Raw genomic sequence first — 72089 nt, 5'->3', positions numbered from 1 at the left:
AAAGAAGCCTGTTGCAGAAGTTTGAGAAAAAGATTAAGACTCCAAGGAGGAGCAATTGAGCTAAACACAGGCCTGATTCTAACTTAAGACTGGACAAAAGATTGAACATCTGGCAAAATTGCCAGACACTTCTGCAGAAGAATCGACAGAGCCAAAATCTGAACCTTTAGGGTACTAACTGATAAGTCATTCTCCAGGCCCTCCTGAAGAAAGGACAGAATATGGGGAATTCTCACCTGACTCCAAGAAAAACCCCTAGATCCGCACCAATGAAGGTATTTACGCCATACCTTATAATAAATCTTGTGAGTAACAGGCATACGAGCCTGAATCATCGTCTCAATAACCTTCACAGAAAAACCTTGTCTGGACAAGACTACGCATTCAATCTCCAAGCAGTCAGCTTCAGAGAGAATAAGTTTGGATGGAGGAAGGGACCCTGAAGAAGAAGATCCTTCCTTAGAGGCAATTTCCACATGGGAAATGATGACATCTTCACTAGGATCACAAACCAAGTTCTGCAAGGCCACGCAGGAGCTATTAGAATCACCGAAGCCTGCTCCTGTTTGATATGAGCTATCTACACCCCAGCCATGCTGGAGGGACTCACCCAACCGGTAACCAGGAATCCAATCCACACCAGCAGATAAAACAATCCTGTTCAAACTGCAGATCCTGGAAAGCTGCAAACATCAGAGAGAAGCAACAGGCAGAAAAAATTATCAAATGCCAGAAAATCCGCTCTGTCCCTTTCCAAAAAGCTGACTAGAAACAAACTGTTCAGCACTCAGGAAGTAACTGTGCGGTCACATGATCCAAATTCAAAAGTGAGATGCGGTAAAAAGAACCGCCAACAACCTCCTTAAAGAGATATTACCCAAATAAAATAAAAGGTAAATGTGTGCAAATAAATCCCCATAGCCAAAATAAAAAAGCCTTCACATGACAGAACAGTGGCCTGAACTGCTGCCCAATAAATCCCCAATCTTCAAAAGGGATATTCACTACCATAAGGATCCACCTAGTTCTCTAAGTATACTTCTTTTTTTCTCTCTAAAACAAGGAACTCCTAAGTGCTGCATCCTTCTCACCTAGAAGGTAAAAGCACTTACCTGTGGATCCACTGTAGGTGTGACAGAATCCTTACTGACATAGACCTGTAGATAAAGAAAAAACAGAGTAACCAACCCTGGTTTATTATACATAGGGGTAGCAAAAATCTTGGAAGGTAAGCAAAGACCACCTCGCCATCTTCCAACTGCTAAAAGCCCCCATTACTCTTACTAAAGAGAATTACACGGACACACATAACCCCAATCCTTTTTTATCAGGTATTTGTAGAGTGCCAACAGGTTCCGCAGCGCTGTGAACATGGGTGGTATATAAAAAATTATTACAGGGATCAGATGGGGAGAGAGGGTCCTGCCGATAGTTGCACTGTTGTAGTTGGCTCTTTTGAAGGTGAAATACAAACAGCTGGGCTCATAGGCTTACGTGCTATGGGGTTTTAGGGGATAGCAAAGGAGATAGGAAGGTTAGTGTAGGTTGTAAGCGTCCCTGAATAGTAAAGTCTTCAGGGAGTACTTGAAGCTTTTAAAACTAGGGGAGATTCTTGTGGAGCGAGGCAGAGAGTTCCATAAGATGGGAGCCAGTCTTGAGAAATCTTGTAGACGGGAATGTGAGGAGGTAACAAGAGAGGAGGAGAGTAGGATATCATGAGCGGAGCAAAGGGGACGGGAGGGAGAGTATCTGGAGACAAGGTCTGAGATTTAGGGGGAGCAGTGCAATTGAGGGCTTTGTGTGTCAGAGTGAAAATTTTGTGTTTAATCCTGGAGGCAAGAGGAAGTCAGTGAAGGGATTGGCAGAGAGGTGCGGCAAATGAAAAGCAACGTGCAAGGAAGATGAGCCTGGCAGAGGCATTCATTATGGATTGTAAAGGAGCTAGGCGGCAGCTAGGGAGACCAGAGAGGATAGAACTGCAGTAGTCAAGGCGGGAAAGGATGAGAGAGTGAATTAAAATCTTTGTTGTGTCTTGTGTAAGGAAATGTCTAATTTTAGAGATGTTTTTAAGGTGGAAGTGGCAGGTATTCAGTCATTTGTCTGTACCACTTTTTTTATTCCTGTTTTTAAATTTTGCTCTTGATAAAGACGTTTAAACATTGAAACGTGTTGAGCTATTAAAAAACATATCTTTTTATGAAACTTGAAAGACTGCTGACTTCTTTCTTCGCTGTATCAAGCCGGATTTTCTGTTTCAAGGAGTAAGTTACTACTTTGTTTGTCCTTTGCACACTGGATTATTTGTCATTTGAGTCTCCATCTATTTACAGCCAAATAGCAGGCTTCACATGAACACAGCATATCCTATTTTGGAGACACACGTTCTTGAAGCTGAACTACTGCAGCATATGGAGTGAGTATACTGCACCCATATTTATCTGGTAGCTATATACACCTCAAGCCCTTTTTTTCTCTTCATCATTAGAGAAAAAAATCAGTTTACAGACCAGCGCCATCTATCTATCTACAACTGAATGTGAGGAGTGAAAGAAAGATCTGAGTCAAGTGTGACCCCAAGACATCGGGCATGTGATGTTGGGGTAATGATGGAGTTGTCAACAGTTATAGAGACATGGGGGGGGGGGGTGGAGATTTTGGAAGAAGGGGGGAAAATAAGGAGCTCAGTTTTGGAGAGATTTAGTTTGAGGTAGTGAGAGGACATCCAAGATGAGATATGAGAGAGACAGTTAGTGGCACGGGTTAGCAAGGAAGGAGATAGTTCTGGTGCAGAGAGGTAGATTTGGGTATCGTCGGCATACAAATGATAATGAAACCCGTAGGACTTTATTAAGGAACCTAGTGAGGACATGTAGATTGAGAAGAGAAGGGGACCGAGGACAGAGCCTTGCGATACCCCAACAGAAAGAGGTAACGGGGCAGAGGATACCACAGAGAAGGCTACACTAAAGGTACGGTTAGACAGATAGGAAGAGAACCAAGAGAGAGCTGTGTCACAGTTGCCGAAGGATTGGAGGGTATGGAGCAAAAGAGGGTGGTCGACATTATCAAAGGCTGTAGACAGATCAAGGAGGATAAGTAGAGAGAAGTGGCCTTTTGATTTTGCTGTAAGTAGGTCGTTGGTAACCTTAACAATTGCTGTCTCTGTTGAGTGAAGGGGCGAAATCCAGATTGCAATGGGTCAAGGAGGGAGTTTAATGTAAGGAAATGGGATAGACGAGCATATACTAGCTTTTCAAGAAGTTTTGAGGCAAGAGGTAGTAGGGAAATAGGGCGGTAGTTGGATGGGGAGGTTGGATCGAGAGAAGTTTTTTGGGATAGACGAGCATATACTAGCTTTTCAAGAAGTTTTGAGGCAAGAGGTAGTAGGGAAATAGGGTGGTAGTTGGATGGGGAGGTTGGATCGAGAGAAGTTTTTTTGAGGATAGGTGTGACTAATGCATATTTAAGAGATGTGGAAACTATACCAGTGCTGAGGGAGAGGTTGAAGATGTGTGTGAGTACAGGGGTAAGGGTAGAAGAGAGGGAGGGGAGTAGTTGTGAGGGGATGGGGTCGAGGGGACAGGTAGTGAGGTGAGAGGATAGTATAAGGGCAGAAACTTCATCCTCTGTAACAGGGGCAAAGGAGCTAAATTTATCGCTGTGTGGGCTTTCGATGATTGTGAGCTTTTGAGGGAGTGGGAGACCGGTAGTATTTTGAGACCTGGTTTCATTTCTAAAGGAGTTGATTTTGTTGTTGAAGTTGCTGGCAAAATCTTTGGCTGAGAGAAAAGTTGTGGTGGGAGATGGGGGTGGGCGGGGAAGAGTATTGAATGTGGAGAACAAACGTTTTGGTTTTGAAGAAAGAGTAGAGATAAGAGTAGAGAAGTAATGTTGCTTATATAGATTAAGGACAGAATAGTAGGAATTCAAGATGAACTTATAGTGAAGAAAGTTAGCAGAACTCCGAGATTTCCTCGAGTGTCGCTCAGCAGTACAGGAGCATCTACATAGGTACTGTGTCAGAGGAGTATGCCAGGGCTGAGGATGAGTGTATGTTTTCCGAGCTATGGTAGGTGGGGCCAGGTTATCAAGGACCGATGTAAGGGTGGAGTTATAGTGGCAGATGGATTCATCAGGACAGGAAAAGGAGAGGATGGAAGAGAGAAGAGGTTCAAGAGAGCTAGCGAGCTGTTGCTGATCTAATGATGATGCTTCTGCGAAGTTTAGTGTGAGGAGTTGAAGGAGGGAGAGTTGTAGGGGGGAGGTGATGGTCAGAAAGAGGAAAAGGTGAGTTTGTGAAGTTTGAGATAGTGCATCGATAACTGAAAATCATATCAAGGGTGTGACCATCTTTGTGAGTGGGAGAGTCAGTCCATTGTGACAGGCCGAGAGAGGAAGTGAGTTGCAGAAATTCTTTTGCAGAGGAGGCAGAGGGATTATCAACAGGGAGGTTGAAGTCACCGAGAATGAGGGCAGGAGTATCCGAGGAAAGGAAGTAAGGTAGCCAGGCGGCAAAGTGATCTAGAAATAGTTTTGCAGAGCCAGGGGGGCAATATATGACTGCAATGCATATAGAGAGGGGAGATAATAAGCGAATCATGTGTGTTTTTAATGAAGAAAATGTAAAGGGAAGAGAAGGGCTGTATTTGTTGAAAGGTGCAAAGAGAGGAAAGTAAAATACCAACACCACCTCCTTGTCTATTGTCAGACCTAGGAGTGTGGCTGAAGTGGAGACTCCATGTGACAGTGCAGCAGAGGAAGCAGTGTCTGAAGGAGAGAATCAGGTTTCTGTGAGAGCCTGAAGATTGAGAGAGTGGGAGATAAAGAGGTCATGGATAGAAGTGAGTTTGTTGCAAACAGAGCAAGAGTTCCATAGTGCACAAGTGAAGGGGGAGGTGGCTTTAGATGCAAGAGGAATAAGATGAAGGTTACCAGAGTTTTGTTTTTGAAGTCTATTGAAGGACACACATGGGTGTGCAGGGCAGGGAATTTGTGGCGGACCAGGATTAGGGGGGATGTCGCCAGCAGCTAGTATGAGCAAGAGGGAGAGTTACATGAGATGAGATGCGTATTTGCAGTAGTGAGACTATTTTGGTGATGAGTTGCAAGAAGGAGAGAGAGTCTTTAGGAATGTGTGAAGTTCATGAATACAAAAGTAAGGTGAGGTTAAGAGAGATGGGCTAATGAGCAATGTAGGTGGTGAGGGGTAAGGAGTAATTGAGTAAAGTAGTTTGTTGAACAGACAAAAGGTGGCAAAAAGGGATATCAAGATATTGTGCATTTTTTACAAAATAGACAGTGTATAAAACTCAGTATAAAAACAGAATTTGCCTTATCCCTTGTGCAATCCGTGTCCAATTCTTGTATAATTTGTTGTGCCTCACTTATAAATGTTCACTTAAGAGACGTGAACAGATGATCTTACAATATTGCTATCTAACCTAGGTTGCTTGCCCCTGCATTGCTTTCCCCATAGCAGTGTTAAATTTATAGGCCACAGCATTCAGCTGAATGCAATAAATTAGATAATGACCTGATCAAAGACAGTCAAAGGGCAATTGGGAAAATTTGATTCAGGGTGAGATAAGTTAAAAATAACAGACAATAAAATTTGGGGGAGGCTGTGGTTAAACCATTAGTGAAATTATAAATTTAGGAATTAAAACAAGTATTTGCGAGGTTTGAACATCACATAGATAAAGGCAAGATATCAGCAGGGTAAATACATAATTTATTATACAGACAAATGCCAAAAGAGAGGCTTGAAATACATATGACACAAAAACACAGGGAAATTGGCAGGATTTGAATGCAGGGATCAATTCACATACCAAAGAGAGACTTGTAGTACATATGACACAAAAAACAGGGAAATTGGCAGGATTTGAATGCAGGGATCAATTCACATAACAAAGAGAGACTTGTAGTACATATGACACAAAAAACAGTGAAATTGGCAGGATTTGAATGCAGGGATCAATTCACATACCAAAGAGAGACTTGTAGTACATATGACACAAAAACAGGGAAATTGGCAGGATTTGAATGCAGGGATCCATTCACATACCAAAGAGAGACGTGTAATACATATGACACAAAAAACAGGGAAATTGGAAGGATTTGAATGCAGGGATCAATTCACATACCAAAGAGAGACTTGTAGTACATATGACACAAAAACACAGGGAAATTGAAAGGATTTGAATGCAGGGATGAATTCACATACCAAAGAGAGACTTGTAGTACATATGACACAAAAACAGGGAAATTGGCATGATTTGAATGCAGGGATCAATTCACATAACAATGAGAGACTTGTAGTGCATATGAGACAAAAAACAGTGAAATTGGCAGGATTTGAATGCAGGGATCAATTCACATACCAAAGAGAGACTTGTAGTACATATGACACACAAAACAGGGAAATTGGCAGGATTTGAATGCAGGGATCAATTCACATACCAAAGAGAGACGTGTAATACATATGACACAAAAAACAGGGAAATTGGAAGGATTTGAACACAGGGATCAATTCACATACCAAAGAGAGACTTGTAGTACATATGACACAAAAAACAGGGAAATTGGCAGGATTTGAATGCAGGGATCAATTCACATACCAAAGAGAGACTTGTAGTACATATGACACAAAAACAGAGAAATTGGCAGGATTTGAATGCAGGGATCAATTCACATATGAAAGAGAGACTTGTAGTACATATGACACAAAAAACAGGGACATTGGTAGGATTTGAATGCAGGGATCAATTCACATACCAAAGAGAGACTTGTAGTACATATGACACAAAAAACTGGGAAATTGGAAGGATTTGAATGCAGTGATCAATTCACATACCAAAGAGAGACTTGTAGTACATATGACACAAAAAACAGGCAAATTGGCAGGATTTGAATGCAGGGATCAATTCACATACCAAAGAGAGACATGTAGTACATATGACACAAAAAAACAGGGAAATTGTCAGGATTTGAATGCAAGGATCAATTCACATACCGAAGACAGACTTGTAGTACATATGACACAAAACAAAAAAGGGAAATTGGAAGGATTTGAATGCAGGGATCAATTCACATACCAAAGAGAGACTTGTAGTACATATGACACAAAAAACAGGAAAATTGGCAGGATTTGAATGCAGGGATAAATTCACATACCAAAGAGAGACTTGTAGTACATATGACACAAAAAACAGGGAAATTGGCAGGATTTGAATGCAGGGATCAATTCACATACCAAAGAGAGACTTGTAGTACATATGACACAAAAAACAGGGAAATTGGCAGGATTTGAATGCAGGGATCAATTCACATACCAAAGAGAGACTTGTAGTACATATGACACAAAAAAACAGGGAAAATGGCAGGATTTGAATGCAGGGATCAATTCACATAACAAAGAGAGACTTGTAGTACATATGACACAAAAACAGTTAAATTGGCAGGATTTGAATGCAGGGATCAATTCACATACCAAAGAGAGACTTGTGGTACATATGACACAAAAAACAGGGAAATTGGCAGGATTTGAATGCAGGGATCAATTCACATACCAAAGAGAGACGTGTAATACATATGACACATAAAACAGGGAAATTGGAAGGATTTGAATGCAGGGATCTATTCACATACCAAAGAGAGACTTGTAGTACATATGACACAAAAACACAGGGAAATTTACAGGATTTGAATGCAGGGATGAATTCACATACCAAAGAGAGACTTGTAGTACATATGAAACAAAAAACAGGGAAATTGGCATGATTTGAATGCAGGGATCCATTCACATAACAAATAGAGACTTGTAGTGCATATGAGACAAAAAACAGTGAAATTGGCAGGATTTGAATGCAGGGATCAATTCACATACCAAAGAGAGACTTGTAGTACATATGACACAAAAAACAGGGAAATTGGCAGGATTTGAATGCAGGGATCAATTCACATACCAAAGAGAGATGTGTAATACATATGACACAAAAAACAGGGAAATTGGAAGGATTTGAATGCAGGGATCAATTCACATACCAAAGAGAGACTTGCAGTACATATGACACAAAAACAGGGAAATTGGCAGGATTTGAATGCAGGGATCAATTCACATACCAAAGAGAGACTTGTAGTACATATGACACAAAAACAGAGAAATTGGCAGGATTTGAATGCAGGGATCAATTCACATATGAAAGAGAGACTTTAGTACATATGACACAAAAAAAGGGACATTGGTAGGATTTGAATGCAGGGATAAATTCACATACCAAAGAGAGTCTTGTAGTACATATGACACAAAAACTGGGAAATTGGAAGGATTTGAATGCAGGGATCAATTCACATACCAAAGAGAGACTTGTAGTACATATGACACAAAAAACAGGCAAATTGGCAGGATTTGAATGCAGGGATCAATTCACATACCAAAGAGAGACATGTAGTACATATGACACAAAAAAACAGGGAAATTGTCAGGGTTTGAATGCAAGGATCAATTCACATACCAAAGAGAGACTTGTAGTACATATGACACAAAAAACAGGAAAATTGGCAGGATTTGAATGCAGGGATCAATTCACATACCAAAGAGAGACTTGTAGTACATATGACACAAAAAACAGGGAAATTGGCAGGATTTGAATGCAGGGATCAATTCACATACCAAAGAGAGACTTGTAGTACATATGACACAAAAAACAGGGAAATTGGCAGGATTTGAATGCAGGGATCAATTCACATACCAAAGAGAGACTTGTAGTACATATGACACAAAACAGGGACATTGACAGGATTTGAATGCAGGGATCAATTAACATATCAAAGAGAGACTTGTAGTACATATGACACAAAAAAAACAGGGACATTGGCAGGATTTGAATGCAGGGATCAATTCACATACCAAAGAGAGACTTGTAGTACATATGACACAAAAAACAGGGAAATTGGCAGGATTTGAGGCAGGAATCAATTCACATACCAAAAAGAGACTTGTAGTACATATGACACAAACAAAAGAGGGAAAGTGGTAGGATTTGAATGCAGGGATCAATTCACATACCAAAGAAAGACTTGTAGTACATTTGACACAAAAAACAGAGACATTGGCAGGATTTTAATGCAGGGATCAATTCACATACCAAAGAGAGACTTGTAGTACATTTGACACAAAAAACATGGAAATTAGCAGGATTTGAATGCAGTGATCAATTCACATACCTGAAAGCAGAAAAGAGTCGGTTAACTCAGCATTCCTTAGCAGATGTCATTAGGCAGTTTGTTAGTTAGTAAACAGCAGTGTGGTGAGTATTGAGTATCAGTCTTGAATAATTGGTTGTGCCTTACTTATAAATGTTCACTTAAGAGATGTGAACAGATGATCTTACAATATTGCTATCTAACCTACATTGCTTGCCCCAATCCTTGCTTGCAGGTAAAGGTACCCATTAAAGGATTAGCAACTTGATTTCTTTAGACACCTTCTTTACACATCACCTACGATGTTACACAGGCAAAGAATGACTGGGGATTGTGGGAAGTGGGAGGATACTTTAAGCTTTGCTGGGATGTTCTTTGCCTCCACCTGGTGGCCAGGAGTTGAATTCCCACTAGTAATTGAATGGATTTTTGGACTCTCCATGCCATTGGAATGAAAAACAGATAAAACTGTGCCAGGAGCACATACATTTTTAATATTTTTGATTGTCTTAATGTGTTTTGGATATACAGTTTTTATATTCTAAGCATTTAAATGCCATAACTAATAATAGGGGCATTTTATAACCAGCAGTCAATGAGCTTCTGGCTTATATTACAAAGGTGCGGTGTTATAAACTGAAACTGTTAACCCTAACCTCCACACCACAATTAACATTACACATGACCTTCTTCCTCTGGAATTAACTATGTACCTGATCCTCCAAATGGCTGTTAAAAAACAAATGCTGACACAGACACCACTGCTACCTTCCCTAACTGCAATTCTGATACCTAAGTACAGGCCACAGGCTGCAGTCACAGGTGAGGCCACAGGTTCCGGTAAGGTTGAAGGCTAAAGTATAGGCTGAGGCTCAGGTGTGGGCTGTAGTACATGCTCAGGTACATGCAGGATTTGAATGCAGGGATCAATTCACATACGAAAGAGAGACTTGTAGTACATATGACACAAAAACAGAGAAATTGGAAGGATTTGAATGCAGGGATCAATTCACATACGAAAGAGAGACTTGTAGTACATATGACACAAAAAACAGGGACATTGGTAGGATTTGAATGCAGGGATCAATTCACATACCAAAGAGAGACTTGTAGTACATATGACACAAAAAACAGGCAAATTGGCAGGATTTGAATGCAGGGATCAATTCACATACCAAAGAGAGACATGTAGTACATATGACACAAAAAAACAGGGAAATTGTCAGGATTTGAATGCAAGGATCAATTCACATACCAAAGACATACTTGTAGTACATATGACACAAAACAAAAAAGGGAAATTGGCAGGATTTGAATGCAGGGATCAATTCACATACCAAAGAGAGACTTGTAGTACATATGACACAAAAAACAGGAAAATTGGCAGGATTTGAATGCAGGGATCAATTCACATACCAAAGAGAGACTTGTAGTACATATGACACAAAAACAGAGAAATTGGCAGGATTTGAATGCAGGGTTAAATTCACATATGAAAGAGAGACTTGTAGTACATATGACACAAAAAACAGGGACATTGGTAGGATTTGAATGCAGGGATCAATTCACATACCAAAGAGAGACTTGTAGTACATATGACACAAAAAACTGGGAAATTGGAAGGATTTGAATGCAGGGATCAATTCACATACCAAAGAGAGACTTGTAGTACATATGACACAAAAAAACAGGCAAATTGGCAGGATTTGAATGCAGGGATCAATTCACATACCAAAGAGAGACATGTAGTACATATGACACAAAAAAACAGGGAAATTGTCAGGATTTGAATGCAAGGATCAATTCACATACCGAAGACAGACTTGTAGTACATATGACACAAAACAAAAAAGGGAAATTGGAAGGATTTGAATGCAGGGATCAATTCACATACCAAAGAGAGACTTGTAGTACATATGACACAAAAAACAGGAAAATTGGCAGGATTTGAATGCAGGGATAAATTCACATACCAAAGAGAGACTTGTAGTACATATGACACAAAAAACAGGGAAATTGGCAGGATTTGAATGCAGGGATCAATTCACATACCAAAGAGAGACTTGTAGTACATATGACACAAAAAACAGGGAAATTGGCAGGATTTGAATGCAGGGATCAATTCACATACCAAAGAGAGACTTGTAGTACATATGACACAAAAAAACAGGGAAAATGGCAGGATTTGAATGCAGGGATCAATTCACATAACAAAGAGAGACTTGTAGTACATATGACACAAAAACAGTTAAATTGGCAGGATTTGAATGCAGGGATCAATTCACATACCAAAGAGAGACTTGTGGTACATATGACACAAAAAACAGGGAAATTGGCAGGATTTGAATGCAGGGATCAATTCACATACCAAAGAGAGACGTGTAATACATATGACACATAAAACAGGGAAATTGGAAGGATTTGAATGCAGGGATCTATTCACATACCAAAGAGAGACTTGTAGTACATATGACACAAAAACACAGGGAAATTTACAGGATTTGAATGCAGGGATGAATTCACATACCAAAGAGAGACTTGTAGTACATATGAAACAAAAAACAGGGAAATTGGCATGATTTGAATGCAGGGATCCATTCACATAACAAATAGAGACTTGTAGTGCATATGAGACAAAAAACAGTGAAATTGGCAGGATTTGAATGCAGGGATCAATTCACATACCAAAGAGAGACTTGTAGTACATATGACACAAAAAACAGGGAAATTGGCAGGATTTGAATGCAGGGATCAATTCACATACCAAAGAGAGATGTGTAATACATATGACACAAAAAACAGGGAAATTGGAAGGATTTGAATGCAGGGATCAATTCACATACCAAAGAGAGACTTGCAGTACATATGACACAAAAACAGGGAAATTGGCAGGATTTGAATGCAGGGATCAATTCACATACCAAAGAGAGACTTGTAGTACATATGACACAAAAACAGAGAAATTGGCAGGATTTGAATGCAGGGATCAATTCACATATGAAAGAGAGAATTTAGTACATATGACACAAAAAAAGGGACATTGGTAGGATTTGAATGCAGGGATAAATTCACATACCAAAGAGAGTCTTGTAGTACATATGACACAAAAAACTGGGAAATTGGAAGAATTTGAATGCAGGGATCAATTCACATACCAAAGAGAGACTTGTAGTACATATGACACAAAAAACAGGCAAATTTGCAGGATTTGAATGCAGGGATCAATTCACATACCAAAGAGAGACATGTAGTACATATGACACAAAAAAACAGGGAAATTGTCAGGGTTTGAATGCAAGGATCAATTCACATACCAAAGAGAGACTTGTAGTACATATGACACAAAAAACAGGAAAATTGGCAGGATTTGCATGCAGGGATCAATTCACATACCAAAGAGAGACTTGTAGTACATATGACACAAAAAACAGGGAAATTGGCAGGATTTGAATGCAGGGATCAATTCACATACCAAAGAGACACTTGTAGTACATATGACACAAAAAACAGGGAAATTGGCAGGATTTGAATGCAGGGATCAATTCACATACCAAAGAGAGACTTGTAGTACATATGACACAAAATAGGGACATTGACAGGATTTGAATGCAGGGATCAATTAACATATCAAAGAGAGACTTGTAGTACATATGACACAAAAAAACAGGGACATTGGCAGGATTTGAATGCAGGGATCAATTCACATACCAAAGAGAGACTTGTGGTTCATATGACACAAAAACAGGGAAATTGGCAGGATTTGAGGCAGGAATCAATTCACATACCAAAAAGAGACTTGTAGTACATATGACACAAACAAAAGAGGGAAAGTGGTAGGATTTGAATGCAGGGATCAATTCACATACCAAAGAAAGACTTGTAGTACATTTGACACAAAAAACAGAGACATTGGCAGGATTTGAATGCAGGGATCAATTCACATACCAAAGAGAGACTTGTAGTACATTTGACACAAAAATCATGGAAATTAGCAGGATTTGAATGCAGTGATCAATTCACATACCTGAAAGCAGAAGAGAGTCGGTTAACTCAGCATTCCTTAGCAGATGTCATTAGGCAGTTTGTTAGTTAGTAAACAGCAGTGTGGTGAGTATTGAGTATCAGTCTTGAATAATTGGTTGTGCCTTACTTATAAATGTTCACTTAAGAGATGTGAACAGATGATCTTACAATATTGCTATCTAACCTACATTGCTTGCCCCAATCCTTGCTTGCAGGTAAAGGTACCCATTAAAGGATTAGCAACTTGATTTCTTTAGACACCTTCTTTACACATCACCTACGATGTTACACAGGCAAAGAATGACTGGGGATTGTGGGAAGTGGGAGGATACTTTAAGCTTTGCTGGGATGTTCTTTGCCTCCACCTGGTGGCCAGGAGTTGAATTCCCACTAGTAATTGAATGGATTTTTGGACTCTCCATGCCATTGGAATGAAAAACAGATAAAACTGTGCCAGGAGCACATACATTTTTAATATTTTTGATTGTCTTAATGTGTTTTGGATATACAGTTTTTATATTCTAAGCATTTAAATGCCATAACTAATAATAGGGGCATTTTATAACCAGCAGTCAATGAGCTTCTGGCTTATATTACAAAGGTGCGGTGTTATAAACTGAAACTGTTAACCCTAACCTCCACACCACAATTAACATTACACATGACCTTCTTCCTCTGGAATTAACTATGTACCTGATCCTCCAAATGGCTGTTAAAAAACAAATGCTGACACAGACACCACTGCTACCTTCCCTAACTGCAATTCTGATACCTAAGTACAGGCCACAGGCTGCAGTCACAGGTGAGGCCACAGGTTCCGGTAAGGTTGAAGGCTAAAGTATAGGCTGAGGCTCAGGTGTGGGCTGTAGTACATGCTCAGGTACATGCAGGATTTGAATGCAGGGATCAATTCACATACCAAAGAGAGACTTGTAGTACATATGACACAAAAACAGAGAAATTGGCAGGATTTGAATGCAGGGATCAATTCACATACGAAAGAGAGACTTGTAGTACATATGACACAAAAAACAGGGACATTGGTAGGATTTGAATGCAGGGATCAATTCACATACCAAAGAGAGACTTGTAGTACATATGACACAAAAAACAGGCAAATTGGCAGGATTTGAATGCAGGGATCAATTCACATACCAAAGAGAGACATGTAGTACATATGACACAAAAAAAACAGGGAAATTGTCAGGATTTGAATGCAAGGATCAATTCACATACCAAAGACAGACTTGTAGTACATATGACACAAAACAAAAAAGGGAAATTGGCAGGATTTGAATGCAGGGATCAATTCACATACCAAAGAGAGACTTGTAGTACATATGACACAAAAAACAGGAAAATTGGCAGGATTTGAATGCAGGGATCAATTCACATACCAAAGAGAGACTTGTAGTACATATGACACAAAAACAGGGAAATTGGCAGGATTTGAATGCAGGGATCAATTCACATACCAAAGAGAGACTTGTAGCACATATGACACAAAAACAGGGAAATTGGCAGGATTTGAATGCAGGGATCAATTCACATACCAAAGAGAGACTTGTAGTACATATGACACAAAAAAACAGGGACATTGACAGGATTTGAATGCAGGGATCAATTCACATACCAAAGAGAGACTTGTAGTACATATGACACATATGCTTGCAGGTAAAGGTACCCATTAAAGGATTAACAACTTGATTTCTTTAGACACCTTCTTTGCACATCACCTACAATGTTACACAGGCAAAGAATGACTAGGGATTGTGGGAAGTGGGAGGGTAAAGGTACCCATTAAAGGATTAGCAACTTGATTTCTTTAGACACCTTCTTTACACATCACCTACGATGTTACACAGGCAAAGAATGACTGGGGATTGTGGGAAGTGGGAGGGTACTTTAAGCTTTGCTGGGATGTTCTTTGCCTCCACCTGGTGGCCAGGAGATGAATTCCCACTAGTAATTGAATGGATTTGTGGACTCTCCATGCCATTGGAATGAAAAACAGATAAAACTGTGCCAGGAGCACATACATTTCTAATATTTTTGATTGTCTTAATGTGTTTTGGATATACAGCATTTAAATGCCATAACTAATAATAGATGCACTTTATAACCAGCAGTCAATGAGCTTCTGGCTTATATTACAAAGGTGCAGTGTTATAAACTGAAACTGTTAACCCTAACCTCCCCACCACAATTAACATTACATATGACCTTCTTCCTCTGGAATTAACTATGTACCTGATCTTCCAAATGGCTGTTAAAAAAACAAATGCTGACACAGACACCACTGCTACCTTCCCTAACTGCAATTCTGATACCTAAGTACAGGCCACAGGCTGCAGTCACAGGTGAGGCCACAGGTTCTGGTAAGGTTGAAGGCTAAAGTATAGGCTGAGGCTCAGGTGTGGGCTGTAGTACATGCTCAGGTACAGGCTGTAGTAAAGGATTTAGGTACAGGTACAGGCTGTAGTACAGGTACAGGCTGTAGTACACGCTCAAGTACAGGCTGTAGTAAAGGCTTTAGGTACAGGTACAGGCTGTAGTACAGGTTTAGGTGTGGGCTGTAGTACAGGCTCAGGTACAGGTATAAGCTGTAGTACACACTCAAGTACAGTCTGTAGTAAAAGCTTTAGGTACAGGTACAGGCTCAGGTACAGGTGCGGGCTGTAGTACAGGCACAAGTACATATGTGAGCTGTAGTACAGGCTCAGGTACAGGTGCGGGCTGTAGTACACGCTCAAGTACAGGCTGTAGTAAAGGCTTTAGGTACAGGTACAGGCTGTAGTACAGGTTTAGGTGTGGGCTGTAGTACAGGCTCAGGTACAGGTACAGGCTGTAGTACACACTCAAGTACAGGCTGTAGTACAGGATTTAGGTACAGGTACAGGCTGTAGTACAGGTTTAGGTGTGGGCTGTAGTACAGGTTCAGGTACAGGTATGGGCTGTAGTACACACTCAAGTACAGGCTGTAGTAAAAGCTTTAGGTACAGGTACAGGCTCAGGTACAGGTGCAGGTGCAGGCTGTAGTACAGGTACAGGTACATATGTGAGCTGTAGTAAAGGCTCAGGTACAGGTAGAGATGAGGGCTGTAGTACAGGCTCAGGTACAGGTGTGAGCTGTAGTACAGGTACGGGCAGTAGTACAGGCTCAGGTGCAGGCTGTAGTACAGGCTCAGGTACAGGCACAGGTGCAGGCTGTAGTACAGGCTCAGGTACAGGTACATATGTAAGCTGTAGTAAAGGCTCAAGTAAAGGTACAGATGAGGGCTGTAGTACAGGCTCAGGTACAGGTGTGAGCTGTAGTACAGGTACGGGCTGTAGTACAGGCTCAGGTGCAGGTGTGGGCTGTAGTACAGGCTCAGGTACAGATACATGTGCGTGCTGTAGTACAGACTCAGGTACAGGTACATATATAAGCTGTAGTTCAGGTACAGGTGTGGGCTGTAGTATAGGCTCAGGTACAGGTGAGGGCTATAGTACAGGCTCAGGTACAGGTACATATGTGAGCTGTAGTACAGGCTCAGGTACAGGTGTGGGCTATAGTACAGGCTCAGGTACAGGTGTGGACTGTAGTAATTTTAAACAACTTACCAATTTAATTCCATTAAAAAAGTGCACAGTCTTTTTACATTTAAACTTTTTGAATCACCAGCTCCTACTGAGCATGTGCAAGAATTCACAGAATAAGCGTATATGCATTTGTGATTGGCTGATGGCTGCCACATGGTACGTGTATGCATTTGTGATTGGCTGATGACTGTCACATGGTACAGGGGGACTGGAAATAGACATAACTTTTAAAATTGTCAGAAAAAAATCTACTACTCATTTGAAGTTCAGACTAAGTGCTATTGCATTGTCTTGTTATCATGCATTTGTTGATTATGCAAATAATATTGGTCCTTTAACTAGAGATCTGATCTCTGGTTAATCTTTCAAGCGCTAATTGCTACCGAAAGCTTCTGGTAGCAATAACCAGCCACTTGTAATGGCTGATTAATTGTTGTGTGCCCGCAAATGGGCACATTTTCCATTTGCAGGCACCCGATAATTTAGCGCTCTGCTTATTAACTAGTGCTAAATATCTTACACAGGCACAAAACACATCATACACATACTACAAAGCATATACACATACACACTACACAACATACAAACACACATGTACATGTTACATAGCATGCAAACACTATGGAACATATACACACATACTATATAACATATATGCATACTAAACATCTCACACACAAATGCTACATAACATGCACACACATATACAATACACTCACTACCCAACATCCAAACACACAAATGTACACACTATGCTGCATATACTCACTACACAGCATATACACACATAAACACTATGCAGCATACCCACATAACACACACAAATATATATAGACAGCATTAGCACACTACACAACATATATACACTTGCAAATTTGCACTACGTAGCTTTCATACACACACACATATACAGTGACCATATAACACACACACACACGCACACAAAGTACACAACATTAGCACAATTCACACATGGCAGTATATGCATATAAAGCACACACAACAGCATTCACACTCTACACACAGCATACACATATATACACACAGGACAGTTAAAAGTAAATTTACATCAATCTCATCTGGTCAGAGAGCCCATCAGAGATATACTGTGAAAACAAAGTGCCTACCCTTCTGTGTCTGGGCCAACTAGCAAGGAATGCAAGGTATGTGAGAGCAGGGGCGAAACTACAGGGGGTGCAGAGGTCACAATTTCCATCCTTCTTATATTATTGCACCTGGGCCCTGTGGTTTCTTGTTACGCCTCTGTGTGAGAGTATACTGGGGTGTTACTGACCCCTATTTATAATGGTGAATGCTAAGTGCCATGTACCAGGCACAACAAAACTGCTAAGGGTCATTTCATTTATAATCATATATATGCACTCACATTGACACTGCTTTTAAACTCCAATGATATGATCTGCAACTTCAAAAGAGACATAAAGTAATAGGTGTAAGGGCAGCCGGCAGCCGATATAAGAAGCATAGGAGGGAAGCTAGAGGGGCACTTCTGTGTTACAGTTAGAGTGTAAGCAAACACTATAGAAACAGTGTGGCTATGCCAGCCCTGGTAATCCCCTTACTGAAAGCTCTCATAGGACATTGATAAATAAATAAATAAAAAAGAGAGAACAAACTTTTCCATGCCCAGATTTGTGCTCTGCTTAATGGAAGCCCTGGGATTTTGAATATCAGACTGACTGCTATGGGCTCGCTTGAGCTCTGGGGCCCGGTGCCATTGAAACACTTGCACCTGCAGTAGTTCCGCCCCTACTGTGGTACAAGCTCAGGAACAGACTCAGGTGCAAGTATAGGTACTGTATACTGACACAGCCTCAGGTACAGAGAGCTCACATAAACCAGAGGCAGACTTTGAGTGTCGTTCTTGCTGTTAAGGCACTTCCCAAATGAAGAGCAATTGTATATGTACCCGTTGACATGTGATGACCACTCTGGGTTCTGTTCCTTTAAAGGGACAGTCAACCATAGAATTGTTATTGTTTTAAAAGATAGATAATCCCTTTATTACTCATTCCCCAGTTTTGCATAACCAACACAGTTATATTAATGAACTTTTTATCTTTGTGATTACCTTGTATCTAGGAACCTTCTTCCAGCCCCCTGATCACATGACTGTGACTGTTTATTATCTATTGTCTTAAATTTAGCATTGTATTGTGCTAGATCTTAATTAACCTTCTGTGCCTGAACACAGTGTTATCTATATAGCCCACGTGTACTTTCCGTCTCTTTGTGTTGAAAAGAGATTTAAAAAGCATGTGATAAGAGGCAGCCCTCAAAGGCTTAGAAATTAGCATATGAGCCTACCTATGTTTAGTTTAAACTAAGAATACCAAGAGAAAAAAGCAAATTTGATGATAAAAGTAAATTGGAATGGGCTGCTTTGATCGGAGCTTTTTTCTTTTTGTTTTTTATTGATGTTAAAGGTTCTAATATTTTCATATGTTACACAATATTGTTACAAAAAATCAAGCTTTGATTTCCAACATACATGGACAATTGAACTTACAATTAAGTATCTAGTATGCCCTCAGGAGCGGGCAGGAATCATACATGAAGATTTGAGAACTTTGGAACTGCCACACTGATGCAGATGTTATCCTAACTTAATTGTATGGCAAATTTCATTCCAAAAGCGGTACATATATCCCTAATTGTATGTTTTTGGTTTATGCATTGTCCATGTATTGTATTTGTACGTCTTTAAATAAAGTTTGTTTGGAAAAAAAAAAAAAAAAGTAAATTGGAAAGTCAATTAAAATTAAAAGTCCTATCTGAATAATGAAAGTTTAATTTATAGTTGACTGTCCCTTTAAGTGCGCTAAACAGAGGAGGCCATGGTGAAGAGGAAGTAGTGGTGATCAATGGTGAAGAAACATTTTATGTAACACATACAGTATGTGTTGGCAAAACGTCTTCAGTAAAAGTTATCACTGTTTCAATGATAAATTTTCCTGTGCACAAAGATCATATGTTTTTGGGTGATTAGAATTAATTTGTTATAATTAATCACAAGAAAGGTTGCAAAATGAGCCTGAAAACTCTTGTCCTTGTACCTGAATTCAGGCTAATAATTCTCATTTGAAGATTTATATTGCTCACAAGCTTTTTACGCCATAAGAGCAATTTCGAGATCAACCTTGTTATTTTTATTTTTTTATAGCTATGACCACAATATTATGCTGCAAGTCCTGTCATAATTTATATTCAATTGCTATTTTTGCTCCACAGGAAGATATTTATTTGGTGTTGCTGATGTAATTTCTTCAGTTTTCCTATACTAATCTTCCTTAAACTATAATAGAAGTTCCATTTCTGCACCTGAGGGATTGATTTTTGTAAATTGAAAACTAAAATGTTGATGTCTTGTATCAACAAATGTAATTTACTTGAACAAACAGGCAGAATATCTGATTTAGCCCAGGGCGCACAAGAAAATACATTAAGAAATCAAAGAGAAGGTAGAATTAACTATATCCTAGTAAAGATTAAAAATACGTTATTATTAGAAAAGCAGGGATGAAAAGAAATTATTTTAATTTAAAATATTTCATTCTGAATCAGAATTTTCTTCTCTGTATGAGGATGGATAAAGGAATACAAATATTTCTGCTTTCTGCTTATTGACATATATTATTGGGTGCAGTAATATCTAGGAAATTCATTATATAAATGTTCTGTTATCTATTCTGACATGTCAGAGTCTCACTGACCCAATTATATGTACAGAAAAATAAATCATTTTATAAACTGGTTCTTCTTGTAATTTTGTTGAAATAAAATGCCTATGAGTAATATCGCTGTTACATTGATTTTGGAAAGTGTTCTTTTCCATAACTGGATTACTGTATACAGTCAGATATATATTTACTCCTATTTTTTGTTATCATTTGATGAAGCCTACAGAATAATGGTGCTATCTGTAATAAATTATAAGTTTTAACCCTTTTTTATTCTTCTGTTATAATGCCAAATGTACTAATATATATTAAGGATGTGCATGGGAAAAAATGTTGGTTGCATCCGAAATTTTTGTTTCGTTAAAAATAATTATTTCATTTTCATTCATCGTTGCATTCGTTTCAGATGAATTTCGTCCGAAATTTTTGTTTTAACTACATTTTTTGTTTTACAGTAGAGTTCACATTTTGGCCATTTTGAAGCTGTACAGGGAGTGCAGAATTATTAGGCAAGTTGTATTTTTGAGGATTAATTTTATTATTGAACAACAACCATGTTCTCAATGAACCCAAAAAACTCATTAATATCAAAGCTGAATAGTTTTGGAAGTAGTTTTTAGTTTGTTTTTAGTTATAGCTATTTTAGGGGGATATCTGTGTGTGCAGGTGACTATTACTGTGCATAATTATTAGGCAACTTAACAAACAACAAATATATACCCATTTCAATTATTTATTTTTACCAGTGAAACCAATATAACATCTCAACATTCACAAATATACATTTCTGACATTCAAAAACAAAACAAAAACAAATCAGTGACCAATATAGCTACCTTTCTTTGCAAGGACACTCAAAAGCCTGCCATCCATGGATTCTGTCAGTGTTTTGATCTGTTCACCATCAACATTGCGTGCAGCAGCAACTACAGCCTCCCAGACACTGTTCAGATAGGTGTACTGTTTTCCCTCCTTGTAAATCTCACATTTGATGATGGACCACAGGTTCTCAATGGGGTTCAGATCAGGTGAACAAAGAGGCCATGTCATTAGATTTTCTTCTTTTATACCCTTTCTTGCCAGCCACGCTGTGGAGTACTTGGACGCGTGTGATGGAGCATTGTCCTGCATGAAAATCATGTTTTTCTTGAAGGATGCAGACTTCTTCCTGTACCACTGCTTGAAGAAGGTGTCTTCCAGAAACTGGCAGTAGGACTGGGAGTTGAGCTTGACTCCATCCTCAACCCGAAAAGGCCCCACAAGCTCATCTTTGATGATACCAGCCCAAACCAGTACTCCACCTCCACCTTGCTGGCGTCTGAGTCGGACTGGAGCTCTCTGCCCTTTACCAATCCAGCCACGGGCCCATCCATCTGGCCCATCAAGACTCACTCTCATTTCATCAGTCCATAAAACCTTAGAAAAATCAGTCTTGAGATATTTCTTGGCCCAGTCTTGACGTTTCAGCTTGTGTGTCTTGTTCAGTGGTGATCGTCTTTCAGCCTTTCTTACCTTGGCCATGTCTCTGAGTATTGCACACCTTGTGCTTTTGGGCACTCCAGTAATGTTGCAGCTCTGAAATATGGCCAAACTGGTGGCAAGTGGCATCTTGGCAGCTGCACGCTTGACTTTTCTCAGTTCATGGGCAGTTATTTTGCTCCTTGGTTTTTCCACACGCTTCTTGCGACCCTGTTGACTATTTTGAATGAAACGCTTGATTGTTCGGTGATCACGCTTCAGAAGCTTTGCAATTTTAAGAGTGCTGCATCCCTCTGCAAGATATCTCACTATTTTTGACTTTTCTGAGCCTGTCAAGTCCTTCTTTTGACCCATTTTGCCAAAGGAAAGGAAGTTGCCTAATAATTATGCACACCTGATATAGGGTGTTGATGTCATTAGACCACACCCCTTCTCATTACAGAGATGCACATCACCTAATATGCTTAATTGGTAATAGGCTTTCGAGTCTATACAGCTTGGAGTAAGACAACATGCATAAAGAGAATGATGTGGTCAAAATACTCATTTGCCTAATAATTCTGCACTCCCTGTAATCAGCTTTATTAACTTTAGTTTTGTCATTCTATTAACTTTTTTAACTTATTTATACATCACATTTTTGTGCACAGCACTTTTGGTTAAACTAAACAATGTGCTTAGGGATTGCTGCTGACTGTAGCACTGAAGGAGCGGGAGGAGGGAGTGTAGGGCTCTATGGACACTTCCAGTGGTTTTGTCACAGTAGCAATGCTGGTAATACTTGCACTGCTACTTTTTCTAAGTGGGTCAGACTAAGTATTAATAATTTGGGGGCTTCTACTGATGGTGTTGTGGCTCCTGTAGATGCTGGGGAATTAATTGGTCTACTGCAACTTTGCTTGGAGAGGGTAAGGCCCTTCTTGGCAGGGTTATACGTACTTTTGCATTGAAAAGAATAATTGTTAAAGGGCCATGATAACCAAATGTTGAAACACTTGAAAGTGATGCAGTATAGCTGTAAAAAGCTGACTAGAAAATATCACTTGAACATCTCTATGTAAAAAAGAAAGATATTTTACATAAAAATTTCTTCAGTAGCCACATCCCATTGTAAAGGACTTCTAAGCAGCAAATCAGTATGTCTGTCCCGGGAAAGCTAAGGGAGTGAGCTTACGTGCACGCTCATGTTATTTCCCTATTCAGTTTAAGGAAGTTTACTATGAAATCTCATTAGAGTTAAGTAAAATCTCATGAGATCACAGTAAAAGAGTTCATGACCTTAGCACTGCTGATGCTGATTGGCTGCTGTTCATTTCTTCATTATTATTTTTTTTACCTGCAGCTGGGAGCAGCTGAGTATAACTTTTTACACAGAACTTACTCTGCTGAGCTGAGGAGATTGTGAGGTAAAATATCTTCCTTTTTTACATAGAGATGCTCAGGTGATATTTTCCTGTCAGCTTTTTACAGTTATACTGCATCAGTTTCAAGTGATTTAGCATATGAGTATTATGTCCCTTTAAATATGGTTATACAGAAATTAGTAAAGTATCCAATGAAGTGAAAGACAAAACCTGTAGGATAATGTTGCTTTTGGGTTTTGAGGTGCATACAAGGACAGTCGGTTGAATTCCAAGACAAGTACCTGTTAGCAGCTGTGATAGCTGAGAACATGTCAAAGACTCTAGAGCATCTTTAGAACACCTATTATTCAGCACTTTTTTTTCTCATAATGCTAAAGTATAAGAAAAATATGTTTAAATTATGTATATATTTTAAATATAATTAAATATCAGTCCTGAGCTTTAAGAGGAACATTAAACCCAATTTTGTCTTTCATGATTCAGACAGAGCATACAATTTTAAAGAAATTTCCAATTTACTTCTATTAATTTGTTGAAGGAACAGCAATTCACTACTGCAAATTGTCTGAACACATTGGATGAGCCAATGACAAGAAGCATATATGTACATCCACCCATAGGAAACTAGCTCCCAGTAGAGCATTGCTGCTCCTGAGCCTACCTAGGTATGTTTTTCAACAAAGGACACAAAGAAAACCATACCAATTAAAATAATTAAAATTAGACAGTTATTTAAAATTCCATGCTCTATTTGAATCATGAAAGTTTAATTTTGACTTTACTGTGCCTTTAAGGTCCGTGTTGACACACATCCAGAAAATCTAATGCTCACAGATCTTTAGGAGACCTGGGTTAAGATCTCTTCTGTGATGCATGTCAGATTCCCTTAGCTCAGTGTCAGTTTATGAAACAGAAATAAACATACGTGAAGCAATGGCTGAAAAACAGTAGCAAAGAAGTTCTCAAAGGCATAATAAGAATATCTGGAGCTTAATCAGCAGTCATTATGTAAATGTAACCATCACATGATATATGATGCGTGACCTTATTTTATGCTGAAGGAAACCTTTATCCTTTCATGTATTATGTATGTATTAGCCTCTATTACAGGAAAGCTCTTTCCATCTATCAATTATGCTTTTATTTAATTAGTAAACCAGCAAAAATGCATATAGTTGTGCATTTCTCAGTTTTCTCATGAGGAATGTCATTTCTGGCTATTGATTTTCGTTTTGCCTGAATAACCTATTTTTATAAACATAATAATTTTGGTTATTAGTCTATTGTATTTAGATTTTTTGCAGGGACACCCTTTGAAACGGTCCTCACCCCAATGGTAGATTGTGACAGCACCTTGGTAACCTTCTTTCAAACTAGATCGATCCTTAATGAGAACAAAGTTCACAACAGTGCATTTTACAGTGTTTGGTCCTACATTATTGAACTTATATTCACAAAGGCGCAATTCTGGTAGAAGTTCAATAATGTAGTCCACAAGCCATTAATTCCATTTGAAAACCTGATCACTAAGGGGCATTTTAAAAACATGTTCATAAAGGCGCTACCTTGTTTGAACATCTTCTTTGCTGCTAAAATATTGAATTAGAGTGGTTTCACAATTTACAATTTATCTACTGTTAAAATACAGTTTAAGAAGTCCTAATAGAAACCCATATTCTGCTTGTTTTCAGACGTAGATCACACCAAACACTAAGGACATTAAACACTAAGGGGTCAATTTATCAAGCTCCGTATGGTGCCCTGTGTTTCCTGCGAGCCTTTAGGCTCGCCGGAAACAGAAGTTATGAAGCAGCGGTCTAAAGACGTCTGCTCCATAACTTGTTCGCCTGCTCTGAGGTGGTGGACAGAAATCAACCTGATCGAATACGATCAGGTTGATTGACACCCCATGCTTGCACCAGCAGTTTACAAGAACTACTGGTGCAATGATAAATGCCGACAGTGTATGCTCTCGATATTTATCGATGTGCGGTGGACATGATACGCTACATCGTATCATGTCCGCTCGCACATTAATAAATTGACCCCCATGGGGTAGATTTATCAAGCAGCGGATGCTGCAATCTACCCCCCGAAGTTTCAGGTCCGCCTGAAACTTAAGTTAAGAAGCAGTGGTCGAAAGACTGCTGCTCCTTAACTCATCCTCCACCTCTGAGGTGGCGGAGAGCAATCATCCTGATCAGATACTATTGGGATGATTGACACCTTCTGCTAGCGGGCAGGGGGCGGCATTGCACAAGCATTTCACAAGAAATGCTTATGCAATGATAAATGCAGACAGTGAATCATGTACGCCACAAGTTAATAAATCGTCCTCAAAGGGCTAGTTTATGAATGGAGTGCAAGTTTACGCTCCCACGAGTACTTTATCTGTGCTCAACTTTTTTTACCATTGCTCGCCCAGTTGCACACATTTTACAGGTCGCAAGTACAACTTTTGTGCTCTCCTGGTCGCATCCTAGCACAGAAAAAAAGGCTTTGCAAAGTTGCAAACGCAGGATCATATTCCCCCATAGCCTTTAATGGAGCCTCGTTTTGAACAACAAAAAAATAAATAGCCGCCAGCTCACATAAACACGAGCACAGGATTGCAGTGAAATATATGTATATATTTCTATACATGTGTGTGTCTGTGTTTATATGTGTATATGTGTCTGTAAATACATGTAAATACATATAAATGCATATGTACGTGTAGAAATACATACATATATATTTGTATACATACATATATTTATAGTAACAGCAACAGCGTGGGAGCGCTCAGACATCCGCTCTGTGAGTGGCCTCGGCTCGCGCTTCACGTAAGGTTCCGCCCCTCTTGAGTAAGTTCTGACGTCCCAATGACGACTCCTGGGTTCTTCTGTCAATCCGGTGCAAGTGGTTAAAACGATCCACCACCGCTTGCACTAGTACAATGGCAACATCCACTGCACACGGTGACAGGCATTACCAAACCATATAACGATAAATAAAAGACTGAGGCTCAAAAAGGTGAAATAGAATAGTCTGTATTCAATTACTCAGTTAGGCAAAAGTAGTTACAACAGGCAATGCAGCAGGTCAAACGCGTTTCAAATGTTCATATATTAAACTTCCTCAGTGACCATCATGCACTATTGCCCATAATGCAGCACTATTTAAAGGGCAAGAAAACACACTCCCTCTTTAATTAAACCAATCAAATTTCAAGAAGCGCTGCATTATGACAACTACGAATACTGTGTTAGGAGACAGCAAAATACATTTCTTTATTTAAATTATCTAAATACATTTTGCTACATTTTAACTCACATATTAACTTTCAGAAAGGAATTTAATCTAACTCAACATAAACAAATTAATTATAAAAATAAAAATAAAAACTTAACTAAACCATTCAGGTATCCACAAATAGTTTTACATCCCATTCAGAATTTAAACCTACTGGCATTCTGGTATCCAGCTGAAAGATCCAGAAAACCTCTCTATTACTGAGAGTATTACGTCTATTTCCTCCTCTTGGATGTCTGACAATCAGCTGGATACCCTGGAATGTCTGCAGAGAACTGTCAGAGTTGTGTTCTTTTCTGAAATGTAGGGAGACTGGTGTAGTGGACTCAGGATCTTCTATGGAACGCAAGTGTTCCAAGAAACGATCTTTTAAAGCCCGTGTCGTCTGACCGACATACTGCCTGTAGCACCCCCTACAGGTCAGAAGGTATACAACGTAGCAAGAATTGCATGTTATGTGTTCCTGTATCTTGAATTGTTTTGCGTTTGCAGTAGACACAAATTTCTCACCAAAGGTAGCATAAGTGCAAGACTTACACCTCCTACTACCACATTTAAAAAAGCCTGGTTTAATAGACAACCAATTCTGGCTAGAAATTTTTGACAACATAGAGGGAGACAGAATCCCTCTTAATGTTTTTGCTTTATGTGACACGAATAATACTCCATCTTTAACTATATCACATAATTTGTCATCTGTCTCTAGGATGGGCAATGCTTTACGAATAATGCCACAAATTTGGGCATATTCTTCACTGTACGTAGTGATAAATTTAGGCTGATTAAATCTCTTATTTCCTTCCACTCTCTTTTTCTCAAGTAAAGTAGACCTATCCATATCATCAACTTCCTTTTTAATAGACTCAATTGTCTCTCTACAATACCCTCTGTGTATCAGTCTGTTTGTCAATTCTTCAGAGTGTAACTGATAACTCTGTTCATTCGTGCAATTGCGTTTGATCCTGATATATTGACTTTTTGGGATAGAACGAATTGTATGTTTTAGATAACAAGACTGTGCATTTAGAATAGTGTTCCCGGCAATCTCTTTGCGAAATAATTCAACATCTACTGATGCATTTGCTATATTAGACACCAGTCTAATATCCAAAAATGGCATAGTGTTTTTGTTAAATTCTAATGTAAATTTTAAATTCATCAAATTATTCTGTAGATATTCTGAGAATTGTTCAATCAAATGTACTGGTCCCCTCCAGATTACCAAAATATCATCGATATAACGACCGTAATAATGAATATATTCTTTGAAGGGATTTCTATCTCCATAGACGTGGGACAGCTCCCACCAACCCATATACAGGTTGGCATAGGAGGGGGCAAATTTAGCCCCCATAGCTGTCCCACGCCTCTGGACATAGAAACTCCCCTCAAACAGAAAAAAATTATGTTTCAATAGATAATCAATGGATTTGATAATAACATTTTTTAGAACCTCATCATAATCAGAAAAGTGACTCAAAAAATACTCAATAGCCTTAATACCCTGTTCATGAGGGATGCAGGTATATCATGATACCACATCAATGGTTACAAAAACAAATTCCTCATGCCATACAATTTCCTCTAATCTCTTCACAACATCAGTAGTATCTTTAATGTAACTTAAAAGTTTCAGAACCATTGGCTGAAGATATCCATCTATCATTTCAGAAAGAGGCTCATTTAATTAGCCAATTCCAGCCACAATTGGCCTCCCTGGAGGATTATATCTATCCTTATGGACTTTGGGAAGAAAGTGAAAAATAGCTGTAATCGGATGCTCAGTATATAGAAACTCAAAATTCACTTCCGTTATAAGACCATCAAGTAAAGCCTCATAGTTTTAAGTTCTCTCTGATAGAAAAACACTGGATTAGATTTGAGTCTCTCATAGACTGTAGTATCTAGTAACTGTCTATGCGACTCTTTAATATAATCCTCCCGATTGAGGACTACAACCTTTCCCCCTTTGTCCGAATTTCGAATAACTAATTCTTTGTTATTAACCAACTCTTTGATAGACAGATATTGATCTCTAGACAGATTATCTTTCTTATGGTTAACAGAGGATACATTATTATGTAGTTTTTTCAAAGCTGTCTCGACTGTCTTCTGAAAGACTTCAACTGAGCTAGACCTAGAACTTACTGGGTGAAACTTAGATTTCTTTTTCAATTTGGAAAGATCATAAACATCTTGATTGACACTAAAATATGAATCTTTAGTGTCCTCACCTATGGCTACAAGGTCTAGAAGAGCACATTCATCAGCAAAATCAAAACCACATCTAGGTGGTTCTGGTTTCTCTCCATGCCTTCACAACTTTCATGTTTAACATCCAAAAAGTGTTTCTTCAATACCAAGGTTCTCACGAACCTATTCAAATCCACTACTGTGTCAAACAAATTAAAATGAGAGGTTGGAGAGAAACCTAAACCAAGAGACAAAACTTGTAATTGTGTTTTAGAAAGTTGAACTGATGACAAATTAATAGCATTGGAAGAGTCTATGCATATTTCTGAAATGGTATTGCCCTCCTCCTCTGTAGATAGCGCCGAGGTTTGGGGGGTACAGTCTCTTGAAAATGTTCTTGACCTTCCAGACCTGCCACGCCCCCCTCTACGTACTTTTTTCTTCGCACTGTAGACTTGTGTAGGCCCCTCTCGTTTTTTGACTGCGCTGAAGATGTGGAGGGAACATGATCATCATGTGCTGTAAGAGCAAATGACGTAGTTGCTACAGAGGATGGTGGACTCTCACTAGAAATGTCCAAATCAGAGGAGTCATAATCATACTCCGTGTCAGTCTCTGCAAATCTGACTTTTTTTTATCTGATTTGTATTTTCTATATCTCCTCCTAGTGTCAGACACTGTCCATTTATAGACTTTATTATTCTCATAATCTTGTTTATCACGTAAGATTTTTTGTTTTTTAAAATGCCATAGATTGTCTCTAAACTCAGTAATCACCTTCTGCAATTTCGTATCATATTTGTTAAATACAGGATCCTGACATAAAGGTCGCATATATGATTGCAACTTGAGCTTTTCTTGACACAACTCTTGATGTATTTGTTTTTTGTATTCAATTAATAAATCAATTAATGCTAAAGAGCATTCTGTAAGTATTTTGTTCCATTTATCAATAAATAATTGATCTGTCACCTGAAAAGAAGGAAATTTCCTGATACGGAGCCCTCTTGGTATACGTTGGGCTTTCTTATACATTTGAAAACATTTAATGTCCATTTCAATACTAGAATCTTTTTTGAGCAAAGAATCCATTTTATAGAACAAACTATCCAAATTCTTATTAGCTTCTTGCTCAATAACATCTGTACTGAATAGGTCTTCCGTATCACTAATATCCTCAGCAAACTGCTGAAACACATATCCTTCGGTTGCCATATTGAATGTAACACTATGCCTTTTATACGTAACAAGTTAAATCCCCTATTGAGCCTTTTAATCACAATGCCAGACTTCTGGGGTGCCTTACGACTTATTGCTTTAAATAGCCTTTTAACGACCACAAATCTCAAACAAAACAAGGAAAATCCTATTTGTGGATACCTAAATGGTTTAGTTAAGTTTTTATTTTTATTTTTTTAATTAATTTGTTTATGTTGAGTTAGATTAAATTCCTTTCTGAAAGTTAATATGTGAGTTAAAATGTAGCAAAATGTATTTAGATAATTTAAATAAAGAAATGTATTTTGCTGTCTCCTAACACAGTATTTGTAGTTGTCATAATGCAGCACTTCTTGAAATTTGATTTGTTTAATTAAAGAGGGAGTGTGTTTTCTTGCAGTTAAATAGTGCTGCATTATGGGCAATAGTGCATGATGGTCACTGAGGAAGTTTAATATATGAACATTTGAAACGCGTTTGACCTGCTGCATTGCCTGTTGTAACTACTTTTGCCTAACTGAGTAATTGAATACGGACTATTCTATTTCACCTTTTTGAGCCTCAGTCTTTTATTTATCGTTATATGGTTTGGTAATGCCTGTCACCGTGTGCAGTGGATGTTGCCATTGTACTAGTGCAAGCGGTGGTGGATCGTTTTAACCACTTGCACCGGATTGACAGAAGAACCCAGGAGTCGTCATTGGGACGTCAGGACTTACTCAAGAGGGGCGGAACCTTACGTGAAGCGCGAGCCGAGGCCACACACAGAGCGAATGTCTGAGCGCTCCCACGCTGTTGCTGTTACTTTATGTATCCACCGGGTTGGAGAGGGTAAGTGGCACGGACTTTCCTTGTTTTGTTTGAGATTGTGGTCGTTAAAAGGCTATTTAAAGCAATAGGTCGTAAGGCACCCCAGAAGTCTGGCATTGTTATTAAAAGGCTCAATAGGTGATTTAACTTGTTACGTATAAAAGGCATAGTGTTACATTCAATATGGCAACCGAAGGATATGTGTTTCAGCAGTTTGCTGAGGATATTAGTGATACAGAAGACCTATTCAGTACAGATGTTATTGAGCAAGAAGCTAATAAGAATTTGGACAGTTTGTTCTATAAAATGGATTCTTTGCTCAAGAAAGATTCTAGTATTGAAATGGACATTAAAAGTTTTCAAATGTATAAGAAAGCCCAACGTATACCAAGAGGGCTCCGTATCAGGAAATTTCCTTCTTTTCAGGTGACAGATCAATTATTTATTGATAAATGGAACAAAATACTTACAGAATGCTCTTTAGCATTAATTGATTTATTAATTGAATACAAAAAACAAATACATCAAGAGTTGTGTCAAGAAAAGCTCAAGTTGCAATCATATATGCAACCTTTATGTCAGGATCCTGTATTTAACAAATATGATACGAAATTGCAGAAGGTGATTACTGAGTTTAGAGACAATCTATGGCATTTTAAAAAACAAAAAATCTTACGTGATAAACAAGATTATGAGAATAATAAAGTCTATAAATGGACAGTGTCTGACACTAGGAGGAGATATAGAAAATACAAATCAGATAAAAAAGTCAGATTTGCAGAGACTGACACGGAGTATGATTATGACTCCTCTGATTTGGACATTTCTAGTGAGAGTCCACCATCCTCTGTAGCAACTACGTCATTTGCTCTTACAGCACATGATGATCATGTTCCCTCCACATCTTCAGCGCAGTCAAAAAACGAGAGGGGCCTACACAAGTCTACAGTGCGAAGAAAAAAGTACGTAGAGGGGGACGTGGCAGGTCTGGAAGGTCAAGAAAATTTTCAAGAGACTGTACCCCCCAAACCTCGGCGCTATCCACAGAGGAGGAGGGCAATACCATTTCAGAAATATGCATAGACTCTTCCAATGCTATTAATTTGTCATCAGTTCAACTTTCTAAAACACAATTACAAGTTTTGTCTCTTGGTTTAGGTTTCTCTCAAACCTCTCATTTTAATTTGTTTGACACAGTAGTGGATTTGAATAGGTTCGTGAGAACCTTGGTATTGAAGAAACACTTTTTGGATGTTAAACATGAAAGTTGTGAAGTGAGGCATGGAGAGAAACCAGAACCACCTAGATGTGGTTTTGATTTTGCTGATGAATGTGCTCTTCTAGACCTTGTAGCCATAGGTGAGGACACTAAAGATTCATATTTTAGTGTCAATCAAGATGTTTATGATCTTTCCAAATTGAAAAAGAAATCTAAGTTTCACCCAGTAAGTTCTAGGTCTAGCTCAGTTGAAGTCTTTCAGAAGACAGTCGAGACAGCTTTGAAAAAACTACATAATAATGTATTCTCTGTTAACCATAAGAAAGATAATCTGTCTAGAGATCAATATCTGTCTATCAAAGAGTTGGTTAATAACAAAGAATTAGTTATTCGAAATTCGGACAAAGGGGGAAAGGTTGTAGTCCTCAATCGGGAGGATTATATTAAAGAGTCGCATAGACAGTTACTAGATACTACAGTCTATGAGAGACTCAAATCTAATCCAGTGTTTTTCTATCAGAGAGAACTTAAAACTATTCTCAATGAGGCTTTACTTGATGGTCTTTTAACGGAAGTGAATTTTGAGTTTCTATATACTGGGCATACGATTACAGCTATTTTTCACTTTCTTCCCAAAGTCCATAAGGATAGATATAATCCTCCAGGGAGGCCAATTGTGGCTGGAATTGGCTCATTAAATGAGCCTCTTTCTGAAATGATAGATGGATATCTTCAGCCAATGGTTCTGAAACTTTTAAGTTACATTAAAGATACTACTGATGTTGTGAAGAGATTAGAGGAAATTGTATGGCATGAGGAATTTGTTTTTGTAACCATTGATGTGGTATCATTATATACCTGCATCCCTCATGAACAGGGTATTAAGGCCATTGAATATTTTTTGAGTCACTTTTCTGATTATGATGAGGTTCTAAATTTTTTTATTATCAAATCCATTGATTATCTATTGAAACATAATTTTTTTCTGTTTGAGGGGAGTTTCTATCTCCAGAGGCGTGGGACAGCTATGGGGGCTAAATTTGCCCCCTCCTATGCCAACCTGTATATGGGTTGGTGGGAGCTATCCCACGTCTATGGAGATAGAAATCCCTTCAAAGAATATATTCATTATTACGGTCGTTATATCGATGATATTTTGGTAATCTGGAGGGGACCAGTACATTTGATTGAACAATTCTCAGAATATCTACAGAATAATTTGATGAATTTAAAATTTACATTAGAATTTAACAAAAACACTATGCCATTTTTGGATATTAGACTGGTGTCTAATATAGCAAATGCATCAGTAGATGTTGAATTATTTCGCAAAGAGATTGCCGGGAACACTATTCTAAATGCACAGTCTTGTCATCCAAAACATACAATTCGTTCTATACCAAAAAGTCAATATATCAGGATCAAACGCAATTGCACGAATGAACAGAGTTATCAGTTACACTCTGAAGAATTGACAAACAGACTGATACACAGAGGGTATTGTAGAGAGACAATTGAGTCTATTAAAAAGGAAGTTGATGATATGGATAGGTCTACTTTACTTGAGAAAAAGAGAGTGGAAGGAAATAAGAGATTTAATCAGCCTAAATTTATCACTACGTACAGTGAAGAATATGCCCAAATTTGTGGCATTATTCGTAAAGCATTGCCCATCCTAGAGACAGATGACAAATTATGTGATATAGTTAAAGATGGAGTATTATTCGTGTCACGTAAAGCAAAAACATTAAGAGGGATTCTGTCTCCCTCTATGTTGCCAAAAATTTCTAGCCAGAATTGGTTGTCTATTAAACCAGGCTTTTTTAAATGTGGTAGTAGGAGGTGTAAGTCTTGCACTTATGCTACCTTTGGTGAGAAATTTGTGTCTACTGCAAACGCAAAACAATTCAAGATACAGGTACACATAACATGCAATTCTTGCTACGTTGTATACCTTCTGACCTGTAGGGGGTGCTACAGGCAGTATGTCGGTCAGACGACACAGGCTTTAAAAGATCGTTTCTTGGAACACTTGCGTTCCATAGAAGATCCTGAGTCCACTACACCAGTCTCCCTACATTTCAGAAAAGAACACAACTCTGACAGTTCCCTGCTGACATTCCAGGGTATCCAGCTGATTGCCAGACATCCAAGAGGAGGAAATAGACGTAATACTCTCAGTAAAAGAGAGGTTTTCTGGATCTTTCAGCTGGATACCAGAATGCCAGTAGGTTTAAATTCTGAATAGGATGTAAAACTATTTGTGGATACCTGAATGGTTTAGTTAAGTTTTTATTTTTATTTTTATAATTAATTTGTTTATGTTGAGTTAGATTAAATTCCTTTCTGAAAGTTAATATGTGAGTTAAAATGTAGCAAAATGTATTTAGATAATTTAAATAAAGAAATGTATTTTGCTGTCTCCTAACACAGTATTCGTAGTTGTCATAATGCAGCACTTCTTGAAATTTGATTGGTTTAATTAAAGAGGGAGTGTGTTTTCTTGCCCTTTAAATAGTGCTGCATTATGGGCAATAGTGCATGATGGTCACTGAGGAAGTTTAATATATGAACATTTGAAACGCGTTTGACCTGCTGCATTGCCTGTTGTAACTACTTTTGCCTAACTGAGTAATTGAATACAGACCATTCTATTTCACCTTTTTGAGCCTCAGTCTTTTATTTATTGTTATATGGTTTGGTAATGCTTGTCACCGTGTGCAGTGGATGTTGCCATTGTACATATATTTATACATATAAATGATACATAACAACACACAAAAATACCTTTTCAAGGATTGTTCTAATGAAAACACCTTCGTGGCTGCACGCTTTTAATGCATAGATCCATTTTGCAAAATAGTGATACCTGTTCCCACAGCAGTCTATAAATGGTCTGTGTATGAATCAAGTATATATAAGAGGCGACACAGATAATACGTAATATATATACAATAACAGGCCTAGTAATATACAGCAGTGATGAATCAGAGCATATAACAGTGCATTTACAACAAAACCAATAGAGGCAGTAAGATATATCAGCAGTGTATAAATACTGATAATGTCCTATATATGTACAGTATATCTGTATATATGCACACACAGTCAAACTGTGCTCACAAGTGCTTCAAGGAATGCTGAAGGTATCCAATAGCTCAGGGGAGTCAGGGCAGCTCTTCTGTGATGTCCAGCCAGACACTTGGTAACACTAAAATGATAAGAATAGAAGGCGTCTCATAGGGTAGACCAGCAACAAGGGGAATAAACAAGCAGAGTCAGTTCTATCACCAGTGCAACACATGATAATGAAATTAACCCCTTAACGACTGAGGACGTGCAGGGTACGTCCTCAGAAAAAAGGCAGTTAATGCCTGAGAACGTACCCTGCACGTCCTCAGTGTGGAAAGCAGCTGGAAGCGATCCTGCTCGCTTCCAGCTGCTTTCCGGTTATTGCAGTGATGCCTCGATATGGAGGCATCCTGCAATAACGTTTGTAAGCCATCCGGTGCAGAGAGAGCCACTCTGTGGCCCTCTCTGCACCGGAGATCGGTGGCTACCGGCGTTGGTGGGTGGGAGCCGGACCGGGAGGCGGGTGGCGGCCATCGATGGCCATGTGGATCTGAAGGGGGGCGGGATCGTGGGCGGGGGTGGCTGGGGGCGCGCACGGGCGCGCGCGCGTGCACGGGAGGGTGGGGGCGGGCGCGTGCACGGGGAGGGAGCGGGTGGGAACCGCTACACTGCAGAAAATGGGGAAATAAAAAATATAATAAAAATAAAATCTAAACAATCAGCAAGGTGGTGGGGGTTTGTTTGTGGGGGGTGGGGGGTTGGGGGAAGCTACACTACAGAAAAAAACAAAAAACCCCCAAAAAAAGCACTTTTTATTGTAAACTGGGTACTGGCAGACAGCTGCCAGTACCCAAGATGGCCCCCAATAAGGCAGAGGGGAGGGTTAGAGAGCGGTTTTGGGGGGGATCAGGGAGGTTGGGGGCTAAGGGGGGGATCCTACACAGTAGCATATGTAAATATGCTTAAAAAAATTTCATTTTTTTTTAAAAACCCTTTTATTTTAGTACTGGCAGACTTTCTGCCAGTACTTAAGATGGCGGGGACAATTGTGGGGTGGGGGAGGGAAGGGAGCTGTTTGGGAGGGATCAGGGGGTGGGATGTGTCAGATGGGAGGCTGATCTCTACACTAAAGCTAAAATTAACCCTGCAAGCTCACTACAAACTCCCTAATTAACCCTTTCACTGCTAGCCATAATACACGTGTGAGGCGCAACAGGATTTAGTGGCCTTCTAATTACCAGAAAGCAACGCCAAAGTCATATATGTCTGCTATTTCTGAACAAAGGGGATCCCAGACAAGCATTTACAACCATTTGTGCCATAATTGCACAAGCTGTTTGTAAATGATTTCAGTGAGAAACCTAAAATTGTGAAAAATTTTACGTTTTTTTTAATTTGATCGCATTTGGCGGTGAAATGGTGGCATGAAATATACCAAAATGTGCCTAGATCAATACTTGGGGTTGTCTACTACACTACACTAAAGCTAAAATTAACCCTACAAGCTCCCTAAAAGCTCCCTAATTAACCCCTTAACTGCTGGGCATGATACACTTGTGGTGCGCAGTGGCATTTAGCGGCCTTCTAATTACCAAAAAGCAACGCCAAAGCCATATATGTGTGCTATTTCTGAACAAAGGGGATCCCAGAGAAGAATTTACAACCATTTATGCCATAATTGCACAAGCTGTTTGTAAATGATTTCAGTGAGAAACCTAAAGTTTGTGAAAAAATTTGTGAAAAAGTGAACAATTTTTTGTATTTGATCGCATTTGGCGGTGAAATGGTGGTATGAAATATACCAAAATTGGCCTAGATCAATACTTTGGGATGTCTACTAAAAAAAAATATATACATGTCAAGGGATATTCAGGGATTCCTGAAAGATATCAGTGTTCTAATGTAACTAGCGCTAATTTTGGAAAAAAATGGTTTGGAAATAGCAAAGTGCTACTTGTATTTATGGCCCTATAACTTGCAAAAAAAGCAAAGACCATGTAAACATTGGGTATTTCTAAACTCAGGACAAAATTTAGAAACTATTTAGCATGGGTGTTTTTTGGTGGTTTTAGATATGTAACAGATTTTGGGGGTCAAAGTTAGAAAAAGTGTGTTTTTTTCCATTTTTTCCTCATATTTTATAATTTTTTTTATAGTAAATTATAAGATATGATGAAAATAATGGTATCTTTAGAAAGTCCATTTAATGGCGAGAAAAACGGTATATAATATGTGTGGGTACAGTAAATGAGTAAGAAGAAAATTACAGCTAAACACAAACACCGCAAAAATGTAAAAATAGCCTTGGTCCCAAACGGACAGAAAATGGAAAATATATATATACATATACATACACAGGGATATCTGTGTATATATATATATATATTTTTTTTTCTCTACACATTACACATATATTTATTTGTATATTGGCTTTCTTTTTTCTTATTATTACCATTTACTATATTTCATTTCATTTTCCATTTCATTATTATGTGTTGCACTGGTGATATACACTTCTGTTCCGGTAAAACTCATTTGATGTTTAATTATATGGTTATATGTATACAATGTCCAATATGTATTTTCATACTAAATGTATTTGTATATGCTTTTGATTTTCCTTTCTTTATGTATATCTATCGATATTTCAGTTTGCACATCAAAGAATATTTTTGGATAATGACATGATTTATTATTTATATAGATATACACAAGGGATTTATCTCTAGTGTCTATATTTGGTTATTGTATTATTTTGCTACAAATTAGTACCATTGTGTATATTTTACTATTCTGTATAGGAACACTATTAGACTCTCTATGTGCAAATCACAACCACAGGTAATTTCCACGCTAATTAGTGCGGGTGTTGTCTCTAAGTCCCGATCCGATTGGTTAAGATGTATTTTAAATAAGCAGGAGTTCTTAGCATACTATAGCCTGACGAAATGGTGCTGTGTCACGGAGAAACGCGTAGCTATATGCTATACTTGTTTTTAACTTTTTTTTTAAATAAATGGTTTTAAACATTTGCTGCTGCTGATCGTTATTATACCATCTGAACACCGCCCCCTTGGAAATCCATCTGCTAATCTACACCGGATCCTCGCTGCTTTTCCAGGTGTATCCTGCTTTGCTGTAGAGAGTGAGTCTGCCGAACAACTTTAAGGATCCAGCCTGCCTGTTGTGCACTGTTTAGTGCTTTCTACCATGTGAGTAGGACCGACTCTGCTTGTTTATTCCCCTTATTGCTGGTCTACCCTATGAGGTGCCTTCTATTCTTTTAATTTTATAGATCCATTTGGGATTGGGATCACTTGAAAAACAAGCTGACCAATTCTGCCAGAAGGAAAAAGGCATTTCATGAGAATAGGGGGACTACAGGAACCCATAATTGCAATACATTTCAGTTACTGCTTAACATTTAATATTATAGAGAGTTTATCGAATTTACATCTATCATCTATCTATCTATCTGTCTGTATGTCTGTCTGCCCATCAGAAATAGAGATAGACAACAGGCAGATTGATAGATAGAAATGTAAAAACAATGGAGTCAAAAACAATTTGAAATGTGTATTAAATAGAGTAGAATTGCACAAATGCATATAAAAAAGTAAATACAGTATAACCAAACAGCTGCTAGGAAGTTTGTTAAATAAAATTTTATACACTGTTGCAAACACAGCTGTCAAATAGTGCATGCTCCTGAGCATATTTATATATAATCTTCAACAAAGTATACTAAAGGAACTAAGTAAATTTGGTAACAGAAGTAAATTGGATCTTTTTTAATTGAATGCTCTATCTGAATCATGCAAGTTCAAATGTGATATCCCTTGAAGTTTCCTGGCTTCCAGGATTTATAAATCCTTTAAACAGCAGATGTCCATGGATTGGAGGTATTTTCAAACATCCTTACATTTTGTGGTATATCCCTTAACAAGTATATACAAGGTTTATTATAAGAAATAATCATCTTGCGTCAGTGCTAAACTTACGCATGTGTTTCTAAAGGAATTTGAACTCAGCATTTTCTTTGTTTTCTCATAACAACACACCTCTTGTTGAGGAATTAAGTTAATGAAAGCACATGATTAGCTTGTAAACAGTAATCACATGTCATAAGACGCAGATTTGAAACTCTCATGGGTTAGACTGTGACCAATAAACAATTTGACATACTTATGTTTATGTGTCTGTCTGTCACACGTTATTTTCACTGGGCCATGACATTATTTGCATTGCTGATTCACATTTCCCTTTTCCTAAAATGTAAATTTGCAATGACTCAAGTAGCAAAAGTGTTTATGTTTTTTTATAAAACAACAATGTTGTAAAGGAAGGTGTAGTCTCAAATAACCAATAGTGTGTAGTTTCTACTTGTGGTGGTACAGTGGAAATGTTTGAGTTTTTTTTTTATAAAGATACCGTCACAATGGAAAAATACTACGTGACAAAATGCTGTAAGGTAAATTAATTTATATGTAACTCATAGAATATATAATTGTGTTGGTTTATAAGGCCTAATATTAGTTTAAAAATTGCTCCGTTACCAACAACCCTATATGTGACCACTGTAGATATTATAACTTATTTAATTGTATTTGTTAATATATGGCTAGATTACGAGTTTTGCGTTATGAGCGGCTTAGTGTTAACTTGCAAGTTATTGCCAACTGCTCACCACCCTATAGTGCTGCTATTACAGGTTTGCAAAAACCCGGCGTTAGTAGGCAATATTGTAGCGTTGAGCAAAATTGAGCTCCATAGCGCACTCAAATACCAGCGCTGCATTGAGCTGGTTTTACGTGCTTGTGCACGATTTCCCCATAGACATCAATGGGGAGAGCCGGCTAAAAAAAAGCCTAACACCTGCAATAAAGGAGTGTAAAGCTCCATAACGCAGCCCCATTGATTCCTATGGGGAAAGAAAACGTATGTCTACACTTAACACCCTAACATAAACCCTGAGTCTAAACATCCCTAATCTGCCATCCCCGACATCGCCGACACCTACATTACACTTATTATATTAACCCCTAATCTGAAGCCCCCAATGTCGCCGCCACTATACTAAAGTTATTAACCCATATACCTAACCCTAACACCCACTAACTTTAATATAATTAAAATAAATCTAAATAAAAATTACTATCATTACCTAACTAAATCCTATTTAAAAGGTTAGGTGTTAGTGTAAGACAGGTTAGGTTTTATTTTACAGGTAAATTTGTATTTATTTTAACTAGGTAGCTAGTAAATAGTTAATAACTATTTACTATCTAGTCTACCTAGTTAAAATAAATTCAAATTTACCTGTAAAATAAAATCTAACCTGTCTTACACTAACACCTAACCTTACACTACAATTAAATAAATTACATTAATTAACTACAATTAACTAAATTACAAAAAACAAACACACACTAAATTACACAAAATAAAATAGAAATGATCAAATATTTAAACTAATTACACCTAATCTAATAGCCCTATCAAAATAAAAAAGCCCCCCCAAAATAAAAACCCACTAGCCTAAACTAAACTGCCAATAGCCCTTAAAAGGGCCTTTTGCGGGGCATTGCCCCAAAGAAATCAGCTCTTTTACCTGTAAAAAAATACAAACAACCCCCCAACAGTAAAACCCACCACCCGCACAACCAAACCCCCCAAATAAAATCCTATCTAAAAAAACTAAGCTCCCCATTGCCCTGAAAAGGGCATTTGGATGGGCATTGTCCTTAAAAGGGCATTTAGCTTTTTTTCAGCCCAAACCCTAATCTAAAAATAAAACCCACCCAATAAACCCTTAAAAAAAACCTTCCGATCGGCTTCATCTTCAAGACATCCGGCGCGGAGCATCCTCTTCTGACGACGGCTACCGAAGAATGAAGGTTCCTTTAAGAGACGTCATCCAAGATGGCGTCCCTTGAATTCCGATTGGCAGATAGAATTCTATCAGCCAATCGGAATTAAAGGTGAAAAAATCCTATTGGCTGATGCAATCAGCTAATAGGATTGAGCTTCAATCCTATTGACTGATCCAATCAGCCAATAGGATTGAGCTTGCATTCTATTGGCTGATTGGAAAAGCCAATAGAATGAAAGCTCAATCCTATTGGCTGATTGGATCAGCCAATAGGATTGAAGCTCAATCCTATTGGCTGATTGCAAAAGCCAATAGGATTTTTTGACCTTTAATTCCGAATGGCTGATAGAATTCTATCAGCCAATCAGAATTCAAGGGACGCCATCTTGGATGACGTCATTTAAAGGAACGTTCAGTGTACGGCTTGGACCGTATGAAGAGGATGCTCCGCTGCCAGATGTCTGGAAGATGGAGCCGTTCCGTGTCGGAAGGATGAAGATAGAAAATGCCGTCTGGATGAAGACTTCTGCCTGCCTGGAGGATCATTTTTTTCCACTTGGATGAAGACTTCTCCCGGCTTCGTTGAGGACTTCTGCCCACTTGGATGAAGACTTCTCCCGGCTTCGTTGAGGATGGATGTCCGGTCTTCAAAAACTGTAAGTGGTTCTTCGGGGGTTAGTGTTAGTTTTTTTTTAAGGGTTTATTGGGTGGGTTTTATTTTTAGCTTAGGGTTTGGGCTGAAAAAGAGCTAAATGCCCTTTTAAGGGCAATGTCGATCCAAATGCCCTTTTCAGGGCAATGGGGAGCTTAGATTTTTTTAGATAGGATTTTATTTGTGGAGTTTGGCTGTGTGGGTGGTGGGGTTTACTGTTGGGGGTTGTTTGCATTTTTTTCTACAGGTAAAAGAGCTGATTTCTTTGGGACAATGCCCTGCAAAAGGCCCTTTTAAGGGCTATTGGCAGTTTAGTTTAGGCTAGGTTTTTTTTTATTTATTGGGGGCTATTTAATTTTGATAGGGCTATTTGATTAAGTGTAATTAGTTTAAATATTTGATAATTTCTTTTTTATTTTGTGTAATTTAGTTAATTGTATTTAATTTAGGACATATATTTAATTGTAGTGTAAGGTTAGGTGTTAGTGTAAGACAGGTTAGGTTTAATTTTACAGCTAAATTTGTATTTATTTTAACTAGATAGTTAGTAAATAGTTAATAACTATTCACTAAAAAGTCTACCTAGTTAAAAGAAATACAAACTTACCTGTGAAATAAAAATAAACTATTAGTTATATTGTAGCTAGCTTAGGGTTTATTTAACAGGTAAGTATTTAGTTTTAAATAGGAATTATTTAGGTAGTAATTGTAATGTTTATTTGGAATAATTTAAATTATGTTATAGTTAGTGAGTGTTAGGGTTAGGGTTAGACTTAGGGTTAGGTTTAGGGGTTAATAACTTTAGTATAGTGGCAGCGATTTTGGGGGCAGCAGATTAGGGGTTAATAACAGTAATGTAGGTTGCGGTGATGTTAGGGACAGCAGATTAGGGGTTAATAACATTTAACTAGTGTTTGCGATGCGGGAGTGCGGCGGTTTAGGGGTTAATATGTTTATTATAGTGGCAGTGATGTCTGGAGCGGCAGATTAGGGGTTAATAATTTTATTTTAGTGTTTGCGATGCGGGAGGGCCTCGGTTTAGGGGTTAATAGGTAGTTTATGGGTGTTAGTGTACTTTTTAGCACTTTAGTTATGAGTTTTATGCTACAGCTCTGTAGCATAAAAGCCATAAAAACCTCAGTTTACGGTACGGATCTTGTAGTTATATGCTGTACCGCTAACTTTTTGGCCGGACAGGCAAACTCGTAATACTGGCGCTGTAGAAGTCCCATTGCAAAAAGGACTTTTTGAGAGCTGCTTTAGTTACGTTGCGTTACATCCAAAAAAGTATGCAGTACAGATATACCTGCAAGACTCGTAATACCAGCGGTAGTGAAAAAGAGCCATAACGCTGCTTTTTCACCATAACGCAAAACTCATAATCTAGCCAATAGTTAATCAGGTACTACGTGATTCATTTTAACCTTATATATCCTGAGGAAAAGTCCACAGGACATAATTTACAAAAATAGAAAATTTCTTTGTGATCTAAAAACAATTTATGTCTGATATGTAATAAAAGTTTTGCAATTAGGTTAAAATGTTGTATATAATTAGAATTTCAGTTCACTCGCAGTTGAACCCAAAAGAGATTTGCTTTTGGTATTATTTATTATATTCTTATATAAAGTGTGTAAAACTTTTCTGATACATTTTGCAAAAATATTTACATATTTTTGCATGCTAGACTAGGGATGAGCGAATGTGTTTATATTCGAAATCGAATGTTAGAACGAATGTTATTGTAGAAATTCGATTTACATAATCGAAATTTGATAAGAATGAATATTCTTATAAATTCTATAATCGAATGCTTTTTACAGTTTTCGAATGTCACTTTCAAATGTGAAAGTTTATAATTAGTTTGAAAGTCCACATTTGAAATTTCAAATGTAACATTCAATTTAACAAATACTATTCAGAAGTTCAATAGTTCATGTGGTAGGGAATTTAGTAAATTGATACACAATAGATACCAAAAAAAAATATTTCATGATTCAAATAGAGCATACCATTTTAATCAACTTTCCAATTTACTTCTATTATTTTATTTGCTTTGTTTTCTTTGTATCCTTTGTGGAAAAGCATATCTGGATAGGCTCAGGAGGTGGAATCTAGATGCTGATTGGTGGCTGCACATATATACCTCTTGTTATTGGCTTACCAATGTGTTCAGCTAATTCCCAGTAGTGCATTACTGATTCTTCAATAAAACATACCAAAAGAACTAAGCAAAATTTTGAATAGAAGTCAATTGGAAAGTGAGGAATATGTTCTAAGTATTTTTAAATAGATATACCTATATATAAAAACCCATATACACATAGAAATATGTATTAACATATGGTATGTGAGGAACATTGGAAAGTAAAATATTAAAGGGACATTAAACACTTTGAGAAGGTAATATAAAATGATAAATCGTATAAAGAAAAAAACATTTGCAATATACTTTCATTATTTATTTTGTCTTCGTTTCCTGTAATTCCATCCTGAAATTGTGAGCTGTTCAGTTCTTTTTAGAAATTAAACTGCAGGACACTGTTATATTACACACAGCCATTGGCTGCACACTCTAGTGACCTATTTATAACTGTCTCTAATTGGCCACAGCAGGGAAGGTAACTGAAGGTACAACATGGCAGCTGCCATTGTTTTATAGACACTAAAACTTTACACTTATTTTGTCAATATTTAAGCAGCTAATGAAACTTTAAAAATACATCTACATGTTATTCTTAGACTAATCTTTTCTTTGAATGCATCATTCTAGCTAGCATTTGTTTAGTGTTTAATGTCCCTTTGATATTTTGTATCGGGTTAGCACAGTTGAGAAAACACTATCAGGTTTGCAAGTGAGAAAAGGTGTTATTTTTTTCCACTTATCACGCTTTATTGAGGTCTATGGGGGAATACGTTAATGCGGTTGTGATATTCAAATTTGTCTTTTTGCGCGTCGGGTTAGTACTCATGAGAAAACGTTTTCTTTCAACAAAAAGCCTCCGTCTAGCAAAGTTAACACACGACCGAGTTAATAGACTCAACTTTATGTCTTTCTTAAAGGTGCATTAAACACAAAAAAAATATTTCTTGATTCAAATGGAGCATACAATTTTTGCGCACGTTGGGTTACTTACTAGTCTGTTTTAAGGACCACTAACTGGCCAAGTTTATGTTGCTGGTGTAGCAAAAAACTGCTATTGATTCTAGCTTCTGTTTTTTTTACAATTTTTTGTTTTAATACTTTATCATTATGTTTTGCAGACATTTTTATCAGGTGTTAAATGCAACCATACTCTATTTTCTTTGTACAGTATTGGATTTAAATGTGAGTCATTTTTGCCTTAGCAACTCATACTTGGTTCATTTGTAACCTTTAAACCATGCTCGTGGATTATGTAAGAAAGTGTCATATGTTTATACTGTATATGTATTCATTTTCTGGGACCTATTGTTCATATCAGTAATTCACTTACTAGTACATAATAAGACCTTTATCTGCTAAATTTTAAACTGCCCGGTAATTTATTTCAAACAAAGGTAATGGTAATGGAAACTGATACTAATAGTGTTTAATCTGAATATTGTGTGGGCGTCTAGAACAATATAATACCGACAAGCGAAAATGATCACTTAGCTTAATATGATTTGGTCTTTATCTTTTTTCTTTTCAATTTTGCACATCACACATTTCTACCTTGTAAATATTTGAACATTGCTGCTGACTGAATAAACTCAACATTTGGGAAACTTGCAATAATCCCTTGTTTTCCTTAATCATATTTCTATCAGTGAGTGATAAAATAACCATGTCCTTGTGCGGACAAAGGGATATGGTAAAACATAGCAAAGACAATTTAGGATATGCAATATCTATTAACATCTTTAGATATGTGTGCCCAGTAACTATTTTTGCTATGAACCGGAAATGTAGGTAGTTCAGAATGTGTCTGATATAGTAAGATAAACATTTTTTCTGTACAATGTTATGCTGTAGTCTATTTGCAGTACTATAAATACTACATATAGGGTCCAATGTATTAAACGGCATGCAGACAAGCTTTGCAATTTGAGAAGTTGTCCGTACACCTTCGCCGCATTTTGGGCAGCGGATCTGTTTGTCCGCTGGCCAATATGTATCATTACACACTCTGATGAGTGTGTAATGCCTGTCCCTTCACTTGCACGACCAATCGCGCGGGAGAGGGGACTGTCAATCACTGAGAGCAAGTGAGTTGTCAGTGATTTCTCTTCGTCACCTCTTTGCATGTGCGAACTGCACCGCAATGGCTCCAGAGCAGCTTACTCTGCTTCGTACATGGACGCCATAGTATTGGAGTGCAGTATTATTATGTAAGTTACTTAAAGGGACAGTCTACACCAGAATTATTATTGTTTAAAAAGATAGATAATCCCTTTATTACCCATTCATTCCCCAATTTTGCATAACCAATACAGTTTTGACCTCTGTGATTGCCTTGTATCTAAGCCTCTGCAAACAGCCCCATTATTTCAGTTCTTTTGACAGACTTGCATGTTAGCCAATCAGTGCTGACTCCTGGGTAACTCTACCGGCGATAGCACAATGCTATCTATATGGCACACAAGAACTAACGGCCTCTAGTTGTGGGAAAATGTCAAAATGCATTGAGATAAGAGGCAACCTTCAAGGGTTAAAATATTAGCATATGAGTCTCCAAGATTTAGCTTTCAACTAAGAATACCAATAGAACAAAGCAAAATTGATTATAAAAGTTAATCGGAAAGTTGTTTTAAAATTACATGCCCTATCTGAATCATGAAAGTTTATTTAAAGGGACAAAAAAGGTGCAGCTGAGCACATTATAAGTCAACAACAAGAGGAAAATGTACACAGCCACAATATCCAGCTAGCTCTCATTACTCTTGTCTCTTTAAATGACTACGTCATATAAGACATTACCACCTAAGGGCTAGATTAAGAGTGGATCGCTATTTAATGTTCCCACTTGCTCGCTAACTGCTCTTGACCTCGGCTATTTTTGTGAGTCGGGTACGTGCATATTACAAGTTAAAAGTAAAACGTTTTCACTTGCGCCAACCCGATGCACACAAAAAGCCAAATTTAAAATATTGTAAACACGTTAATGTATATATAGATTTCAATGGAACTTGACAAGAGGGAAAAACCAAACACCCAATAAGTAGCGCAAACCCGAATGTTCTTCACATTGAAGAAAATATTCTATCTATTCATAAATACAAATTTCTATATATATATATCTGATGGTATTTTGGTAAGAAATATATCTTCGCTTTGATATCTGAAGAAACGACCCTTGGCGGTTGAGAAACGCGTTATAATAAAGCCTTTTAAAGTTTTCTTTTAAAACCTGGAAGTTGTGCATTTCTTATGAGTTACAAACCCAATCGAACAACACAGGGAAACAGCTGAACAGAGAAACGCTCACAGCACGATTCCCTGATCCAAGGATAAGCTCCGGGAAGGATCGCATCCAACAGTGTACTAGCCACTGATTAAAGTGCTAGCAGGCGAGCCAGTACTGGTCACAGAACAGTACCACAGATATTGGTAAGCACATTACCTCTCTGTCTTGTGTTATCCTTTTCTTTTGTTAAACAATATCACGCTATGTGGCGCCCTCTTTATCTTCAATTCTAAACCTATATATATATATGTATATATATATATATATATATATATATATATATAGGTATAGATATATAAGGATATATATATCTATGTGAAGAACATTGGAATGTAAATTATTTACCTTAAAAACACAGCTAAACACTTTCGGCCAGATTACGAGTTTTGCGTTATGAGGGGGGTGTTAATTTGCACGTTATTGTCACCGCTCACTTACCTACAGCGCTAGTATTACAGGTTTTCAGAAACCCGACGTTAAAATGCAAGAAGCGGTGAGCTGGTTGTTCGTGCTCGTGCACGATTTCCCCATAGACATGAATGGGGAGAGCCGGCTGAGTCTAACACCTGCCAAAAAGCAGCGTAAAGCTCAGTAACACAGCCTTATTGATTCCTATGGGGAAACACATTTTATGTTTACACCTAACACACTAAACATGAACCCCGAATCTAAACACCCCTAATCTTACACTTATTAACCCCTAATCTGCCGTCCCCGACATCGCCGACACCTGCATTATACTTATTAACCACTAATCTGCTGCTCTGGACATCAGCGCCACCTACATTATACTTATGAACCCCTAATCTGCTGCCCCCAATGTCGCCGACACCTACATAATGTTATTAACCCCTAATCTTCCGCTCCCAACGTCGCCGCCACTATAATAAAATATTAACCCCTAAACCGCCATACTCCGCATCGCAAACACTAGTTAAATATTATTAACCCCTAATCTGCTGCCCCTAACATTGCCGCCACCTACCTACATTTATTAACCCCTAATCTGCCGCCCCCAACGTCGCCACCACTATATTAAATTTATTAACCCCTAAATCTAAGTCTAACCCTAACACCCCCTAACTTTAGTATAATTAAAATAAATCTAAATAAAAATTACTATCATTAACTAAATAATTCCTATTTAAAACTAAATACTTACCTATAAAATAAGCCCTAAGCTAGCTAAAATATAACTAATAGTTTTATGGTATCTAGCTTAGGGTTTATTTTTATTTTACAGGCAAGTTTGTATTTATTTTAACAAGGTGGAATAGTTATTAAATAGTTATTAACTATTTAATAACTACCTAGCTAAAATAAATACAAATTTACCTGTAAAACCTAAGCTACAATAACACCTAACACTACACTACAATTAAATAAATTACATAAATTAAATACAATTAAATAATTTAGATACAATTATCTAAAGTACAAAAAAAAACCAAAACACTAAATTACAGAAAATAATAAACAAATTACAGAAATTTAAACTAATTACACCTAATCTAATAGCCCTATAAAAATAAAAAATCCCCCCCCAAAACAAAAAACCCCTAGCCTAAACTAAACTACCAATAGCCCTTAAAAGGGCCCTTTGCTGGGCATTGCCCCAAAGTAATCAGCTCTTTTACCTGTAAAAAAAAATACAAACAACCCCCCCAACAGTAAAACCCACCACCCACACAACCAACCCCCCCAAAAACACTAACTAAAAAAACCTAAGCTCCCCATTGCCCTGAAAAGGGCATTTGGATGGGCATTGCCCTTAAAAGGGCAGTTAGCTCTTTTGCGGCCCAAAGTCCCTAACCTAAAAATAAAACCCACCCAATACACCCTTAAAAAAACCTAACACTAACCCCCTGAAGATCGACTTACCGGGAGACTTCTTCATCCAAAGCCGGGCGACGTGGTCCTCCAGACGGCAGAAGTCTTCATCCAAGCCGGGCAGAAGTGGTCTCCAGACAGCAGAAGTCTTCATCCAGATGGCATCTTCTATCTTCATCCATCTGGCGCGGAGCGGGTCCATCTTCAAGACATCTGATGTGGAGCATCCTCTTCGGCCGACGACTACCCGACGAATGAAGGTTCCTTTAAATGATGTCATCCAAGATGGCGTCCCTTAGATTCCGATTGGCTGATAGAATTCTATCAGCCAATCGGAATTAAGTAGAAAAAATCCTATTTGCTGATGCAATCAGCCAATAGGATTGAGCTGGCATTCTATTGGCTGATTGGAACAGCCAATAGAATGCCAACTCAATCCTATTGGCTGATTGGATCAGCCAATAGGATTGAACTTCTTTTTTCTACCTTAATTCCAATTGGCTGATAGAATTCTAATCGGAATTGAAGGGAAGCCATCTTGGATGATGTCATTTACAGGAACCTTCATTCGTCGGGTAGTCGTCGGCCAAGGAGGATGCTCCGCGTCGGATGTCTTGAAGATGGACCTGCTCCGTCCAGGATGGATGAAGATAGAAGATGCCGTCTGGATGAAGACTTCTGCCGTCTGGAGGACCACTTCTGACCACTTCTGCCCGGCTTGGATGAAGACGTCTCCCGGTAAGTCGATCTTCAGGGGGTTAGTGTTAGGTTTTTTTAAGGGTGTATTGGGTGGGTTTTATTTTTAGGTTAGGGACTTTGGGCCGCAAAAGAGCTAACTGCCTTTTTAAGGGCAATGTCCATTCAAATGCCCTTTTCAGGGCAATGGGGAGCTTAGGTTTTTTTTAGTTAGTATTTTTGGGGGGGTTGGTTGTGTGGGTGGTGGGTTTTACTGTTGGGTTTTTTTTTTTTTTTTTTACAAGTAAAAGAGCTGATTACTTTGGGGCAATGCCCCACAAAAGGCCCCTTTTCAGGGGCTTAGTGTTAGGTTTATTTAAGGGGGGTTTGGGTTAGATTAGGGGTATGTGGGTGGTGGGTTGTAATGTTGGGGGGGGGTATTGTATGTTTTTTTTTTTACAGGCAAAAGAGCTGAATTCTTTGGGGCATGCCCCGCAAAGGGCCCTGTTCAGGGCTGGTAAGGTAAAAGAGCTTTGAACTTTAGTAATTTAGAATAGGGTAGGGCATTTTTTTATTTTGGGGGTCTTTGTTATTTTAATAGGGCGCTTAGAGTAGCTGTAATTAGTTTAAAATTGTTGTAATATTTTTCTGATGTTTGTAAATATTTTTTTATTTTTTGTAACTTAGTTCTTTTTTATTTTTTGTACTTTAGTTAGTTTATTTCATTGTATTTATTTGTAGATATTGTATTTAATTAATTTATTGATAGTGTAGTGTTAGGTTTAATTGTAGGTAATTGTAGGTATTTTATTTAATTAATTTATTGATAGTGTAGTGTTAGGTTTAATTGTAACTTAGGTTAGGATTTATTTTACAGGTAATTTTGTAATTATTTTAACTATTTTAGCTATTGTACCTGGTTAAAATAAATACCAAGTTACCTGTAAAATAAATATAAATCCTAAAATAGCTATAATATAAATATAATTTATATTGTAGCTATATTAGGATTTATTTTACAGGTAAGTATTTAGCTTTAAATAGGAATAATTTATTTAATAAGAGTTAATTTATTTCGTTAGATTTAAATTATATTTAATTTAGGGGGGTGTTAGTGTTAGGGTTAGACTTAGTTTTAGGGGTTAATAAATTTATTAGAATAGCGGTGAGCTCCAGTCGGCAGATTAGGGGTTAATGTTTGAAGTTAGGTGTCGGCGATGTTAGGGAGGGCAGATTAGGGGTTAATACTATTTATTATAGGGTTAGTGAGGCGGATTAGGGGTTAATAACTTTATTATAATAGCGGTGCGGTCCGCTCGGCAGATTAGGGGTTAATAAGTGTAGGCAGGTGGAGGCGACGTTGTGGGGGGCAGATTTGGGATTAATAAATATAATATAGGGGTCGGCGGTGTTAGGGCAGCAGATTAGGGGTACATAAGGATAACGTAGGTGGCGGTCGGCAGATTAGGGGTTAAAAAAATGTAATCGAGTGGCGGCGATGTGGGGGGACCTCGGTTTAGGGGTACATAGGTAGTTTATAGGTGTTAGTGTACTTTAGAGCACAGTAGTTAAGAGCTTTATAAACCGGCGTTAGCCCAGAAAGCTCTTAACTACTGACTTTTTTCTGCGGCTGGAGTTTTGTCGTTAGATTTCTAACGCTCACTTCAGACATGACTCTAAATACCGGAGTTAGAAAGATCCCATTGAAAAGATAGGATACGCAATTGACGTAAGGGGATCTGCGGTATGGAAAAGTCGCGGCTGAAAAGTGAGCGTTAGACCCTTTCCTGACTGACTCTAAATACCGGCGGTAGCCTAAAACCAGCGTTAGGAGCCTCTGAATGCAAGTAAGTTGACGGGTTGATAAATAGGGGCCATAGTCTAAATGCTAAACATATCCAACTAGCTAATCAGGTCCGTAATGCATATAATGCATACTTGTTGTCACCAGTGAAAAGGAACTGGGTTTCATATCAAAACGCTAGTACGGAAAGAGAAATGTTTAAAGGGACAGTCTACAATATAATTTGTATTGTTTTAAAATATATATAATCCCTTTATTACCCATTCCCCAGTTTCACATAACCAACAACGTTGTCTCAAAGCATCTTCTGACAGCTCCCTGATCCCATGACATGTTATTTATTATCTATTGACATGCATTTAGTACTGTGTTGTGCCAAATCTTAAATAACTCTTCGCGTGTGCACACAATGTTATCCTGTTGTGAAAAGCAAATAAAAAGCATGTGATAAGAGTCTGTCTAAAGTGGCTTAGAAACAGGCAGATATATAGAGGTTTAAATGTATATTAATATATCAATGTTGGTTGTACAAAGCTGGGGAATGGGTAGTAAAGGCATTCCCTATCTTTTTAAAAGATAACAATTTTAGTGCAGACTTTCCCTTCAATCTGCAGAAAATGTCTAGTGAATGTTTAAAATCAAAAACATTTTTATAGGTTTGGTGAGAAAAACAGGTAAATATCTGGCAAAATTAGTAAACCACAGTAAGGGCTCTAGGATAAGATATACCCAGATTGAAAAAAATTGAAAACTTACGGCTAGATTTAGAGTTTTGTCGGTAACGACCCGCGTATCTAACGCTGGCTTTTTTCTGGCCGCACCTTTAAAATAACTCTGGTATTGAGAGTCCACAGAATGGCTGCGTTAGGCTCCAAAAAAGGAGCGTAGAGCATATTTAACACCACTGCAACTCTCGATACCAGAGTTGCTTACGGACGCGGCCAGCCTCAAAAACGTGCTCGTGCACGATTCCCCCATAGGAAACAATGGGGCTGTTTGAGCTGAAAAAAAACCTAACACCTGCAAAAAAGCCGCGTTCAGCTCCTAACGCAGCCCCATTGTTTGCTATGGGGAAACACTTCCTACGTCTGCACCTGACACTCTAACATGTACCCCGAGTCTAAACACCCCTAGCCTTACACTTATTAACCCCTAATCTGCCACCCCCGCTATCGCTGACCCCTGCATATTATTATTAACCCCTAATCTGCCGCTCCGTAAACCGTCGCTACTTACATTATCCCTATGTACCCCTAATCTGCTGCCCCTAACACCGCCGACCCCTATATTATATTTATTAACCCCTAATCTGCCCCCCACAATGTCGCCTCCACCTGCCTACAATAATTAACCCCTACTGTGGCGACCGCACCGCACCGCTATTATTATAAAGTTATTAACCCCTAATCCGCCTCACTAACCCTATAATAAATAGTATTAACCCCTAATCTGCCCTCCCTAACATCGCCGACACCTAACTTCAATTATTAACCCCTAATCTGCCGACTGGAGCTCACCGCTATTCTAATAAATGTATTAACCCCTAAAGCTAAGTCTAACCCTAACACTAACACCCCCCTAAATTAAATATAATTTTAATCTAACGAAATTAATTAACTCTTATTAAATAAATTATTCCTATTTAAAGCTAAATACTTACCTGTAAAATAAATCCTAATATAGCTACAATATAAATTATAATTATATTATAGCTATTTTAGGATTTATATTTATTTTACAGGTAACTTTGTATTTATTTTAACCAGGTACAATAGCTATTAAATAGTTAAGAACTATTTAATAGCTAAAATAGTTAAAATAATTACAAATTTACCTGTAAAATAAATCCTAACCTAAGTTACAATTAAACCTAACACTACACTATCAATAAATTAATTAAATAAAATACCTATAATTATCTACAATTAAACCTAACACTACACTATCAATAAATAAATTAAATACAATTCCTACAAATAAATACAATGAAATAAACTAACTAAAGTACAAAAAATAAAAAAGAACTAAGTTACAAAAAATAAAAAAATATTTACAAACATTAGAAATATATTACAACAATTTTAAACTAATTACACCTACTCTAAGCCCCCTAATAAAATAACAAAGCCCCCCAAAATAAAAAAATGCCCTACCCTATTCTAAATTACTAAAGTTCAAAGCTCTTTTACCTTACCAGCCCTGAACAGGGCCCTTTGCGGGGCATGCCCCAAGAAGTTCAGCTCTTTTGCCTGTAAAAAAAAACATACAATACCCCCCCAACATTACAACCCACCACCCACATACCCCTAATCTAACCCAAACCCCCCTTAAATAAACCTCCTTCCGGTAGAAGTCTTCATCCAAGCGGGGCAGAAGAGGTCTTTCATCCGATTGAAGTCTTCATCCAAGAGGCATCTTCTATCGTCATCCATCTGGAGCAGAGCGGCAGCATCCTGAAGACCTCCGACGCGGGAACAGCCATCCTGGCCGACGACTGAACGACGAATGACGGTTCCTTTAAATGACGTCATCCAAGATGGCGTCCCTCGAATTCCGATTGGCTGATAGGATTCTATCAGCCAATCGGAATTAAGGTAGGAATATTCTGATTGGCTGATGGAATCAGCCAATCAGAATCAAGTTCAATCCGATTGGCTGATCCAATCAGCCAATCAGATTGAGCTCGCATTCTATTGGCTGTTCCGATCAGCCAATAGAATGCGAGCTCAATCTGATTGGCTGATTGGATCAGCCAATCGGATTGAACTTGATTCTGATTGGCTGATTCCATCAGCCAATCAGAATATTCCTACCTTAATTCCGATTGGCTGATAGAATCCTATCAGCCAATCGGAATTTGAGGGACGCCATCTTGGATGACGTCATTTAAAGGAACCGTCATTCGTCGTTCAGTCGTCGGCCACGATGGATGTTCCGCGTCGGAGGTCTTCAGGATGCTGCCGCTCCGGATGGATGACGATAGAAGATGCCTCTTGGATGAAGACTTCAATCGGATAGAAGACCTTTTCTGCCCCGCTTGGATGAAGACTTCTACCGGATGGAGGACCTCTTCTTGCTCCGCTTGGATGAAGAATTTTGCTCGGCTGGGTGAAGACAACTCAAGGTACGGAGATCTTCAGGGGCTTAGTGTTAGGTTTATTTAAGGGGGTTTTGGGTTAGATTAGGGGTATGTGGGTGGTGGGTTGTAATGTTGGGGGGGGGTATTGTATGTTTTTTTTTACAGGCAAAAGAGCTGAACTTCTTGGGGCATGCCCCGCAAAGGGCCCTGTTCAGGGCTGGTAAGGTAAAAGAGCTTTGAACTTTAGTAATTTAGAATAGGGTAGGGCATTTTTTTTATTTTGGGGGGCTTTGTTATTTTATTAGGGGGCTTAGAGTAGGTGTAATTAGTTTAAAATTGTTGTAATATATTTCTAATGTTTGTAAATATTTTTTTTATTTTTTGTAACTTAGTTCTTTTTTATTTTTTGTACTTTAGTTAGTTTATTTCATTGTATTTATTTGTAGGAATTGTATTTAATTTATTTATTGATAGTGTAGTGTTAGGTTTAATTGTAGATAATTATAGGTATTTTATTTAATTAATTTATTGATAGTGTAGTGTTAGGTTTAATTGTAACTTAGGTTAGGATTTATTTTACAGGTAAATTTAAAATTATTTTAACTATTTAATAGTTATTGTACCTGGTTAAAATAAATACAAAGTTACCTGTAAAATAAATATAAATCCTAAAATAGCTATAATATAATTATAATTTATATTGTAGCTATATTAGGGTTTATTTTACAGGTAAGTATTTAGCTTTAAATAGGAATAATTTATTTAATAAGAGTTAATTAATTTCGTTAGATTAAAATTATATTTAATTTAGGGGGGTGTTAGTGTTAGGGTTAGACTTAGCTTTAGGGGTTAATACATTTATTAGAATAGCGGTGAGCTCCAGTCAGCAGCTTAGGGGTTAATAATTGAAGTTAGGTGTCGGCGATGTTAGGGAGGGCAGATTAGGGGTTAATACTATTTACTATAGGGTTAGTGAGGCGGATTAGGGGTTAATAACTTTATTATAGTAGCGGTGCGGTCCGCTCGGCAGATTAGGGGTTAATAAGTGTAGGCAGGTGGAGGCGAGGTTGAGGGGGGCAGATTAAGGGTTAATAAATATAATATAGGGGCCGGCGGTGTTAGGGGCAGCAGATTAGGGGTACATAGCTATAATGTAGGTGGCGGCTCTTTGTGGTCGGCAGATTAGGGGTTAATTATTGTAGGTAGCTGGCTGCGACGTTGTGGGGGGCAGGTTAGGGGTTAATAAATATAATATAGGGGTTGGCGGTGTTAGGGGCAGCAGATTAGGGGTACATAAGTATAACGTAGGTGGCGGTCGGCAGATTAGGGGTTAAAAAAATGTAATCGAGTGGCGGCGATGTGGGGGGGGCTCGGTTTAGGGGTACATAGGTAGTTTATGGGTGTTAGTGTACTTTAGAGCACAGTAGTTAAGAGCTTTATGAACCGGCGTTAGCCCAGAAAGCTCTTAACTACTGACTTTTTTCTGCGGCTGGAGTTTTGTCGTTAGAATTCTAACGCTCACTTCAGACACGACTCTAAATACCGGAGTTAGAAAGATCCCATTGAAAAGATAGGATACGCAATTGACGTAAGGGGATCTGCGGTATGGAAAAGTCGCGGCTGAAAAGTGAGTGTTAGACCCTTTTTTGAATGACTCCAAATACCGGCGGTAGCCTAAAACCAGCGTTAGGAGCCTCTAACGCTGGTTTTCACGGCTACCGCCAAACTCCAAATCTAGGCCATAATATTTTAAAAAGATCTATACAGCAGAGGATATACACAAAGGTAACAAGGCAGACTTTTGGAAAGATTGTTGGCTTCCACCAAGTACCGAGAGACATATTAGAATACTTCCACAAACCTATTACAAAGGAAGAGATTGTGAAAGATATTAAAGGGACAGTCTAGGCCAAAATAAACTTTCATGATTAAGATAGAGCATGTAATTTTAAACAATTTTCCAATTTACTTTTATCACCAATTTTGCTTTGTTCTCTTGGTATTCTTAGTTGAAAGCTTAACCTAGGAGGTTCATATGCTAATTTCTTAGACCTTGAAGCCCACCTCTTTCAGATTGCATTTTAACAGTTTTTCACCACTAGAGGGTGTTAGTTCACATATTTCATATAGATAACACTGTGCTCGTGCACGAGACGTTATCTGTGAGCAGGCACTGATTGGCTAGACTGCAAGTCTGTCAAAAGAACTGAAAAAAGGGGCAGTTTGCAGAGGCTTAGATACAAGATAATCACAGAGGTTAAAAGTATATTAATATAACTGTGTTAGTTATGCAAAACTGGGAAATGGGTAATAAAGGGATTATCTATCTTTTAAAACAATAAAAATTCTGGTGTAGACTGTCCCTTTAAAATAGCTTCTCTTAAAAAAGCGCCATGCCCATAATTTTTACTAGCCGAATATTACAAAATATTATCAGAAAATATTAAACCTATTCTAACTAAATTATTTAATGAATACTATATCAAAAACATAGAAATACCTAATTACTTTACTAGTTCTTTAGGTGGCACTTATTTAAAAAAAAAAAAAGAGACCCAGAGAATTTAGATTCATACCACCTGATATCTCTTTTAAACATGGATTATAAAATATTAGCAGGTATCATAGTCTCAAGACTTAAAAAGATTCTTCCAGATCTTATTCATCCTGACCAGACTGGGTTTATGAATGGTAGGACCTCCAATTTAAGGAAGGTATTACTTGTAGTGGATTATATTTGAAAAAAACTAAGGACAACAGTCAATGTACTGATAAAGCCATCATATATATATATATATATATATATATATATATATATATAGATGCTGAAAAGGCATTTGACTCAATACAATGGAATCACTTATTCTCATTCCTAGGTAAATTTGGTTTTAAAGAGCACTTTTTTAAATACAGCAAGCTCCTCTATAGTAATCCCGTCTTTGCCTTAATAGTTAATGGAGATGTCTCAGCTAATATAAAACTATCAAAAGGAACAAGACAGGGATGTCCCTTATCCCCTTTACTATTCAACCTTGCTATAGAACCTTTGACATGTATGTTAAGGGAAAAATAGAAGGCATAGTTCTAGGTACACAGGAATTACAAATAGCACTTTATGCAGATGATCTATTGATTTTTTATTTGGGATTCCTATAAAATTATGCCTAAACTATTGCAGATTCTGGAACAATTTAGCTCACTTACAGGTTATAAGATAAACTTCTTAAAGTCTGAAATACTATGGATTTGGAAAACATATACCACTGTAAGATTTCCTTTCAAGGAAGTAAAAAAGTCAATGAAATATTTGGGATTAAAGATTAGTATTTGTATAGGTGAATGGTATGATCTAAACTTTAAAGATCTACTATTAAAATTTAAAGAGGATTTTAAGAACTGGGCTCACTTGCCGTTATCTTTGACTGGAAAATTAAATATAATTAAGATGATTATCTTCCCTAAGCTATTATACATTATGCAGAATCTTCTACTATTCATAAAATATACTTGCCTATATTAGGAAATTCCGAATTTGTTGAGGGAATTAACTCAAATCGTTTTGATAGATAGAAGAGGAATGGCCTTGAATATATATACAGTATCTCACAAAAGTGAGTACACCCCTCACATTTTTGTAAATATTTTATTATATCTTTTCATGTGACAACACTGAAGAAATAAAACTTTGCTACAATGTAAAGTAGTGAGTGTACAGCCTGTATAACAGTGTAAATTTGCTGTCCCCTCAAAACAACTCAACACACAGTCATTAATGTCTAAACCGTTGGCAACAAAAGTGAGTACACCCCTAAGTGGAAATGTCCAAATTGGGCCCAATAAGCCATATTACCTCCCCGGTGTCATGTGGCTCATTAGTGTTACAAGGTCTCAGGTGTGAATGGTGAGCAGGTGTGTTAAATTTGGTGTTATCGCTCTCACACTCTCTCATACTGGTCACTGGAAGTTCAACATGGCACCTCATGGCAAAGAACTCTCTGAGGATCTGAAAAAAAGAATTGTTGCTCTACATAAAGATGGCCTAGGCTATAAGAAGATTGCCAGGACCCTGAAATTGAGCTGCAGCATGGTGGGCAAGACCATACAGCAGTTTCACAGGACAGGTTCCACTCAGAACATGCCTCGCCATGGTCGACCAAAGAAGTTGAGTGCACATGCTCAGCATCATATCCAGAGGTTGTCTTTGGGAAATAGACATATGACTGCTGCCAGCATTGCTGCAGAGGTTGGAGGGTCAGCCTGTCAGCGCTCAGACCATATGCTGCACACTGCATCAAATCGGTCTGCATGGCTGTTGTTTCAGAAGGAAGCCTCTTCTAAAGATGATGCACAAGAAAGCCTGCAAACAGTTTGCTGAAGACAAGCAGACTAAGGACATGGATTACTGGAACCATGTCCTGTGGTCCAATGAGCCCAAGATAAACTTATTTGGTTCAGATGATGTCAAGCGTGTGTGGCGGCAAACAGGTGAGGAGCAGAAAGACAAGTGTGTCTTGTCTACAGTCAAGCATGGTGGTGGAAGTGTCATGGTCTGGGCCTGCATGAGTGCTGCCGGCACTGGGGAGCTACAGTTCATTGAGGGAACCATGAATGCCAACATGTACTGTGACATACTGAAGCAGAGCATGATCCCTTCCCTTTGGAGACTGGGACGCAGGGCAGTATTCCAACATGATAAGGACCCCAAACACACCTCCAAGATAATCACTGCCTTGCTAAAGAAGTGGAGGGTAAAGGTGATGGACTGACCAAGCATCTCTCCTTACCAAAACCCTATTGAGCATCTGTGGGGCATCCTCAAACGGAAGGTGGGGGAGTGCTACGTGATGTTGTCATGGAGGAGTGGAAGAGGACTCCAGTGGAAACCTGTGAAGCTCTGGTGAACTCCATGCCCAAGAGGGTTAAGGCAGTGCTGGAAAATAATAGTAGCCACACAAAATATTGACACTTTGGGCCCAATTTGGACATTTCCACTTAGGGGTGTACTCATTTTTGTTGCCAATAGTTAAGACATTAATATCTGTGTGTTGAGTTATTTTGAGGGGACAGCAAATTTACACTGATATACAGACTGTACACTCGCTACTTTACATTGTAGCAAAGTGCCATTTCTTCAATGTTGTCACATGAAAAGATATAATAAAATATTTACAAAAATGTGTGATACTGTATATATATATATATATATATATATATATATATATATATATATATATATATATATATATATATAAAATACCCAAAGCCACAGAGAGCACTCACCGCTATTTGTGAAACAAACAAAAGTGATTTTTTTCTTTGAAGGTTTTCGGGGAGTGACCCCGTCCTCAGACAATTCCAAGTGAAATTAACAATCAAGTGTACTCACCATATTGAGTGTTCATATATGCTAACAGTTTGCAGACGTCCTTCCCCCGCGCGCGCACCATGCCAAGACCGGAAGTGATGGCTGACGTCATCGCGCTGAGATCCGGTGGTGCCCCTAAAGCCTATTGGACAAAACATGTAAACAAAATTGGTAACCAAGGTGATCATATACGATCGTAAAAAACATATCTGTACATAAATAAATCAATAAATAGAACCTGTGTACTATGAGTGTATTGGCTTGTCAAAGTGTAAGCTCATCTGGCTATAAGGTTTTGCCAAAATATCTTATGTGTAATCAAACTCATTTACGATCTTATGTGCATATCAAGTGTGCAAAGTAAGTGTGTAGTGTTAAAGTTAAAAATAAGGACCTGTTAAATGTAGATTAAACTAGACGGTTGAAATAGAGCCATAAATAAACTATAGTTAGTAAAGTATATGGGTTCTCTGGAGTAGCTATTATGTATTAGTATGGTGATATTATGTATCAATGGAAAATATTTACAATTATGCCCTCTTGATGGAAAGAATTATGTCCTCATGATGGTGAAAAATTAAGGGAGGACTTAGATTATATATGTGTAGCAATATAATAAAGGAAATGTTACCTATCATACTGAGAAGTATGTTGAAGTATTCATATGGATATCTTAAATACTACTCATATATATAATATAAATGGGGTGTAATGGCTACTGTGCATACTGGAAGAAAATACTATAGTATATGGCAACAATGAGGTGTATATATGTAAAACAACTATTCTGGTTAACATATAAAGATGTCATGACAATTGTAAAAGTTATAAGTAACAGTTCCAGTCCAGTTGTGTATTGAGTCCATTTGGAACTAGTGTACCAATTTCAAACGTCCATCTGGCTTCTCGCTGGAGAAGAAGTCTTCCTCTGTCTCCTCCTCTTGTCAATGGTGGTACATGATCTATTAGTGTGTATTGTAAGAAGTGTCTAGCCACTGGCTGGTCCGATTGTTGCTTATCTATAGCTATCCTGATTGCTGATCTGTGATTAGCCATTCTTGTACGTAGGTCATCGATAGTTTTGCCCACGTAGAATAGGCCACAGGAACAATGTAATAGATATACCACATATTGTGTAGTACAGGTTAATCTATATTTGTGGTAATATCTTTTGGTTCCATTGGGATGAGCGAAGTAAGTACCCATAGTTAGAGCATTACAAGTAGTGCAACCTCGACATCGATAGCATCCTGGTAACCAGTTGGCTTTCTGGTAATTGTGTATCAGATCCATCTGTATCTCTCAATGATCTTGCTCTCCTGAATCCCACTCGAGGGGCTTGTATGTTTGTCAGTGGTAGTTGTTTATCAGATGTCAATATCTGCCAATTTTGTTGCACTTTCCTTGATATCCCTTGTTTATCTTGCGTATATGTGGTTACAAAAGTCATCCGAGTATCCACCTTCTCTACTTGTTGGCTGGTGTCTTTTTCACCCAATGGGGAATCCTTGATTCTCCTTAATTCTTTATTTGGGTATCCTCTGTTTTCAAATCTACTTTGCATCTCGTTGAGTTGTTTTATGGTGTTAGCTTCTTTGGTGTTGTTTCTTTTAACTCTTTTCATTTGTGAGATGGGTAGAGCTTTTTTGAGAGCTGGTGGATGACAGCTGGTATAGTGTAGGATTGAGTTCCGGTCGGTTGTTTTTCTAAACAGCGTGGACTGTATAGTTCCTTCTTTCTTATAGAGTCGGAGATCCAGAAAATCAGCCGTTGTTGTACTGTGATTCATTTTGAACTTCAAGGCTGGCCATATCCCATTCAATGTCTGATGCCATATGAGTAGTTCCTCTTCTGTGCCCCTCCATATAAGTATAAGATCGTCTATATACCTATGGAATATTATGATCCTGGGGCCTTTAAATAGCTGTGTATCCTGTTCCTCAAATTCTGCCATAAACAGGTTGGTGTAAGATGGGGCCACATTTGACCCCATTGCTGTCCCTGTGAGTTGGAGATAAATGTCCTTTTCGAATTTGAAGTAGTTGTAAGTCAGGCAGTACTCAAGTAGCATCAATAGTACGTCCACTGAAGGACCAACATAGGGATATCTTGCTAGTTTATTTTTAACCGCTCTCAGACCGAATTGGTGGGGTATAGCAGAGTACAAACTTGCTACGTCGAGGGTTACCAGTAAATCTGTGTCCCTTATGTCGTCAAGTGTTTTACATATTTCCAATAAATGATTAGAATCCAGTAGAAAGGAATTCATCCTTCTGACAAGTAGTTGCAGATGTGTGTCAACAAAGACTGCTAATGGCTGTAGCATAAATAGTATCGCTGACACTATTGGCCATCCAGGGGGGGTGCTCCAAAGATTTATGTATTTTTGGAACTGTATAGATTATAGGTAGCCTGAGATATGGGGTCCACAAGAAGTACAATTCTTGTGTAGTTATTTGGCCTTCCTGATGTATTGTGTCCAGATAGTGATCAATAGTTTTCTTGAAGGTTTTAGATGGATCCATAGAGAGTTTTTTATATACGGTGGTATCCTCCACTATCTATGCTACAGCCATTAGCAGTCTTTGTTGACACACATCTGCAGCCACTTGTCAGAAGGATGCATTCCTTTCTACTGGATTCTAATAATTTATTAGAAATATGAAAAAACACTTGATGACATAAGGGACACAGATTTACTGGTAACCCTCAAAGTAGCAAGTTTGTACACTGCTTTACCCCACCAATTGTGCCTGAGAGCGGTTAAAAATCAACTAGGAAGATATCCCTATGTTGGTCCTTCAGTGGACGTGCTACTGACGCTACTTGAGTACTGCCTGACTTACAACTACTTCAAATTCAAAAAGGATATTTATCTCCAACTCAAATGTGATGGGGTCAAATGTGGCCCCATTTTACGCCAACCTGTTTATGGCGGAATTTGAGGAACAGCATACACAGCTATTTAAAGACCCCAGGATCATAATATTCCAAAGGTATATAGACGAACTTATACTTATATGGAGGGGCACAGAAGAGGAACTACTCATATGGCATCAGACACTGAATGGGATATGACCAGCCTTGAAGTTCAAAATAAAATCACAGTACAACAACAGATTTTCTGGATCTCCGACTCTATAAGAAAGAAGGAACTATACAGTCCATGCTGTTTAGAAAAACCACTGACCGGAACTCGATCCTACACTATACCTGCTGTCATCCACCAGCTCTCAAAAAAGCTCTACCCATCTCACAAATGAAAAGAGTTAAAAGAAACAACACCGAAGAAGCTAACACCACACAACAACTCAACGAGATGCAAAGTAGATTTGAAAACAGAGGATACCCAAATAAAGAATTAAGGAGAATCAAGGATTCCCCGTTGGGTGAAAAAGACACCAGCCAACAAGAAGAGAAGATGGATACTCGGATGACTTTTGTAACCACATATACGCAAGATAAACAAGGGATATCAAGGATAGTTCAACAAAATAGCCAACTGGTTACAAGGAAAACCAGGATGCTATCAATGTAGAGGTTGCACTACTTGTAATGCTCTAACTATGGGTACTTACTTCGCTCATCCCAATGGAACCAAAAGATATTACCACAAATATAGATTAACCTGTACTACACAATATGTGGTATATCTATTACATTGTCCCTGTGGCCTATTCTACGTGGGCAAAACTATCGATGACCTACGCACGAGAATGGCTAATCACAGATCAGCAATCAGGATGGCTATAGATAAGCAACAATCGGACCAGCCAGTGGATAGACACTTCTTACTTAAAGGACATACAGTGAAGGATCTACAATACACACTAATAGATTAAAGGACATACAGTGAAGGATCTACAATACACACTAATAGATCATGTACCACCATGACAAGAGCAGGAGACAGAGGGAGACTTCTTCTCCAGCGAGAAGCCAGATGGACGTTTGAACTTGGTACCCTAGTTCCAAATGGACTCAATACACAACTGGACTGGCATTGTTACTTATAACTTTTACAATTGTCATGACATATTTAAATGTCAACTAGAATACTTGTTTTACATATAGACACCTCATTGTTGCCATATACTATAGTATTTTCTTCCAGAATGCACAGTAGCCATTACACCCCATTTATATTATAATATATGAGTAGTATTTAAGATATCCATATGAATACTTCAACATACTTCTCAGTATGATAGGTAACATTTCCTTTATTATATTGCTACACATATATAATCTAAGTCCTCCCTTCATTTTTCACCATCATGAGGACATAATTCTATCCATCAAGAGGGCATTATTGTAAATATTGTCCATTGATACATTATATCACCATACTAATACATAATAGCTACTCTAGAGAACCCATATACTTTACTAACTATAGTTTATTTATGGCTCTATTTCAACCGTCTAGTTTAATCTACATTTAACAGGTCCTTATTTATAACTTTAACACTACACACTTACTTTGCACACTTGATATGCACATAAGATCGTAAATGAGTTTGATTACACATAAGATATTTTGGCAACACCTTATAGCTAGATGAGCTTACACTTTGACAAGCCAATACACTCATAGTACACAGGTTCTATTTATTTATTTATTTATTTATGTACAGATATGTTATTTACGATCGTATATGATCACCTTGGTTACCAATTTTGTTTACACTTTTTGTCCAATAGGCTTTAGGCGCACCACAAGATCTCAGCGCGATGACGTCAGCCGTCACTTCTGGTCTCGGCATGGTCCGCGCGCGGGGGGAAGGAGGTCTGCAAACTGTTAGCATATATGAACACTCAATAGGGTGAGTACACTTGATTGTTATTTTCACTTGGAATTGTCTGAGGACGGGGTCACTCCCCGAAAACGTTCACAGAAATAAATCACTTTTGTTTGTTTCACAAATAGCGGCGGGTGCTCTCTGTGGCTTTGAGTATTATAATTGTTTGGGAAGCACCCCGAAGGTACAATGGAATAGTGAGTGTTGGACTTGCTGGAATATTATATATATATATACTGTATATATATATATATATATATATATATCAATTGCTAGATAGGGGTGGACAACATGTTAAGTCTTTTGAGGAATTGAAACTGAATTAAATGCACTGAATTAAGATTTTTTTGCATATCAGCAAGTTTGACACTTCTTACACACTATTAAACAAAGAGATTATTTTAGAGATGATTGGCAAAATTTCATTTTGGTATAGGTTAGCGCTGCGGAAAGTAGGAAAAAATAAACTTGGTTGGATTGTGTAAATTAGGGGAAAAAGATCAACACTTAGGGGCCGATTTATCAATGTCTGTCCGACATGATACGCTGTAGCGTATCATGTCTGACAGACATCGCTGAATGCTAGCAGGGGGTGTCAATCAGCCGATTGTATAGGATCGGATGGATTGCAGACCGCAGCCTCAGAGGCAGCGAACCAGTTATGGAGCAGAGGTTTTTAGACCGTTTACAGCGAGCCTTAAGGCTCGTGCAGAAACAGGGGCATCAAGCTCCATTTGAGCTTGATAATTCAGCCCCTAATCCTGATATTATTCTAAAAAGCATTGATAGAGTATGGTCATCTACTTTGGCTACCTCTTGGAATGAATTACACATTAAATTGGTAAATAGAGTGTATTTGACTCCAAGTGCAATATCTAAATGGAGTAGAAATTCTACAGTTGTTTGTTCCAGATGCAGTAGTTCAGATGCAAACATAATACACTTTATTTGGAAATGTATTTAAGTAAATCATTTTTGGCAGAAAATATCATACTGGCTATCCAAAGTCTTAAAATGTATACAGTTAAAAGTTAAAGATATTTTCTTTCCTAAGATATGGTGAGTCCACTGTGTCATCATTTACTGTTGGGAATATCACTTCTGGCCAGCAGGAGGAGGCAAAGAGCACCACAGCCAAGCTGTTAAGTATCACTTCCCTTCCCACAAACCCCAGTTATTCTCTTTGCCTTGGTGCATGGAGGAAGTGAAGTTTTGGTGTCTGAAGAAGATTTGGATTTCTTTCGCTACAAGCAAGATTTTAAATACTTTAGAAAGCCAGAGTAGGTTTGCACTGTCCTTTCCCCTTTTTCAAGAATTGGGTATAGTTGTACTCCACGTTAGTCTCTTCAGTAGGGCAGTGGTGGCTTTAAAGCAGTTGTGAGGTGGGCCTCACTGCGTTTTCCTAACATGGTGCTGCCCTTGTTTAGAAAACCAGAGTAGGTTTACTCTGTTCTTTCTTTTTTCTACAGGTCTCTGTGAGGAGTGGTGTCCTCTCATACTGGGTAAGCTGTCCTCCTGCCAGACGGCTAGATGCAGGTAAGTGCCTTTTGTCTTCTTGGGCTAGTAGGTTGGAACTGAAGGGGTTATCCTTTATCACTGCAAAATTTTGGGACTAGAACCCTGTGGACAGGGTTTATTTTGGCAGTAGCAGGCTTTTTGGCATGTGTTATAAGGGAAACAGGGAGTTGCACTCTTTTATTGAGAAGAAAGGGTTAAGTTTTAATTGGCTCATTACAGGCATACTTTTCCCTTTGTTCCGGTCATTGCAGGAACTTAGTGATTTTATGGGGCACTTTTATTTGACTTGGCGATATTTTAGCGGTTTTCCTGTAGCTGAGTGCTACAGGAAACTGTTTCATTTTGTTGTTTTTTTCATTTGCGTCTGGAAGCGCGCCTTTAAGCTAGTGGTGCAGCTTCACAAACCGGTCACATGACCTCTGAGCCAGGTAGAAATCAGTACGGAGTGTTTTTCACAGCAAGCAGTAATTGACTGGAAAGCGTGTCAGCTTGAAAATAGAGGTGCACGTTAGGAAGGTTATTGAAATCATATTGCAAACATTTTAGCTTCTATGGGGCAAAATATTTGACTGAATGTGGTAAGAGAAGGGGTATTCTACAAATAAGCCTTAATCCTCACATTGCCTATAGCCGTTGGTGTTTCTAGGTAACATTGTTTTTACCGCAATTTTTTCTTAAAGAGACAGTACAAAAATAAAAAGTTTTTTTCAGTTTTAATTTGCAAAATATATTTCCTGCATAATGGATCATGATCCTGCTCCTATGGACAGGTGCATCCTTTGTTTAGATGGTCAAGTGGTTCCACTCATGCAATTTTGTTCCTCATGCATAGAGAGGACTTTTAAAAATAAAGATAAACATTTTATATATGAGCCAAATGTCTGTCAGGGTGATGCTGTTCAGGCTTTGCCACAGCTTTCTTCTCAACCGTCCCAAGCCTTGATGGTGTCACATGCAGTGCCCTGCGGTTCCTCTCAATCTCCTGGAGGAGTCTATTTGCAAGCAGAAATTGCTGCCCAGGTATCCTCTGCAGTATCTGTGGCATTAGCTGCCATTCCCATGTTTCAGGGAAATTTAAAGATTCAGATAGTAAGATGTCTGCTCCAGTTTCGGCTACACAGATTGCTCTTTCTCATAAGTCTGATGAGGAAGATATGTCAGTAGCCTCTGAGGGTGAAATCTCAGATTTGGACAGTATAATGCCTTCATCTGATGCTCAAGTTGTATCCTTCAGATTTAAGCTTGAACACCTCCATGTCATGTTGAAGGAGGTTTTGGCTTCCCTGGATGACTCCAATACCCCTGTCACTGTCAACCCTAGGAAATCTAGTTAACTTAATAAATACTTTGATGTTCCTTCCTCTGTGGAGATGGTTCCTGTGCCAGACCGTGCCATGGAAATTATTGCACAGGAATGGGAGATACCTGGGATTCCTTTTTCCCGGTCTCCTGTCTTTAAAAAGATGTTTCCTGTTGCTGACTCCATTAAGTAGTTGTGGCAAATGGTGCCCAAATAGAAGGGGCCATTTCTACTCTGGCTAAGAGAACTACTAGTCCTATTGAGGATAGCTGATCCTTTATGGATCCAATGGACAAAAAGCTGGAGGCTTATTTGAAGAAAATATATGTTCATCAATGTGTTCAATGACATCCTGCAGTGTGTATTGCCACTGTGACAAGTGCGGCAGCCTATTGGTTCGACGCCTTGTCTGAGTATATTCAGGTAGAGACTCCCTTGGAGGAGATACAAGACAGGATTAAGGCTCTTAAGTTAGCCAATATCTTTTTTGCTGATGCTTCCATGCAGATTATTAAATTGGAAGCCAATTTCGCTGGTTTCGCTGTACTAATGCACAGAGATTTGTGGCTGAAATCTTGGTCAGTGGATGTTTCATCTAAGCCCAAGCTTTTGTTGATTCCTTATAAGGGTAAGACCTTGTTTGGACCCAAGGGTCTTTTCTTCCACACAATAAGAATAGACTGTAAGGACGTCAGAGTAATTTTCGTTCTTTTTGTAACTTTAGAGGAAAGTCTTCCCCTTCCTCTTCCAAGCAAGAACAGTCCAAGTCTTCTTGGAAACCAGTCAGACTTGGAACAAGGGGAAACAATCAAAGAAACCTGCAGCTGATTCTAAATCAGCATGAGGGGTTTGCCCTTGATCCGAGAGCGGATCAAGTGGGGGTCAGACTTACTAAGTTTTCTAGCATGGATGCGAGATGTCCCAGATTCTTGGGCCGTGGACATAGTATTTCAGGGTTACAAATTGGATTTCAAGTCCTTTCCTCCCAGGGGCAGGTTCCACCTCTCAGTTTGTCTGCAGACCAGATAAAAAGAGAGGCATTCTTGAAATGTGTACAGGATCTCTTCTCCCTGGGAGTGCTAGTTTCAGTTCTAGTTCAGGAACAGGGTCTAGGTTTCTATTCCGATCTATTCGTGGTTCTCAAAAAAGAGGAAACTTTCCGACCTCTTCTAGACCTAAAGTGTCTAAACAAATTTCTCAGAGTACCGTCTTTCAAGATGGAGACAATCCGTTCCTTTATTCCTTTAGTACAAGAGGGTCAGTTCATGATGAACCTAGACCTGAAGGATGCGTGCCTTCATGTTCCCATTCACAGGGATCATTACAAATTTCTGAGATTTGCCTTTCTGGACAAACACTTTCAGTTTGTGGCTCTTCTGTTTGGCCTTGCCACAGCTCCCAGAATTTTATCAAAGGTTCTGGGGGCTCTCTAAGCAGTGATCTGGTTTCAGGGATTTGCAGTGGCAATCTATCTGGACGACATTCTGGTTCAGGTGCCATCTTTCAACAAGCAAACTCTCACACAGAGATCTTTTTGTCTTTTCTACGTGCACATGGATGGAAAGTGAATCTGAAAAGAGTTCCCTTGTTCCAGTTACAAGGGTAGTTTTCTTAGGGACCATAATAGATTCCCTATCAATGAAAATATTCTGATGGAGGCCAGAAGAAACAAAATTCTTATCCTCTTGCCTCTCTCTCCTGTCTACTGTTCGGCCATCAGTGGCTCAATGTATGAGGGTAATTGGTCTGATGGTTGCTTTTATGGACATCATTCCCTTTGCAATACTCCATTTGCGAGCTCTGCAGTTGTGCATGCTCAGGCAATGGAATGGGGACCATGTGGATCCGTCTCAGAGGATAGATCTAGCTCAGTCATCAAGAGACTCTCTCCTGTGGTGGCTTTCTCAAGAGAATCTATCTCAGGGTACAGGCTTCTGGAGACCTTCCTGGGTAATTGTGACCACGGATAGTCTGGGACTTTGGACTTGGGAGAAGTCTGCTCTCCCCATAAACATCTTGGAGTTGAGAGCTATTTACAATGCTCTGAGGGCTTGGCCTCAGTTGTCCTCAGCCCGGTTTATCAGGTTCCAGTCAGACAACATAACCTCAGTTGCTTACATCAACCACTAGGGAGGAACTTGGAGTTCCTTAGCCATGAAGGAGGTGGCTCAGATTGTGCAGTGGGCTGAAGTTCACAATTGCTGTCTATCTACCATCCACATTCCAGGACAACTGGGAAGCAGATTTTCTGAGCAGACAGTCTTTTCATCCCGGGGAGTGGGAACACCAACTGGAGGTGTTCTCCAGCTTTTTTAATGGGGGTACCTGAGTTGGATCTGATGGCGACTTGGCAGAATGCCAAGCTTCCAAGGTATGATTCAAGGTCAAGAGATCCACAGGCCACTCTGATAGATGCTCTGGTGGTTCCTTGGCATTTCAGGCTGGTATACCTTTTTCCTCTGTTTGTTCTCCTTTCATGAGTCATTGCTCGTACCAAACAGGAAACAGCATCAGTGATTCTAATAGCCCCTGCGTGGACTTGCAGGATCTGGTATGCAGACCTAGTGGAGATGTCGTCCCACCTACCTTGGAGACTGCTTCTGAGGAAGGACCTTCTGGTCAGGGTCCCTTCCTTCACCCAAATCCCGTTTCTCTGAAGCTGTTTACTTGGTGATTGAACGCTTAGTTCTGTCTAAGCGCGGTTTTTCTGGGTCGGTCATTGAGAGCATGATTCAGACTCTCAAGCCTGTTACTAGAAAGATTTTCTAGATGATATGGCATAGATATCTTTATTGGTGTGAATCCAAGGGCTACTCTTGGAGTAGGGTCAGGATTCCTAGGATTTTGTCTTTTCTCCAGGAAGGTCTGGAGAAGGGTCTGTCAGTTAGTACCCTGAAGGGTCAGATTTCTGCATTATCTATTTTGCTACATAAGCGTCAGACGGACGTGCAAGATGTGCAATCTTTTTGTCAGGTCTTGGTCAGAAGCCTTTACCTTGTTTTTAAAGTTTTGCAGCAGGCTCCGTTTGAGCCATTGCATTCCATAGATATTAAGTTATCTATGTCTATTTCTTCTGCTCAAAGAGTCTCGGAACTCTTGACTTTGCAGTGAGATTCTCCTTATCTTATCTTTCATGCTGATATGGCGGTTCTTCGTACTACGTTAGGTTTCTTCCTAAAGTTTTTTTGGATAGAAACATTAATCAGGAAATTGTTGTGCCTTCACTATGTTCTAATCCTCCTTCTCAGAAGGAACATTGGTTACACAACTTGGATGTTGTGCGTGCTTTAAATTTTTTATCTCAGGTGACTAAGGATTTTCGCCAGTCTTCTGCCCTATTTGTTTGTTTCTCTGGAAAACGTAAAGGTCAGAAAGCTACTGCTACTTCTCTTTCTCTCTGCTTGAGAAGTTTAATTAGTTTTGCTTATGAGACCTCGGGTCAACAGCCTCTTGAGAATTACAGCTCATTCCACGAGAGCTGTCTCTTCTTCTTGAGCTTTCAAAAATGAAGCTTCTGTGGAACAGATGTGCAAGGCTGCAATTTGATCCTCTTTGCATACTTTTCAAAAATTTTCAAATTTGAGTCTTTTGCTTCGGCTGAGGCTTCTTTTGGGAGAAAGGTTCTTCAAGCGGTGGTGCCTTCCATTTAAGTCTACCTGTATTGTCCCTCCCTAGTCATCTGTGTCCTCTAGCTTGGGTATTGGTTCCCAACAGTAAATGATGACACAGTGGACTCACCATATCTTAGGAAAGAAAACAAAATTTATGCTTACCTGATAAATTTATTTATTTCCGGATATGGTAGTCCACAGCACCGCCCTTTATTAGTTTTGACTAAACCTCAGACACCTCTACACCTTTGTGTTACTCCTTTTTCTCCATTACCCTTTGGTGAAATGACTGGGGGTTTGTGGGAAGAGAAGTGATACTTAACAGCTTGGCTGTGGTGCTCTTTGCCTCCTCCTGCTGGCCAGGAGTGATATTCTCAACAGTAAATGATGACACAGTGGACTCACCATATCCGGAAATAAATAAATTTATCAGGGAAGCATAAATTTTGTTTTATGGCTCCAAAATCCGTGCAGAATAAAAAATGTCTGACGTAAATTTATAAATTGTGTTATTCTCTGAGGGAGGTAAATATTTTTTTTCAAGCTGGACAGCTAAACCCCCCCCCCCAGTTTTAGAAGTCAAATGGTAATCAAACAACTTGACCTCTTAATGAACACCAAATTAGATGTGAAGAATTTTTTCTCTAAATGGATAGCATTTATTAAAACAGCCTGTTTAAAATCCTGCACTTTAGGAATACAGAATAAATACAAAACACTATCTTATTGGGTGAATTTAATATAGATCTCTAGATGGAAATGTGTAGATGTATGGGGTGAGAGAGGATATTTATTTATCACCCCTTTCTTTTCTTTTTTTCCCTTCCCTTATTACAAAAATATTTATGATGTGTTCTTAGGTATTAAATATATATACCTGTCTAAGATTGTGACGATTAAAGCATATGTAATTACCTAGAAATGGCAAAATACAAATGTTTCATTTCCTTTCTGTATATAATATTTGACATTATTTAAAGGACCACTCAA

Source organism: Bombina bombina, chromosome 2, assembly GCF_027579735.1.
Source record: "Bombina bombina isolate aBomBom1 chromosome 2, aBomBom1.pri, whole genome shotgun sequence".
NCBI lineage: Eukaryota > Metazoa > Chordata > Amphibia > Anura > Bombinatoridae > Bombina > Bombina bombina.
This window is presented reverse-complemented; position numbering follows the sequence as displayed.